This window comes from Podarcis liolepis (genome assembly GCF_965112155.1).
Source record: "Podarcis liolepis genome assembly, chromosome: 3".
Taxonomy (NCBI): Eukaryota; Metazoa; Chordata; class Lepidosauria; order Squamata; family Lacertidae; genus Podarcis; species Podarcis liolepis.
In genome coordinates, this window is record NC_139557.1 from 47,272,826 (window position 1) to 47,344,914 (window position 72,089).

Genomic DNA, 72,089 nt, shown 5'->3' on the forward strand with positions numbered 1-72,089 from the left:
ATCTGACAGCGGGCGGGAAGGTGACGTCGGGACTAACGCACGCACCGCCCCCATGCGACGTCATAGCCAGTACAGCGCCCGCCACAGTGGGGAGTGCCGGGGCGCACAATGCACCTCCTCCCCTCGCTAGTATCTGCCCCGGAGCCGTAGCAAAGGTGTAAAAGAGCCACATGCGGCTCCGGAGCCGCGGGTTGCAGACCCCTGGTATAGCTGGAATTTCTTGTTTCCTTTTCTTGTTGCAAATCAAGCTAGTCACTGACAATTTCATTTTCGTCATGTTCTATGTAACTCAGAAGGCACAGCTTGCAGTGAGTGCTGTCTTATATTTCACATGTAGAGCAGGCTTATTTTAATCTACATTAACACCTGGCATGTTTTTCTTGAAAACTTTTAGAGCAGTAAGATTAGCAACATTTAATATTCAGCATTTGCTAATACAACTTAATACAAAAAACCCCATGTCCACTACTGATGTGAAGTTTGGCAGCTTCTGTCCACAACCCAGTACAGAGCTAGGCATAAAAGTCCCCTTGATTTCCACAGTGTTTATTGGAATAAACATGTGAAAAATAGGACAAACATTGAGCCTTGTCATTGGATACATGGCAATCGCCTGGTTCGTCTTCAGTTTCCTTATTAAGGCCACCAAACTGGATTGCAATCTATAAGAACTTTAATCATGTTACGTTTTCCCCTGATACAAATATACCCAAGTTTGTACCATACAGATGCCATAACAAAACCATTGTATGCAGGTAATTTATATGGTTGTTTTCTATGCCAATATTGAAAACTAAGAACACGCCATTGTACCAGAGCAATGTATACCCACTAAAAGGGTCCACTGTATTCTGCCTAAGTAAGAATAGGTGCAATCCAGTTGTGGTGTTACTAAAAGCTACCTCCAGCCACCATCAGGACAGCAGCATCAATCAGCAGTCTTCCTTGAGATCTCAGTACCCTTCCTTTACCTTTACACACATTGAAAAGACCAAAGACCCATCTAGTCTAGCATCCTATTCTCACCTTCTTCCAGGGCATCTAGACAGCATATTGAGTGGCATGGACTTGTTTTAAAAACACATTTATTTGGGGAGACCTTCAAAAGTTAGTCAGCACCCCAAGAATACCAGTATAATTAAGGGAAAACACACTGCAGAGATACAGTGCCAATTATAAGTTCATTGGGAGGAAGCTTTAGTAGGCTGCCTGACCCTAGCATTTCACAGTGCCCTCCTCCAAATTTACCTGGCTGTGAATGGTCAGCATTTATGGTGGTAGAGCTCCATGAAACTGCAGGGGCAACAGTAATGGTGATGGTCCTCCAAGCACTGGAGCTCAGCTGGGCAACAGCATTGATCCAGAGTACTGGAGGGAGTTAAGATGGCATCTGGCAAGCTTCTCCATCCATGGAATGCCAGTGGGGAAAAAAGATAGGTGTGGAAGGGCATGCATCTGTGGTGGACCCTGCTAGAGTATTGGGACTCTAGTAGTTGCCTGAATAGTCACTTGGGAGCACTGAACCTTCACATGGCCTCTACTTCTCTAGATGTATGCATCTCACCCCCACCAACATACTTTTACAGCCTACATCAGTAGAACACCGTGTAGCTGGGCAGCCACATGAAGCGTGACATAGATTTCAATGGATCAGTTTCTATCTATTTTGATCTGCTCCCCAAAGGCTCCCCCCCTTAAAAGATTCACCACCATAGTAAAAGTAGCTTCCCTTTATGAATCATCCATTTCATTTTCAGTGTAAGAGCGTTAAGACAAAAGAAGGCATGAAAAATGAATACATCCTCACATCGCATTTCATAAATATACTGTGACTGATTCACAGTGCATACAGTTTAGTAGCTACTGCAGATTGCTTATGGAATAATGCATGTGTAGAATTAAGCCGCCTGGTACTAATGTGTAAATCAAATATGCAGAAGCTTCTGTGATTTAGGGAGGATTAAAATACATTGAGTCAATTTAATCCATTAGATTAAAAGAATCATATTGTTGAATTCCCCATGAGGATGACAATACAGGCTGGTGTTAAAAATGTTTGTCTCTGCTACATTCACCAGATGAGGACTCTGACATGCCAAAGTTAAGTGAAGTGCATGGGACTGAGAATAAGAACTACTGAGGGAATATTTCACTGCTATCCATTAAAGTCTTCTATCTCTCTAGTATATGTGATATACATATTCCTTGTGTAAATGGTGTAAAGAACTACCCAGTGCCACAGACATTTTAGAGATTATATTTGCTTTGTCAATCAGTGCTTATATGAACAAATCAAGGAAACCTATTAGGGACTGTAGAAAGATTTACCATCCATCTCCCTTCCCTTGGAGGCAGAAGGGAGCCATGTTTTGCCATCAGCAAAGGACGAAGTTCAAAGAAAGTGAGAGACATGGATCCCAAAGGGAAATTGTTGTTATCTCTTGCTACTGCACTGTTGCTCATAGAGTCCTAAAACTTTTTTATATATTTATTTCAATTTTTATAACATTAAATAGCAGAGCAATATGCAATGCCTAGGTTCCTCTTTTGTTCAACATGTCTAAAGGCATTTATTACACAATACCACCAGATCCACTTTAACTTGCAGGTATGAGAATGAATCCCACCCCCCAAAATAGCAACAGTCTGGAAGCATCACCAGATTTATTGGACCGTACAGCTGACGATCTCTCCCATACCACCAACACCACCCCCGCTAATATACTGTTAGTGTTCTAGAAAGGCAACTGTGCTTGATAGAGTCAAGCCACATATGAATCATCAACCTGAGGATGATAACCAAGTGGGAACAGTGGCAAGTAGGCTAGAAAAAGGTATTGTTGCCAACACTTCCAAATCTTAAATGTGTTGAGGGTAAATGGGTTATGAATAGTCAGTAGTCCAGAAGAATGCAATTTACACAAAGGCAAAATCTACAAATCCTTAATGACATTTTCCTAAATGAAAATTTGATCATATTTAATTGCTGACAAGGGGAACATATCATGATTAGGAATATTCTAGGATTGTTTATTGCACCACTTCAGTTTACCACTTCACATTTCCACTTTTCCACCTTTGTTTTTCAACTTTTTATTCATCAGCTTGACTGCTCTTATGTTTTTATGGTTGGCACAGGGTAGGATAGTGGTTGATTTGCAGCAAAGAAGGGGATTGATGGGCTGCTTTGTAGAAATTGTTTTATTGTGAAGAAAGAAAATGCATCAATGAAAAGTGAAATGAAAAAGAACAGAAGAGAGGCTAGATAGCTGAAGAGCAGCAGTAACCAACAAGAAAAAGGAGACTGTTGTGTTTTGGGTATAATATTTATCCATTTAATTCTGCTGAAATTTATAAAAGGTCTGCTCTGATACTTTTGGTGTAAAAGGCCTTTGGAACCTCTGTGTGTAGAAAGAGACACAAGTGGGCAATTCCCCAGTAAATAAAAGAGAATGTGATCATTTAAAAGGTGCAGGAAAGGGCCATAAGACATTTCATTTTATGGCAAGACAGAAAGAGGTTCCAACAGTAGTGGAAATTCCCTATCTCACAACAAACAAAGCAAAAATCAATGCACAAAAGAAGGGCCAATGGGTTTTTGTTTTTTTAAAAAAAAGAATGAACAAATTAAAATGTAACAAGAATACCACACATTTTAATTTTAAAATCTTTCATCTTGAAATTGTTATAAAGCCAACTATTATTTCAAGGTTTCAAGACAACTCTTCAAGGGGTTGTACCAAGGAGGGTGGCCAGTTCGGGGGGGGGGGGAGGAGGAGGCTCAAGGATGCATTTAGAATTCTGAGAACACCATGGGTGCTACCTTCTCCGGTTACTTCTCTTACCCTCCCCTGAGGACACTCTCCCTACTCCAAACAAATAGAAAGAAAGTGTACATGTAAATTATGCTTTTCCATGAGGTCTGAATAAGAGTCAGATTCAGGATAATTAAAATGGATTCTGTTGAACCTGCATCATTTTACACAGTCTCCAAAACAACACTCCATCAAATAAAATAAAATAAAATATTGGTAGACTGCAGTGCAAATCACTAATCGTGCTTCCCAGTACCACAGAAATATTGATCCAAGGTATAGATCCCCATGACAGGATAACAATAAAACTACCAACAATCATCGAACACATCTGTTGATGCAGAAATGACTGGTAATTTTATGATAATTTTTGAGTCACTCTCTTGTAGAAATTATGAAGTAGCACTTTGTTGGGATACTTTCTGGGGAGAATGGAGTAGAAATGTACTAAAGAACATAAATAAAGTAAATTGCCTGGTAACTTTTCAACCTCCACAATTGCCTTGTGAATTGGATGGACCTAAAATCGTCAGACACATACATGCAATTTTTAATAAATGTAGAGGAGAAAACAGAAGGAAACAAAGAGAACCAAACTGGGGACAGAATCATCATTCACACATACCATCAAGAATATATAGAAATGCTCTCAAATAATTTGAGTTGGGGAACTGGAAGCTTAAAAAACCATTTCAGCACTTGGGAGCTGTCCACAGCATTAGTACTGGAGCTTCATCTGTCCCTAGTCTGACAATATGTCTATTCCTTGCATGTCTCACCTATTCAGCAACAGTTCTATGCAATTTATAAGCAGCCAATTTTATATCCATGCAGTAACTATGCGAGGTAGGCTAGACTGAAAAAGGGGTGAGTGGCCCAAGGCTACCAGAGGTCTTCATGACTCAGCACTTCCAAATTCAACTTTCTAGCTTTTACACCCCACTGACTCTAAGGAGCTTAAGGGGAGACCAGCCTAGCTTCAGCCACCATCCAGAGAACAGTTGCTGCACAGAGGCTGCTTACCCACATCCTGTCAACAATAATACTCTGTTCTGACTGTGCATTGGCCTTGGACTGTGGAAATTAACAGAAGCACACTCCAGCCTGGAGAGTGTTTCTGGATGTGGGGGGGGGGGTTGATTTTGTAGTGTTGCAATCTCCTGCCTTAAGAATCATTTCAGCAAAGGGTGTGATATAAATCTTCAGAATGAATGAATGAATAATATAAAATATGGAATCGGCCCTGCAGTGTCCTGCTCTCTGGCTAAAAGTACAGATCTAATTAATGACTTAGAAGGAAGGCTTGAGGTGGACTCAAACCAGCACCTGTAACTTCACAGCCTGATTTTCAGGTGACAAAGTTGTTCCAGATTCTCTTGTATGTTTTGTACATGGGAGGGTTAAGAACTTAGGTGAACATCTCCCACTGCATGATTCACCATTTCATAAAGTTTGATCTGAATCTCTAGCAGCAGTGCATTTATACAGATCCACCCTGTAAATAAAGAAAAATGTGTGATTGTAGATTGATTCGTAGACTGATTTCCTCACGAATGGGCAGATATTCGTTCTTAGTGCAATGCTATTCCAAAATAGGGGTGTGGGTTTTATTATTGCATCAGCAGTCGTTGTTACATATACTTTCATTTTATTTCAGTTTGCCCTTCATCGGCCTTCTTCTCTCTGTACTAATGAATGTATATTTCCCATACACCAGTTAGTCCATTTCGAAGCACTTTTCAAATGACACACAATTAAAAAAATAAAAAAGATCTTGGTTGTAATGCTGTTTACTGTATTATGATGACTTCATTGCTTTTGAGTGCTGCTGTTTCATTGAAGAACTGGCTTCATGTAAAGCATACTGAGAACTTCACTGAAGAAGAAGAGGAGGAAGAGGAAGAGGAAGAGGAAGAGGAAGAGGAAGAGGAGGAGTTTGGATTTGATAGCCCGCTTTATCACTACCCTAAGGAGTCTCAAAGCGGCTAACATTCTCCTTTCCCTTCCTCCCCCACAACAAACACTCTGTGAGGCGAGTGAGGCTGAGAGACTTCAGAGAAGTGTGACTAGCCCAAGGTCACCCAGCAGCTGCATGTGGAGGAGTGGAGACGCGAACCCAGTTCACCAGATTATGAGTCTACCACTCTTAACCACTATACCACACTGGCTGAATGAAGATGGAGGTAAAAAAAAACCAAACAACCCCCCCCCTCTAAAACAACAAACAAAGATGACATGCAGTTAAGTCCAAACTACACTAGTTCCCCATAATGCTTTTGGTGACAAATTTCTACACGCCATGCCCCAAAATTGAGCTGGTACAGTCATATTGTTACCATACTTGGAAGCAAGGCTATAATAGGCAATAGTAGTTTTTCTCCTCATTTGCAAGTGGTGGTGGGAAAAATCACACGTGTGCAGGATCTTGAAGATCTTTTGCACACGTTTGTTCTAGCCCTTCCATTTCCTTCAATCTCCCATGAATTACTGTAATAACATACTCAAGATGATAATCTGCCTAGGGGAGAGAGAAAAAGCAACACTTCAAATCCACATTTATGCAGGATAGGCATTTCAGAACGACATAAGTAACATCAAATAGTATAATGAAGTCATGGCCCCATGAAAACTTTCAGTACCCTGCAGCAGAAAAGATAGACCATAATGGGGCTTGATAATGATTTTCCAGTTCATTGACTTGAGTAAAGAAAGCCCTGACATTATTCTTTAGGCTAATGGACTCCAATATAAAACTGTAGCCTGTATTCTCACTTCTTTCAGCACTTTGCTGATTTATACAATGCTGAAGCTGTGAAACACTGTGCTAATTAACCCTTAGGTCTTAAATTAACAAAAACAAAAAAGAAGTGCCTGGTACTGTCTGGTTTGTTTTCTAATACTGTAGCAATTGAAACACTTGCTTTTGTTTTTGTTCAAAGGAAATTAGGACCTTCTCAAAATGGATTTATAGATAAGGTGGTGAAAAAAGAAATAAGACTGTATGTTTGCTCTGACATATCTCCCTCAAAAATTAGCCAAACCCTACCACAAATTCGACACATTGTTTTTATATTAATTTACGGTGCAGCTTTTTTTGGAATTCTGTGTACAGTTCTGTTTGGCCCGTGAACCCCATCCCAATTTTTACCTCAGGATTGGCACATTTCCGCCGTCATCTGGTACTGTAGTGTCAGTATCTGGCATGTCAGAATTGGTGCTAAAAATGCTATCGAGTAAGCAATTTTTCTGAAATACACTGAGCTCACAATAAATACTATTTTGTAGATTTTGGACCACCTGGAGTTTCTCTCCTCTCCTCCCTCAGGCACAAATGCAACTCTCACACAATGCCTAATTCATTTATGGAACTTAGTACAGCAAGATGTGGTGTTGGCTGCTGGTTCAGAAGACTTTAAAGGAGAAGTTGGATATATTTGTGGAGGATAGGTCTGTAAGTGAGTATTAGTTACGGTAAATGTGGAATCTCGAGATTCAGAGGCAGTAACAGTGGGAGCAACAAGGAAGAAGGCTTTCCTCTTTCTGGCTTTCCAGAGACTCCTGGCTGGCCAGTTTGGGGACAGGATGTTGGTCTAAATTGACCTTTCAATTGATGCAGCAGGTTGCATCTTACATTTTATGTACCAGTGTGGCAACCAATTAGTTCACATTATGTGAAGTCTGATGGTTGTTGGTATTTGCTAGGCTTGGTTGGTTACAATTTATACATGCCTCAGCTAGAGAGTTCTACCTAAGTGCTAACCTGCAGGAAGTTTGGAAGCTTTGCAAGGGCTTCCTTTTTAAGAAGACCTCCAGCAATTTAAAAAATAATAATTTTAGGACTGGTCTATGTCAGCTTCTGTTTTACATTTCTGTATAATAGATTTCTTAAAGTATTTGGATTACTTGGTTCAGCTGTAAATTATACTACATTTTGATTTTATAGAATTGTTAGTATTCAGGATACATGTATGGGAAAGGCAAGATCTAAATTTGCTGACTGTGGTAAATTATGTGTCTCCTCATAGTTCAATGAGCCCTAGTCCCATGCAAATGGACATATGACTACAGCCTAAGCAAAGTAAACTATAGATTGCCTATTAGAAGCTAAATACTACACACAGGACTGGACTGAGTGCAGCTCAGAAGAGGCCTCTTTCTCTTCCCTGATTCCCAGCTCTAGATTTTAGCACCTGGCTCTGCAGTTTCCAAATCAGTTCTATGCTGGTACTAATTATCACTATAACATTCTTCCATAAAGAACATTTGCATGAATTCCTCTTTTAAAAAGGGCCTCAAGTAGCAGGTCCGTGGAGGGCATGATGGGAGTTGTAGTGTAAAATGTCTGGAATGGAACAAAAATAGCAAAGGCTGCTCTAGAGCGCTACTGACAGTAGACAATACTGTGCTAGATGGATCTGTGCTCTCATATGGCTGCATATCTTAATATGGTGCAGTATCTCATTAACAGCCTTCCTCGTGTTAACAGTTTTGTACACACTGCAAGGGCTTAGATAAGGGCAGTGTTTCATTACCAGTATATGGAGAGAAAAACATTTTCTGAACTCTGGTGGGATACAAGTATATTTGAATATTATCAGATATGAGGAGAATAACAAACCTCATAGCCTGAGGAGATATTATTTAGTATTTATTTTATTAATTTGCACTATACCCCAATTAATAATAATACAATTACAAATCAATATAAAAAGGCAGTTAAAAATAATATTGTTACCTGGGGAGTCTTTGCTGGGCTATCAAACAGTGGAGCTTCAAATCCAGAGCCTGGTAAGTGTCTCCTTACTGGAGGGGAGGTCATAGGTTTGACAGCTGAGGGTGGCTGTGAAAGCAGGATGTCTTGGTGATGGGGGACCATTTGGCAGGAGCACAGACAGTCTGCCAGAGGCTGCCTATGGTATCCTTCAGATGAATGCCATTCTGTGGCACTCACTTGATGCTATGTTTAGAGGCCACCAGAGGCTGATCAGAGCAACATTTACATAAATTGGATTTTACAGCTTCATGACCTTTCAGAAATGTTTCTGTTTTACTCTGCCTGTGTACTTTGCAAATAGAGTGGTGTATCGTTCTCTTCTTCTTCTACAATTTTAACCTTTATTATAAGCAGCCTAGGGAACTCGGGCGACATAGAAGTACAGTTAAGAACTGCCTGTTTAACTCACAGTGTCAATGTGGGTTAGTGGGTGGAGACTTTTGGGCCAACAGAAGTGGGGCTAAGTTAAACAGGAGATGGCTTAACATGCCCCTTGGATTTTCATATATTGGCAGAGGGAGGCTTTGTATACCTGCAGGGCTGCTCCTGTCATTTGCATTCTAATGTTGTCTTACCCAATAAGTGTATATAAATAAATAGTGTGCGTTATTTCTTGCAAAAGATTGTTTATGCATATTGCTTGAAACAGTAATTGAAAATGTTTGATGGCTTCTGGAAATGTGATGAAACAGCATTCAGTTAATTTTCTTTGATGTTAATACTCAATCAATTAGAAAATGATGATTATGCAGTATTGAAATACCATAAAAGTAAATTGATATGTCATTAAAATTCACATATACACTAATTGCGTTTAGGTAAGTTTTGTCATTTCTTTTTTTTTTTTGTGCGCAGGATCTCTTTCTTGCCAGTACCATGCATTTCATTTCCCACTTCCTCATGTAAGTTACAGCAGAAATAAATAATCCCTAACTTTATTTATGTTCCTGAGTTTGTAATTCCACCAAAAAAAGAAAAGAAAAGAAACCAGATTGGTCTGGCATGACTTATTTTTGAGAAACCCATACTGGGTCTTGGTAATCACAGCATCCTTTTCTAAAAGCTCACAGACCAACTGTTGAATTATCTATACGAGGACCTTCCCTGCTATTGATATCAAGATCACTGGTCGGTAGTTACCTGGGTCTTCCTTTCCCTCCATTTTGAAGAGGGGGACATCATCTGCCCACCTCCAGTCTGTAGGGACTTCACCTGTTCTCTAAGTATTCTCAAAGATAATAGACAAAGGCTCACTACCCTAGTTGTGGACAATGTGGTGGTGGTAGTGGCAATGTGGTTCTTCCCTGACCACCCAACTATTGAGTCACTGCTGTATATTGGGGGGGGGGGCAAGGTGGCAGGGAGGTGTGTGGTGTAAGTGCACTAGCAGAAACTCTGCTGTCAAGAAGTCAGGTGAGCACTGCTACCCCACCATATCCCACTGCACCATCTGCTACTGAATAATCCTTTACAGGAACAGTGCAGGGATCTGGCACAGATCAGGCTGCATTTTGCAATCAGTCAATCTTTAGCAGATATGCATAGGTGCATTTGCACAAAGTCGGTGCAGCTTCTCCTTTGAAAGAAAAGTAGCCGAACAGCCACTGTTTCTTGATAAGTAGAGATGATTAATTAGTAATGACTGGTTACTAATGAGCAACCTATCCTTTCTTCCTATCAGAAGCAGCAGGGAACTGGGAGGACCCTCCAAGCTAAGACACACCCGTTCTTCCCAGTGTGTCCTTGTAATTCTCCAGGAAAAAGCTGTAGCTGCTCCTCTCTCTTCTCTGGGAACTACTGAAGAGAAGACTGAGCTCATAGTGCTGCCTAGAGAGAAATAATATCAAGCCCTCTCTGCTTGCTCTGTGGGTGATGCAGGGGAGAGTACTGATCATGGAAGAAGCAGATGTCTCTCTCATTTCTCATCTACATTTCCCCTTGCAGAAGTGCATTATTACTTATTATTTTATATACTGCTTAATTGGCTTTTCAAGGTGGCTTCTAAGTGGCTTGCAGTATAAAACCAGGTACAAATAGTATAAACACCTATGATTAAAATGCACATTAAAACAATTTCATCAAAACATTAAATCAAACCCCACCAATAAAAATGTACAATAAAATAAGCCCATTAAAAAAGCACAATAAAAATATTTAAAATCTTTATTTAAACTGTTAAAGCAGGGCACTTAAAGACCATGACTTTCCTCAAAGAATCCCAGGGACTGTAGTTAACCCCTCACAGAGCTAAAATTCCCAGCGCCCATAACGAACTATAGTTCTCAGAATTCTTTTTTTCAGAAATTCAAAGTTGAAATCACAAGTAAAATGCCCAATAAATAGAATATTGAGGACAAAAAGCTACTGCTGGGGGGAAGCACATCCTCAGATACAACCACCCAGCCACCACTTTGCTACTCCCATGGGTACAAGAGATGGAGAGGAAAGGGAGGGGCATGAAGCCACAAACATCCTTCCAAATACTTAACTAGTTTGGAATGAGGCATTGTTTATTTTTATTTTGGGACTGCTTTTTTGTGCAACCATGGTAGATCACAAAAGGTGTATGTGCACATGTAGACAAATACCCATAGATCTCAGCTTTCCTGGCATGGGGACACACACACACACACACAGAGAGAGAGAGAGAGAGAGAGAGAGAGAGAGAGAGAGAGAGAGAGAGACTGCTGCTGTTTTGTGCAAATCTAGTAGATTAAGAAACTCATATTAAAAATAAAATAAAGGTATGTGCTTACAGGCAAACAGATACCAGTGTGTATGCCCATAATGACCTCAGGCAAGGCCACCCCACCCATGAAGTGGCATGAAGTAGCTGCCTCAGGCAGCAGAAGCCCCCAAGGCATCACCCTTGTGGGCGCCTCCTGCCACGCCCCCACCTCTGCCAGAGAAGTGGTGCCAGGATAGGTGCTGATTTCCTGCAAGATCTTGCGAAGTCTCATCAAAGTCTTGCAAGGTGGTCTGCATTTCTGGCCAGGCCTGTGTCCTGGGGACGAAATAGGGAGGAAATGAAGCAATAGGCAGCCATACATATAAACAACTCAAAATCCTTACCTAGTTTAGAATGAGGTATTGCTTATTTTTATTTTGGGACTGCTCTTTTGTCCAACCATGGTAGATCACAAAAGGTGCATGTGCACATGTAGACAAATACCCATAGACCTCAGCTTTCCTGGCTTGAGGCAACACACATAAACACAGCTGCTGTTTTGTGTAAATCTGGTAGATGAAGAAACTCGTATTAAAAAAAATAAAATAAAGGTGAGTGCTTCCTGCAAGATCTTGCGAGATCTCCGCAAAGACTTGCAAGATGTCAAGGAGAGCAAAAGATCTCTTGAGATTTTGGAGATATCTTGCAAGCTCTTTCGGGGACCAATGCCAGCACTGCTTCTCCACTAGCGGCAGAGGTGATACAGCTTGTGGTACAGCTGCACTGCCACTAACAGGTGTGGCAGTAGTGAAGAGTGTCCCACTGGTGGTGATGGTGTTGTGGTGTGGCAGAGCAGGGTGGGACTTCCTGTTTTGCCTCAACTGGCAAAAATGGGGTGTACTAATTCTGACCTCAGGATACCAAAACTTACAGCTCTCAGTTCTGAGTGAAGGCAGGCAAGGACCCGCAGCCCAGGTGGGCCTCGTTAGCTCAGAACAGGTGAGGGTCACATGCCTCATCAACCCCACAAGCTATAACAGGAAAGCTGTCCTGGCCAGGCCTCCATCCTGAAAGGAAGCAACAGGCAGCCAGTTCCATACCTAGCTTGGACTGAGACATCACTTATTTTTATTTTGGACTGCTCTTTTGTGCAAGCTTGGTGCATCACAAAAGGTGTATGTGCACATGTACCCATAGATCTCAGCTTTCCTGGCTTGAGGCAACACACACAAACACAGCTGCTGTTTTGTGCAAATCTGGTAGATTAAGAAATGGCAAATTTATTCTCACTTCCACACTAGCAATGGGGCAGTGCCCGCCACAGCGCCAGAGGAAAGCTGGCTAACCTAGGAGATACCCTCAAGACTGTCACCCCCATCTGCCTAATGATAGGACTGGCCCTGAAGTCAGGACAATTGAGCAGCCAATGGCTTTTCTCATGGCAGTGCCAGGGGCCCAATCCACCTCTTGCTTGCACTGAAAATGAAAGCAAGAAAGGGGAAGTAGGAGCAGCCAAAGGCTTCTCTGTGTTGCACAAGTTCCACTCCCCAAGTAGCCAAAGGGCCAGAAGACACGAGGGGCCCAGTGGCCTTTCTAGGTGATGAGGGGGGACTCCACCACCAGTTCGCATGTAGTCCCCCCTACACAGGGGGGACTACATGGGAACTGTACCGTTTAAACTGCTGAATGGATGCCTTTCGCCACTTCAACATAGAAGCGGCAAGTGTTGATAGCACTTTCAACCTGAAGTGAAGATTGCAATGGAGCAATGAGCAAAAGAGTGACAAGGACCTGCATTCTTACTCAAAAGGGGAAATGCCGAGGAACTTAGTGGGGCTTTTATTTTATTTTATTGTGTGGATAGGACTGGGATGCTGAGCTGGAGGTTAAGTCCCACTCTGGGCTTTAACTTCTTGCACAGGGGGAAGGTTCGATAGAGGAGGAAAGCAGATTCCCCGTTAAGCGAAAACGTTCCATCGGAGGTTGAGCGCGGTACGCATGCGTGCCGTGCCGCACAGCACCCTCCAAGGGACTGGGGGGGGGTGGCATAGTTAGGCTGCGCCACAGAGAGGAGGCACTTGATTAAAAACGGCAATTGCGTGGCGAGTTCCCGCCCCCCACCAGGATAAATAAAGACACGAGACACCATAGTTTAAGGTTAAATGGGAGAATTAGGCCACAACTTTATTGAATTCATCCTTTGTTTATATTGATTATGTTTATTTCCTTTGTTTATATTGCTTTTGAATTTATAACCAACGAGAAAGTGAGGGGCACTCGAAAAGGAGATAGCTCCCACGTGGTTTTGCCTCTCCTAAAATGGCTGCCGCTGCAAGGCCACGTGGGCAATCAAAATGGCGGCCGTAATGCGTTCCCGTTGCCTAGCGACAATGAACACGTGCGAAAACACTTAACGCTAGCCCTTTAACACTGAAAAATTCCGCAGCCTCAAGAGCAAAACCTGCAGGCATTCCCCACGTACCCCTTATGAACGTTAATTATTCCCCTGGTTTTCTCGCCGGTTAAGCTTAAAAGGGAGGGTTTGTAAAGTTACTTCCCAGGTGGAATGCCTATAGTAAAATGGCGGCCGCCCGGAAGGGCACGTGGGCGGATGAAATGGCGGCCGGGGCGCGCTGGTTGCCCGGCAACGGCGCAGCTGCTTCCGAGGCTTTCCAAGCCTAAACTTCCACGCGAAAATAAAACAGCCTGTAGAGTAAGCGATGCTCTGTGGAAGCCACTCACCCCCTCAAGAATGCTGCTGAAATGATTATTTAACAAGAAATTCTGCCCCTCACCCCGGCAAGAAAATGAAACACAACCGGCACAAAACGCAGCCCGCTCTCCTCCCGCAGCTGCCGTTCCGCCTAATTGCACCACGCTCCCCTGCACAAACCCCAAGCTAAAACCTGAAGCCCCAACAGCAAAACCTGAATGGATGGGTGCGCTGCGTCCTCCGTGGAAAGAACGAAGAGGAGCCAAACGTTCTTCCTTGAACTCCTTGCAGAACAGGCAGTCAGCAGCCGAGGGCAAGCAACGGATCACAGCAGAAAAAGCTCCACAAAGCTGAATAAATTCCTCTGAAGGGGGCATGCAGCAGCAGGCAGGAGAAGCTCCTGAGGGCAGGGAACTTGCACCGAAACACACAGAGCTCCCTGTAAAACTGTAGACGTGCAAGAGATGCTGGAAGGGAAGCACACAAACACACACACAGTGATTTTAGCTCAATTACAGCTCCGGTGATAAACTGCAGCAGCTGGAATGGAGCGCAAAGGGGGAAACCCCCAGAAGGAGAAAAGCCCCAAATTGGTTTCAGCTCCAAAACTAGAGATAACATCTCCTGAACATCAAGCAATTTAGAAATCAAGCAACACCAGCAGCGAATGCTGGAAATTCTCTGTAAAAGAAAGGGAGCTTTTTCTGTGAAGCTACAGCATATTCCACGAGGTGCCCTGCAGCTCAAGAACAAAGGCAACAAAGAAGCAAGGCAGGAACGCTCCAGGCAACGCAGATAAGATCTCCTACAAACAGGAACAGCTGATATGCGGGAAACAAATGTGGGGGCTAGCCGGGATTCCCCTGCTCTGGCGTGGGGGTGGGCGTGAAGCCCGCAACCCCACCTCCTGGGCTGGCCGGAAGTGGCTTAGTTACTACGTAGCTCTTCCCGGGAGCTTAAGGGCAAGCGGCGGCTTCTCCCTCTGCTACTACGCATGCTCGGCGGACCCAGTATCAATGCAGGACCCTCGATCTTCCAGTCCCTGCGGATTCTGGCTCTGAACTCGGGGTAAGTGAGAGGCGGGGAAAGAGGGAAGGCGAAGGAGGAGGAGGAGGCTCCTTCTTCCACCCTGCCTGCTCTCCTTCTGTGCTTTGGCAGTGACAGCGACGGCGGCGGCGACAAAAATGGGGGAGGGTCCTCTCTGCGGTCCGGTGGGTGGGGGGGAGGTGAAAGGCTGCCCGCGCGCCCGAGGCGCCTCACGTGACTCTCCGAGGGGGGCGGGAGTCGAGCAATGGGGGTCCCGAGGCGAGGTGGTCGGCGGAAGGCGCCCCCGCCGAGAGCCGGGGGCGCTGCGCAGGTGAAGTAGCGCTTGCGGGGCTTACCTTGCCCGGTTGGGTAGGTAAGCCGCCTGGATACGTGCGCTGGCGCAGCCGTTGCTGGGGAGGCTCGCGCTCAAATCCCAGCTGTGGTAATTAGGCTATCCTCGCAGGGGTGTCGCGAGGACCAAAAATAAAATACAATTAGGGTCGGCGAGACATGCACCCCGCCTATGCGTGTACATAAATACACGCATACACGCAACGATTAAATTCATTTCTTCTAGATATTTGGCCTGAGCTTTGCAAGGGGTTATTCCTTGCCTCTCACCAATTCCCAAGCTGCAGTAAGCACCCAGACTGACGTTGAGCTCAGTTTGGGGTGGAAGTGGTCAAGGGTTGGCACTTCGTCCAGAAGCAAACCACGGGGTGCATTTTCCCCCATGCGAAGGAGGGTTCTGCTTGCATGCCGTTCAGAGAGGTTGATGAAGGGGTTAACGGTTTCTAACAGATGTCATGCCAGCCTGTGACTTTGCCCCCGGTTATTAGAAGTTTGACAACTTTGTTAGATTAAATAGATATAAGAAAAGTTGATATAATAGGGCTTACACTAATGTAACTAGGTGTTACATTGTAATATAACTAATGTCACAGAAGAGCAACTAGTATATCCTTAATTCCTCTCTGTATACAGTATTATAAAAAGTGGGTTCAGCTGATAAAGTAGCTGATATTGTGTGGAATGGCTGTCATGGCTATTTACTTTTAATTTCATAAGATACAGCTCAGTACAAAATTGTATATGCATTATTTATTTGCAAACTATTATATTCACAGATGACAGTGTGTGCTATATATTCAATGATCAAAAAACTTGCTAGTTTTAAAATACGAGTTAAGGCTTTCTGATGTTGATTCAAACTCCACAAACTCAGGACATTTGAAGTTAAGGCTGATGAAACCTTAAGAAATATACCCTGTGATCAGCAAGGAGGTTGTACATTGTCACAGATTGTGCTTACTGGCAACTTTGCCTCCATGCACCCCCACTTTTCCTTGGTCTTTCAGGCCCAATCCTGCAAGGAAGGATGGAGTGCCTGGGGCCAGCAAAAATACCCAACATTTGTACTGGTTTTGTATTACCGTATTACTTAATTTATGAAAAGAAAATATATTGGAATAATGGGTTCTGCTAAATAGAGAAGTAATGGTTTCATAACTGTTAATTGTTGTAGTAGCCCTGTGGTATTTTCAATGTGGGGAATGATTCTGCAAAAGCAAAACACAAACAAGCTAGTAGCTGTGTAGAAATAAGCAAATGAATAGGTTTTACCCTCTGTGTTCAGAAAAGTTTGCTTCTGAGTAAGTCTGCACAGGGTGGTAATATCCTCTCTTGCTCAGTAATCTTGCTGCCTGGCAGACTGACTCCCTGAGACCTTAAAAGTTAACTTGCTGTTTACTTTGCTCCTGCCTTTCTCCCAATATGAGGAGAACACTAGGTGGTAGGCAGGGGGTAGGGGTGGGTTTAAGTATGGGGTGTGTATCGAGATTGTGTGTGGAATTCTGTGTCTGTTTCTGTGGTGGTGCTTTAAGTGTGAAGCAAAGGATATGTGGGGGCAGTTTCAGTGTGGGGTGGAGTGTGGAAGTGGGTTCACTGTGGGATAGGGCAGGCTTATGCACACTCCACCAATGCATGTGATGATGTGGAACATAAGCCCTGTGCCTGTACTTGTTTACCATGGACTTTAATGAGAGAGGAAATCTTAATAACTTTTGAGTAGCTTTTTAGAACTTCACCAAGCCAGTGGAAGTGAGGGCTCCACAAGAAGCCTGAATGAAATAGATCAGCAAGTTTCACCAAAACTGGAAAGAATCATTATTTATTATATTTCTTAGTTGACCTTTAAAATAAAGTCTCAGGGCAGATTACAAAAATGTAAAAACTCTGTATTGAAATCAGTTATACAGTATGTGGTCTTAATAGCAGAAGGCCACAACTCAGTGCCTTGCATGCAAAAGGCCCCAGGATCAGTCCTTTATGGCATCTCCAGTTAGGACTGGGAGAGACTGAAATACTGGAGAGTCCCTGTCAGTCAGTGCAGACAATAATGAGTTGAATAGACCAGTGGGTTTGGCTCAGTATAAGGCAACTTCCTATGTTCCTAAAGAGAAGGGGACAGGGCAAAGTGTAAATTTTCAGCACTTCTCGACTTACTCTGTTATCTGTGGCAACCTTTTTCAGTTCAGTTAGAAATTTGGCACTTTCATAGACCTCTTCAGCCTAGACAACGTAAGCCACGTTATTAGCTCAACAGATGGCATTTTTATAAGCTATAGAATTTTGAGGCTTACAATGAAAGAACCTCCTGTGTTTCTATAATATATGTTAATATACTGTAGAACATTGTCTATTTGATTAATGTTGAGGATAAATCTTATTGCATTGATTTTCTTCTTAAACAAGATATCTTTATGAACCTTGTCTTGATCAACCCTATTTTCTAATAATAATAACACAACTTAAACTATTGGAAACTGGTACTCAAAGGAGAGAGAAAATTATATTTCTAATGTGAAATTACACTAAGGAGAAAAGGTGTGGCACTGTACCTCATTTTCTAGTAATGGAACTGTGTAGAAGTTTTGTGACCTTCCTGAAAATAGGTGTAGGGGCTAGAGTTTGAACATGAAATGTGTAATTGTGCACTGAACATGCACATCAAGTTTCATTCCTTGCCTCTGTTATGCTTGAAAGCTTGGAATGTTTACACAGGTAGAGAACATTCTCTCCCTGCCCCCCCACAGGTTTCTCTTGGGTTTTGGTAGACAATAGGTGGACTTGCCAGTGATAAATTGCCTGTGTCTTGTGCTTTTCTGTGTCTTGTGTCTTTGTGACAAGCTATCTCATGTCCTGGATGATAATTGACTATATTTAGAAGTCAGCCTAACATTTGTGAAGCTTCTTATTCTGCACGGAGAATTTATTGTTCCCTCTCATTCTTATCTCAACATTCCGTCCATCAAGTTTCATCCCTACTGTTTTTCTTTTTCTTTCACCTCACAGTTTATTTGTTATAGCTTTAGCAAGGGACATATTTTTCCAAAAAGCAAAAACATAACCACCATAACACTAATGCAAAATTAAATGCTAAACAACACAATAAAAGAACAGTAATGTTAAAAAAAGTATTGTTAACTCCTGAGTTATTTGTTGCCAAATAGATAAATCCAATAACAATTGTAGAATGTTTATTATACAGCAAAATTGAATGAAGATTCATTGTTGTATCTACATTTTAACTGAAAATCAAAATTCTGTACCAAGCTGACATAAGGCTGTTCTTCCTTATGTTAGAATGGCTGATGTCATTGGGTGACTGAAGTAATGCTGTAATCCAGGGATGGACAAACTTTTTTCACCCCATGGATTACTGGTATACTCCCTTCTGAGGAACCCTTCTGAGAGTCACGCCTAAGTGGTGGGTGATTGCAAGAGGCAAACGGTGGAGGAAAAATATGTAAACTTGTTTAGAAGCTAGCTTGTGGGCCAAAGGCCTGCCTAAAGAAAACAAGACAAGGGAGAGGCCAGAGTGGACTCATCCATAGGCCAGAGGAACAGCTTTTGGGATATTGTTTCCCACCAGAAATGTTACCCTGGCCAGGAGACAAAGAAAGAACATCATGGTAAGGGGGACCCAGATCTGGCCCTTGCTTTCTTTTTCTAGTCTTAACCTTTTTATTTCATGTTTTTGTCTCTTATGTGTTGAGTCTGCAGCAAGGGACTGCTTAGAAATTTTTAGGGTGCTTTACAAATGTTAAATAGTTTTTTAAAAATTGTTTGCAACATTTCAAACCCTAACATTATGCTTTTTAAATCATTGGCAGCTAGAAGCCGCCTACGTGTGCCTTGAACTACAATGACATCATGGCAAGATTTCGCAGGAGAACGTGCATCATTCTGGTGCTCTTTATTTTATTCATATGCTCCATAATGATGGCCTTGAAAACTTTGAGACCTGAAAGAGCTGGGTTTGGAGATCCATTTGGCCTTGGCCTGTTACCAGATTTTCAGCAACGAACAACACATTTAAGAAATAAGTTCAACGTGCAGAGCGGAGCTAAGGAAGAAAGTTTCACACACGCAAAAAATGTTCACCCTTTAACAATGAACTTAAAAAAACCCACCGTTTCTGTAAGGAAACTAGAAGAACATCTGCCTTCCCCAAATTACAACTTTCATGTGTTTTACTACAGCTGGTATGGGACACCGCAGTTTGATGGAAAATATATTCACTGGAACCACCCATTGTTAACACATTGGGATCCCAAAATTGCAAGTGATTATCCAAAAGGAAGGCACAGTCCTCCGGAGGATATTGGCTCCAGCTTCTATCCTGAACTTGGACCTTACAGCTCCAAAGACCCTTCTGTCATAGAAGAGCACATGAAGCAGATGAGCTCAGCTTCCATTGGTAAATGGTATTTTATTTTTCTGTATGGCATTAAGCGTTTTGAATTCAGAGCTTTGGTGTGATAAGTCACTTTCCCCCTTCTTTGAACTGAAACTGAACTGTGAGAAAGTCTTACGTAATTTCCCCATTATTAACTGTTTTATCCATGGGATATGACAATTAGGATGAATCACAAATGTCTTTTTCAGGGATTGAGTAAAAATATATTGAAACCAGCAACTTGGAAGGTAACTACATGGACTATCGCCTTCTACTAGACTTGTGACCTGTTCTGTTTAGCTAAACTATGGCTGCTTGTACACCTGTAATAATAATAATTTATTATTTATATCCCACCCATCTGGCTGAGTTTCCCCAGCGGCTCCCAATCAAGTGTTTAAAACAATACAGCATTAAATATTAAAAACTTCCCTGAACAGGGCTGCCTTAAGATGTCTTCTGAATGTCAGGTAGTTGTTTATCTCTTTGACATCTGATGGGAGGGCGTTCCACAGGGCGAGCGCCACTACCGAGAAGGCCCTCTGTCTGGTTTCCTGTAGCCTCACTTCTCGCAATGAGGGAACCACCAGAAGGCCCTCGGCACTGGATCTCAGTGTCCGGGCTGAACAATGGGGGTGGAGATGCTCCTTCAAGTATACAGGACCGAGGCTGTTTAGAGCTTTAAAGGTCAGCACCAACACTTTGAATTGTGCTCGGAAATGTACTGGGAGCCAATGCAGATCTCTCAGAACCGGTGTTATGTGGTCCCGGCGGCCACTCCCAGTCACCAGTCTAGCTGCCACATTCTGGATTAATTACTGTACTGAAATTTACTCACTAATCGTGGATTTTGTGAGTTGACAAAGGAGGATCCATAAGCACAGTTTGAAGCTGGCTTTTCAGCTGCAGTTTGCACTAACTGGTTTCTTACTGCATCCCAGCTTGGGCATCCTGGTTTGTTCAGTCACTCCCTTGGAAGGCCACCTGATTATAGAGTCAGAAGGGCAGAGCAGCTGAAAAATGAAACCACTTCAACCGTGTATTCAGTGGCTAATGCTGGTACTTTTGCAGAGCTCAACTTCTGTCCTCTGTCTGCTTGGCCACACCCCATCCACTGTTCACCTCCCCACACATTTTTAATGATGTTTACTTAATTCATCTTAAAACACAATTTTAAGGCTGTTTAACAGATACAGTTGCACTTCCCCTATTCCTGCAAACAGACAATTTTTTACACTTTGCTTTGCCTTGCCTCTCATTCTCAAAAAAAAATTAAAAATTAAATATGACCTATGCATCTCCTCTCCATCAGCATTCCCTTGATTTCTGTTCTTAGAGACAGATACAAACAGAGGTGATTGTTGCATGATTCATACCTTACTGGCCAAGAAATGAGTTGGAATTGTATACAGTGGTACCTCTGGTTATGAACTTAATCCGTTCCGGAGGTCCATTTGTAACCCGAAACAGCTCATAACATGAGGCACGCTTTCAGTAATGGAGCCTCCCGCTGCTTCCGCGTTGCCAGCACGCAACTTCCGCTCGCATCCCGAGGCAAAGGTTGCAACTGGGAACATCTACTTCTGGGTTAGCGGAGCTCATAACCTGCAGCGTTCGCAAGGGGGACGGTACGTAACATAAGGTTCCACTGTAAAAGGAGCCATATTGTCCCCACAGGCTGGTTTCCTCTGTCTGTTAAGGTTCTATTCCAACCATTAGGCATGAAAAGGGTATAGACCTACCCTGTTCTACCACCTGATAGTGTAAGGATTATTTTTTGCCCATTCTTAAAAATTAGTCAAACAAACAATAAAGCTAGTACAGTAGTGATTTAATTGGTGACTTGGAGATACTTGAAGATAGCTAAAGAAACTCAATTTTATTGGCTTATGTGTTGAAATGTTTGATACTGAAATCTCAAAGTAGTTGTACATGCTTTGTTTGCTAAATTGCTTTTTAAAAAAGACATCCAGTACAAATTGGTTAAACATCACCATAGGTAAAATGTATATTTTGTTCCTTAGGGGTATTGGCCCTTTCTTGGTACCCACCTGGAATGGGTGATGAAAATGGAGAACCTGTTGATGCCCTGGTACCAACCATTTTGGATATTGCACATAAGTACAAATTAAAGGTACACTATTTGAAGTTTTAGACTTGTCAAAGTTGTAGATATGATGGACTGATTGTTCTAAAGTTAGACTCTCTGCACAGTTGTCCTATCAGAGTTTGAGGAGTTGAGTTAATTGCATGTAATTTCATTGCGGCTAAGGTGCTGCTGCCCAAACTCCCTCCCCACCAATGAACCAATCGAAAATTGTTGATGGTCTTGACAGACCACTTAACGATTTTTTCCCTTGAGTGTTATAGCAATTGGAATGTGCTGTGCTGGATGCTGGATGATTTTTAATCGTGTTTTTATTGCTCCTTTTATTTCTTGTATTGTATTATATTACAATTGGGATATAAGGAGGAAAAGAAGCAATAAAATACAATGGAAAATAAATATGAATATTTAATGTGGACATTCCACAGACCACATAAACAAAGCTTGCAGGCCACTAGTGGTTCACAGACCACAGCTTGAGAATTCCAAGCTAAGGAATGTTTGGTGAAGTGCTACATTGATAGAATTAGGAAACAGCCTAGTGTTGTGTATCCAGTTTAGCTACAGTATCTTACACTATTGTAGCTAAAGAGCAATTTTCTGTGTATACATGTCTACTCTGAAGTACCACTGAATTCATAGGCTACAATGCATGCCCATTAACCTGTGAGTCACTTCCACTGAATCCAGTGCACAGATTGAATACAATGGTGCACTGGGTGCTTCTGGAAACACTCATAGGATTGTGCTTTTAGTGCCTGGCAAATGAGGTGCAGCCATTTTTCTGTATATTTCTTGCTAGGCTTACAATACCACAAAAGCAACTCTTTAGTTGGTACTTCTACCTCAGATATGGGGAACTTTTAGCCTTCCAGATGTTGCTGAATTACAACCATTGGCCAGGATGATTAGAGTTATTGTGTTTGTTTGCTTTGTTTGCTACTATACTGTGTATTTTTGTGTTTTTTTATTGTGATCTTCAGATGAAAGGTGGTATAGAAATTTAATAAATCATAGCAACATTTGGAGGGTCAAAGGTTCCCCACACCTGTTAGAAATGAAATTTATATTAATCACAGTTACATTTTTGTTGTGGTTGTTGTGTAGGAGTATATTTGAGTTACTTTGCATGCACTTCTATTGGCTTTACATTATTCTGTTGAATTGTGAATTATAATAGAGTGCTATGTTGCACTAACACTTGGAACATGTTGCTCCTTGTTTAAGTTCATAACTCTCCTGGGGTGAATTGCTTGGAGTTTTTATTCTTGCTCGCATTGCCCTTGCTAGGTTTTTGTCTCATGATGCACTTTAAAGTAAAACAGCATCTGAAACAAATACAGTTCCCAAAGGGTTTGCGCAGGCTGTACATTTTATCTCCTTACTTCATAATCTTGGATACAAATCTTGACCAAATTCCGATCGCCTATTCTTAATTCATTTGGTTTCCAAATGAATACCACAACCTAGTGATAGGACTGAAAGTTATATTTATCACAGTTTGTCTAAAGTGACTTTATCATAACTGGTATCTCTGTAAGTGCCAGCTAATTGCATTGTCATGCATAATTGTGTTATATGTGGTTCAGCTGTTTCGAAGAACTACCTCTGGAGTGGGTGGTAAGATGTACTAAACTGGTGGCTTGTGCAAGCTTTTGATGCAAACAGCCTTCAGTGGTTTCCTGCAGTCTTCTGATCCTCAGGGGGTTCTATACTGGGGAGGAGAAGGCAGGAAAACCTTACAGCTTCTGCTTGTGCAACTATGGCTCAAACTCAGAATATTTAGGCTCAAAATGGAGATTTCAAGAATAACTTCTGCAAACCTTGGTATTCCCCTAAGCCTGCTGATACCTCCCTTCTGTTTATAGACAGTAATGTTTTGACTGGTGATTTTGACTCACCTTTGAACTTCATAAATAGAAGTGTTTGACCTTCACTATGTTGAGATTATTCAGTTATTTAAAAACACCTATCTAATATTTCATTTTTTTAGGTCACTTTCCATATTGAGCCATACAAAGATAGAGATGATCGCAGTATGTACAGCAACATCAAGTATATCATAGACAAGTAAGCACTTCCTCAAATATTTGAATGTTGATGTTACAACTTAACTCTGTCCAGTGTTTTTCATGTGATTTTGTTTCGTTGTGCAGTACACTATCAATTAACGTTCTTAATCCATACAAATAGCTCTGCTTCTTGTTCAAATCCCCTGATTTTTTTCTGCCTGTTCAAGTCAGAGAGATTTGGTTCAATTGCCAGTTTTCTCATATTTATTGCTGTGTCTTAAGGCTGTTTTTCAAACTTCCTGCCTTGCTAGACCCTTAGTTAGCCTTTACTAGCTGAAGTATCATGAAATATGAAATTAGAAGCAGAGCAATAGAATATATTTTTCTTCATAGTGTGGAAATGACTAATTTAAATAAAATTAATTGTGCTTAACTACATTGGCAAGTGTACATCCTTTACTATATCTAATGATGGTGATGACACATTTGAATGGAAAGAAATTTGGGAAGAGCAAACAACACTGCTTAATGCCCAATGATACAAAAATGAATGTTATTTACTTTATATTGGTTACTTTCTTTCTAGATATGGAGCCCATCCAGCCTTTTACAGACATAAAGTCAGCACAGGTAGAACCCTTCCCATGTTTTATGTCTACGATTCTTATATAACAATCCCTGAAATGTGGGCAAATCTGCTTACTGTCTCTGGATCCCAGAGTATACGCAATACACCATATGATAGCTTATTCATTGCCCTTCTTGTGGAAGAAAAACACAAGCATGAAATCCATAGAAGTGGCTTTGACGGAATTTATACATATTTTGCCACCAACGGCTTCTCCTACGGCTCAAGCCATCACAACTGGCCAAGTTTGAAAGCCTTTTGTGACACGAAAAACTTGCTGTTTATTCCAAGCGTGGGCCCAGGCTATGTAGACACCAGCATTCGACCATGGAACAGCCACAACACACGGAACCGCGTCAATGGCAAATACTATGAGACTGCATTCAGCGCTGCGCTTCTGGTACGCCCTGAAATAATCTCTATCACCTCCTTCAATGAATGGCATGAAGGAACTCAGATTGAAAAGGCCATTCCAAAGAGGACTGGAAAGGCAGTTTACCTCGACTATCAGCCACATAAGCCAAATATTTATCTGGAGCTCACTCGTAAGTGGTCTGAAAAGTACAGCAAAGAAAAAGAGCAGTGGCTTACATGAGGTGCATTTCCACTTGGCAGTTCCACGATGGGCCCATCGCTGTGTCTCGCTGATAAATCAAGAACGTTTTAATTTGCGAGGATATCGTCTGCACTATTGCTATAGCTTTCCGAAGAGAAAATGTTCACTTTTAGAGTAATGATAACAATGGCAAGCAATATTAGCCCCTCGGGTTCTTATAATACATTGATAGTGCTAAATACTGTCCCTTTTAATGTTCTGTATATTACCAGTACACTGTCTAGAATATTTGATTTATAACACTAGTAGAATGATACAGAGCTTATTCCAGCTAAAACAGTTGCTTAGGGTCTCTGTGCCCAGTTGGACTTCTGAGCTTTCCCCTTTCCTGAAGAATTCCCTCAAAGTGAGAAAACCTCAGAAACAACTTCCAGTGCAAGGTGAAGAGGTGTGCAAAAACAAAACAAACCCTAGCACTCAAATGGAAACCACTGTGGTGCACTTAAATGTGCTCCTTAGGTCAGGCCCTTTAAAGAACCATGAACAAAACCTTTTACAACAGTTTCTTAAATATTAATTTGTACATGTGAAGCATCTTTTCCAGTGGTAAAGTAGAGAACTCACCAAGGAACCTTCCAGAACAAGAATCACTTTTTTAAAAATGTATTGGAGCTGCAGAAGAACATTGCCTGATTTTCCTATGCTACTCCCTTTCTTTGCAATTCAAACCACAGGAATTGGTGGTAGGTGCCCGTGATGTATATTATATATTTTGTAGAAAAATAAACATGTTCTCCTTATTTTTTGCACTTATTTTGGTAGAAATAATGAGTGAACTAAAATTATCATGATAATCATAATTAGTAATTGTTTCAGTTAGGTTTTTGAAAGGCACATTTACTCATTTTGTTTGGCATTGCCGCATGAGCAGAACACTCAGTTTGCTTTGCTTTAGATCCTAAATACAGGAATCATTTTCAAAGAAGAAAAATGTTTTTGAGTGCTTAGAATGTTTAGCAGGATTTAACTTTTTAGAGTACAGACTCAGAAAACAATAATTTGGAATAGTATAAATTGTCGGTTGTGAGCATTTGTAGGAGCTTTAAAAATGTCCTTTTAAAAGAATTGTATTTCCCCAGTGTGGTGTTAATATCTATTCCACGTGAAATTGGAGACACCCAACTTTGGATAGCAAAGACTATGTTCTTCCAAACACGCTGCCAGCTGCAGTCTGGGTTGAGCGGACTATAACACGAGAGCACCTGTGCTTTGAATCATTTCTCACTAATGGGCTACTGGATGTTGTGATTTTCAGTGAGTGCCTTATTATCTCCAAATTGAAAGTGCCTCTCTAATGTGCTCCCTAGACACTTATCCAAAGCTAATATAGCAAACACACAAGCTGGATTCATTGTCTTATTTTATGAGTTTGGTTCTGCAGTTTGTTTGGGTTTTTTTTTTAAAAAAACTATATTATGCTGCAGGCAAAAGGATTTGCCCTTCCCTTTTTTGCCCAGGGGCGGGCAACCCCATCCCTATGGTGTTATTGGAAGTTGAGCTTAACAAACCAAATTATTTTCTGTTTTTAATTTGTTTTTATTCTGAAGCAAATTCTGAGCCCAGCTTGCAGCTACTGTGCTTCCAGTAACATGGAGTGTGACAAAGCTCAAGCAATTTCCTCCACAAGCCCCTGTAGCTTGGTCCACTATGTAATTTGGTGGTTGCAACATAGGAAGGCTTCCTGTATGCTTTCCTTCTTTCCTAGCATCTTGCTAAGAAATGTAATTATTTCAAGAAGCCCAAGTCCTTTGAACAGCCATTGTGTGACCAGGAAACATCCTACAGTTTCAATAGGAGTAGCCTACTGAAGACCTCTGTACCGTTGTTGTTGTAGCTGCCAGGCCAAGTAAGTGGGAAGAAAGGAGAAGATGGAAAACAACTTGTAGAGGTATAATCCAAACCAGTTCTGTGAGGCCCATCCCTTTTTAAGCTACTGATAAATGGTTTTTGGAGTTCATGCAGATGAGATCCAGATGTTTATTTCCCCCTCCTAAAAAACACCCATTGTTAGTGACTTTGCAAATACTGACAATTTCAAGGCTTTTTGATATAGATAGATAGATAGATAGATAGATAGATAGATAGATAGATAGATAGATAGATAGATAGCAGATTGAACCAAGGACACCAGCCAAACTGAAATGGATTGTTTATTGCCACTTTTGTAACAATTTGCACAAAATTAAATTAAAAATCTTCTGGTACATGCACTTCTCTGCCTTTCAGGTCATGGAAACTGATTTTTTGGCAGACCTTCACTGCAGGGCCATGAATGGGTATCCATACACTGATGGTATAGCTAGAATGTGAAGATTAATTACTTAAGTTCTGTTCATTCATCCATCCACCCAATTTATAAGAGTAGCTAATACGATGGAAAATACTGTGAGCTGCACTTTATCCATCCCAAATAGGCCGTATTTTAAAGCTAAGGCACACACATCCACTTGGGTGCATTGTTCTTCCCATATGTCAATATTAACTTTTAAAATTTGTTGTGAAACTCAGTGTTCATCAGTGAAAGAGCTTTACTAACACTGGCTTCACCTTTGGGGATGAATTGATGGCTGTTTGTTAATCGTGGCACTTACTAATTACTATTTGAATTAGTTGTATGAAGTCCCATAAAGTAACAAAATGAAACAAAATCAAGCTCAAAAATAAGACAGTAACTTGGAACTTGTCCCAAATTCTGTGCAAGGCAACTCATTAATTGAATTTGATTTTCTTACAGCACATAAGCTTTTAAATATTTTCTTCCATTTATTTCATTATAATTCTGCTAAGGGCTGTGATCCAAAGCAACAGATGTAGTGCTGCATACACAGCTGCAACTTGTAGTCTATAGCTCTGCTCAAATAACTGCATTTAAGGTGAAAACTGGCTTGTCTTTACAGCAGTGGGAGCAGTTCAGGATCTGAAAGAGCTTCCAGCTTAAGTGTGCACACTTCTCCCCAGGATACCTTAATAGCTTCACTATTTTCCCACCTAGAGCTTCAGGGCATCTGCAAAATGGTCCCAGTGTCAGCTAGAGAATTTTTTGGCAATCATTTTCCTTTCCAAATTTGAAATTTTGAAAGGAGGCAACTTTGAAGAATTTTGTTCATTTGAAGTATATTTTTTTCAGACATAGTTTTTCTCGCTGCTGCTGCTTAGCAGATGGTTTCTACTTGCTTTTGCAATTCTAGTCGCAATGAGATTTCTTCACCTTATCTCATAGAATGTTATATTCACCTAGCATATACATAATATGGAGAGTTGAATGTGGATCTAGTCTGACACTTGCTTTCACTGCTAAATATGTAGTTGGGGTGCATAGAGTGTTTGGAAATTGTAACCAGGGATTGGGGGGGGGGACAGGGCAGAGGAGGGAGATCTGACATTTGGGTAGAGGGCATGTAGGATACGTGATGGGAAGTAACTCGCAAGGAGTATCCTTAACTAATACAGTTTGGTCCATTGGCTACATAGTGAATACCACTGAGAAGTGAGAGCTTTTATTCTCAAAAGTACAGCAAGGCTTGGAAAGCACATAAAGGAAGCTTGTACTCAAGACATTTTCATATACTTAGGTTCAGGTCACTTGTATAGTTCCACTTGGATTTGCAATGAGTTAGGCAGACAACTGTTGCAAGTACAGTCAAATAAGTTTGAATCACACTTCTTCAGTAATCTTTTAAAACCCTGCACCAGGGTTTTTAAGATAATAATACTGTCTGCAGACTAAGGAACAGACCTCACTGCATGATTCATACCATAGTAAGCCACTGTCACATGGTAACTATGAGGAAGGAAAATCTGAATTCCAGAGTGGTTGATTTAGAGCTTAAAGGGCTCATTTGCAGGGCTACAGGTTTTTACAAATCGCAACCTAGCTTGCAAATTCCATTCTCTTCTGTCCAAATTAAGTGTGTGTCTCAACAGTTGTTTCAATTATACGATAATAAGGTCTGCTTTATGAGAAATGAAATTATTCTAATTTACTTTTAAATAAATAGTTGTAAGGCTTTTAATGTGCACAGTGTTAGTATGAATACATGAATGAGACGTTAGACAGCGTTTTGTACACACCTATATTGAAAATATGAAACATACTCTGTATGCTATGAAAAAAGAACACTGCAGGAACACTGTTCTTGGAATAAGAGTTCATGTGATTTGTATTTTCTGAAATGTTCATTCTGCCTCTTATTTGCCAGGGATTTCTTTGAACTTCAGTGGAAAGCATACTGAATAGCTTAATAGATACTTTCTTTGGTGAAACATTTGTTAATATATGCTGAAGCTGTTTTTGAAGCCCAGCTCACATTTCAAAAAACTGAACTATCAAAAGCTACGTAAGGACACAATCCCACAGCTGATTAAGGGCTGAGGAGTCACCAGAAGTGACGTAAGTGCCATTCTGGAGGCATGGTACTTATGCTCCCAGAGGACCCCTGATACACCTGTGGAAAACTCTGTGGGCATAGAACTTTTGCTGGTTCTCTGGCATCAAGCAGAGAGGTGTGGGACACTGGGTCAGGATGTGGTGTGGCAGCTAGGAGTCCACAGGACACTCCTTCCCAGACAGGTTCCCCAGAGGAGTCTTTAATTATACCAGTCCTGGAGCTGGTGTAGTTAATCATTCCCATTGAAAGGGTTGGGGGGAAAGGTAGAGAAAAGCTTGCCAGCCACCTCCTGTCCTGACTTCAGCAAGTTGATGGGGCTTAGGAAGTGGATGGAGCTTCCCCAAAGAATCTTCACAGCCACACACATGCACAACCATTACCATAGGATTTTTCTGCCCATGTATTGTAATTGGTACAATAATGCTTGAGTGAAAAGTGTGGTATGTTTTGTGATAGGTTTCTCTTACCTTTCCCCCTTTGTTTTAGCTAAATAAGGCACAATTGCTTTCTTTTGTTTTTCTGGAGAAATGTGTTGGAAGAACCCTCCACGTAAAAATAATATTGTGCATACATACTGTAAACATTAGGTTGATTAATTGTGAATGTGTTCCGGCTTAAGCAAATTGTGTTAATTTTCCCACTGTATGCCTTAATGAGCCAATTGAACAACCCATACTTTCTTTCTGGGACTAATTTAGATCACTCCCTCCTGCTCTAGAGGGAAGAGTTTGTATGGAAGAGATTGATGCTTGGTAGGTTGCTCAAGAACCAGTCAGTGAAATATGTGTAGCATAGGCTATGGCTTGCATTGGAGTCAAAATTACACTGTCTAAGCCATGATATTTGGATCCAAAGTTTTTCTTAGTGCACAACAATCCTTACGTGTTATGCTTCCATGAGCATCACCAACATTAACAACAATTTGACATCCACTTTGAATTAAATTTGTTGTATTGAATGCTGCAATTCTTTCTCAGCTCAATTGGTGAGTTGGGATTTTGTGGAAGATCATTTCCCTGGGTTTGAATGTTGCAGATAATTTCTAGTGTTCATGCCCGCTGATGGATATCCGTCAACTGTGTTTTCCTTTTCTGTCAGTTGGGATGAAGATATTATATGCAAGAGCATTGCAAAAGTCCCAAGTGAGCTACAAATTATGCCCTTAGCTCAAAAAGTCCTCTTCTTTTTTCTGTCATATCATTCCTTCTCTTGTCTACCTTCCCTGCCAACTGTATACCTTTGAAGTTTTCCTGTGCAATTTAATTTTAAAGTTAACAAATGTGGTTCATGCTCCTTTGTGCGGGAAAGTCGCTGTAACTCAGCAACAGGTCTATGAATATGTGGGTTTGTTTTGAAAGTTTATAGCAGTGGGGTTGAGAGCGGAGCTAAACAAGATAATGCTAGACCATTTCTTTCTTTTAAAATACTAGCTGGAGCTGCAATAGTTGGGAATTTCCAAGCATATGACATTATTCTTTAATTGTTCAGCATAAAGCACCACCCATTTTTTTAAAAGTACAATGAACATACTTGTATGATCCAGCTGCTGCAGAACTGTAGCTCTTTATATTGCAGGTGGAGAGTAAGTTACCTGCAGTAAACAAATCTTTTGCACATTCAAAAATAGAATTTAGGGAGAGTTCTGGTTTTGGTATGTACAGGGAGGTTGTGGTGTGTTTATGTGGAGACATATTCAAAAATTCAGTTTCCAACTAGCAGTCTCCAGTGGTAAAGGTCCAGCAACAAATACACATGGAGTTTCTCTCTTAGTTTAATACGTAATTTGAATTACTATTAATTGCTTGACTATTTTTCCAGCATTTTTCCAAAATATAAACAATAATTATGAACTGTATTTATGTACTGTTATGTTAGCAAATGTTTCTTGACTGTTAGAGGCTTTTATGGAGAATAAGTGCCTTTTTAAAGTACTGTATGCATTTTACTAGATATTGACCCTTAGTGCTGTTAAGCATTCTTTAATTTTTCGATGGGCGCCCAATGCACTTCTGAGTAAAAAGCCCACACAGTTGCATGTCAGTTACAAATGGTGCATGCATGTTCACAATGACACGTTCATACTTTCATTTAAATGCCTTCCTCTGCAGAAAGGGTATGGTATACATACGCCCCTGGGGAAAGACTTGAGTTCCTACTTCAACTTAACACTATACATTATTCACAATAGATGTGGCATGCTTTTATTTTGTATTTGAGTTCCTGTACCTGACTACAAAAAGTAAAGCACAAGAAACAGTCACAACGGAGTTTAATCTTCCGAGTTGCCTGCTTTATTGACTTGCTTTGTAGCATTCACTTACACTGAAATCCATTTTCTATAGCTACTCTTCAGTTTATGTGCCCTAAAAAACAAAGGCAATGGGGTATAACAGCAACATTTCTTATTTCCAAGATTTATAGTTTAGCTGAATACATTTCAATATATACATCTTTGAAAGCTCATTGGGGAACCAATGGATGATGTGAAATAAAACATTTCCCTTAAGCTTTGGGTTTTTTAGCTTCTCCCCTGCATTTTCCCACTCTGCCACAGATTTTCTTCTACATGGACTTTATGTCCAGTAACAGCTGGCTGAAATTACTTCACATTTCCTAAACTGCAGTTTTAAATATACCTACTGAAGAGTAAGCCCCATTGAAGAAAGTGGGACTTGTTTTTTTATAAACACACATTGAATGTATTGTCAATCTGTTAATAAAGGTTTAAATATGTGCAATTAATGCTTGTGAAGCTTGATAAAACAGAGTTGGCAAACTTGCGAAAGGCAGAAATAGGTATGAAAATGTGAGGTATGATTTGAGCCTGAGGATTAGAATTTTCTAGCTTCTTCCAATCTATAAAATAGTGCAGACTCTAATATCTTAGTATCTTTTGCTGATAAAACTCCTTAATTATACTACACCCACAATGGGAGCTAAAGGTGAATGAGCCCTATTCTGCATTATACAGAAAATATCCCCTAAGGGCCGCTTCAGATGTTGCACACTCTACCCACAATATGATAGTACTGCCAAACGTTGGACAATCATGGCTAAAAAGGAATGTATATACAATTGAATAATTGGCATATAACTAAATAATTACATCATTTATTTGTAGAAGTATTTTCTGCATAGGAAATATCTGAGGTATATCTGCTTGGAATGCAATAATATGGTGTTCAACTTTTAAAACCAGATCATTGGGATCTGCTAGCCTCATTTAACTACCTGAATCTTGTCCAGATCCTTTAGTGAGCTTTTGTGAAGGCTTGAAGTTAAGAGCCTCAAGAATCTAAGTTGGTTGACATTATTTTAACTTTGTAGGTTCATGAATTCGTATGGTAGAGTGGAAGTTCACTCTCTTGTAGACCTATATATCTTACAAGCTACTGAAATAAACTATAGGCTCCAAAACTTTAACCAAGGGCAATTCAAAGTGTCACCTTCTAACTTCCTATAAAAAAGAAGATTGTCTTCCTCTTTGATTCAGTTTGTTAATATGTAACCTATAAGTGTTTGTAAACCCAGAGGGAGAACAAAATAGTTATTTTCCCCTTGTGTTTTCATACAATTTAGAAGCATAAACTACTTGCATCCTTAGTTAAAATAATACTTGCTTTAAAAAATGTAATTATGCAAGGTGTGTACATTTCTTTCTGTGGCACATTATCACTGTTAAACTGTTAATGTATTTTTGATGTACTTTACTTTGTGCACCACTGAGCACCACTGATTATGTACAGTGTTTTGATGTGTAAAACATATATAAGTCTAAAATACTATGCATGTCTCAGGAAATGTAATTTACAGAAAATGCACTTCAAAAATCGTAAAATCCTGTTAAATAGTATGTAATATAATTAACACTTGAACTAAGGACTGCAAACAATTCTGGGCTATGTGTTTTAACAAATAAAAATTTCATTACCATGTTTCTGTTATTGCATAGTCTCATAATATTTGACTGAAGTAATTGGAAAATGTGTACTTTTCTACTTAGTGGGGCATTATTTCAGATAGTTACCTGTTGAATTGCAACTATCACATATTCAGTATTCTTCAGTGCATTATACAAGGTTATCAAAGTTTCAGAGATTAGCTGTCCTGCTTCCAGTCTTAAGTTAATAAAGTTTCCCCTCAACTAGTAGCAGACAAGAGAATGCTTCCATTTGCCAACTCCTGCCCCCTTTGGAGTTTGATCAGCTTGCTCTCCAGAATCATCTCAGGCTTGCCCACAATAGCTGCCCCCTTGCAGCTTGCATTCCTGCTGTCTCGGTTCCCTTTCCCCATGGCTTACAAGTCCCTGCCACACATTTTGAATTCACCTCTTTCCCTCTTGGCTACAAAGTCTAGCAAACAGTGCAGATCTGATCACACTGTCTACACATCTAAACTGCTAATTTAATTAGAATAGAGAGACGGATCCTGTGTTATGACATAGTTGCCACTGGGCATCCCTTCCGAGCACTGAAGAGTGTTCAGTACTTTGTATCGTATTATGGTAAGGACAATCGGCAGACCATATCATGGAATCCAAAGAAGCTTCCATTCCCACACTTTTGTTTTGAAGACCTACATTAGTGCTATTAAGTGCAAATATAAAATGTTAGGATTGCAGAAAGAGGAGGGTGTGTGTTTTAATGGAAATGGTGTGGCTGTGCCCTCATCGATGGAAAGAAAGGCACCTCCCAACAACCGCTGCCACACTTGCTCACAGCGAGAAGCTCTTTCTACCTCTCCACCATCAGAACCAAAGGGAAGGAAGGTATCTAATCCTGGCATCCATGTAAATGTTGGCATGTTTGATATAGAAGAGGCCAACCCAGGGCAAACACATACTGAGCAGTTACAGATAGGTAGCCGTGTTGGTCTGCCATAGTCAAAATAAAATAAAATAAAATAATTCCTTCCAGTAGCACCTTAAATACCAACTAAGTTAGTTCTTGGTATGAGCTTTCGTGTGCATGCACACTTCTTCAGATACAGAAAGAGCAAACAGTCTCTCATGTATTGTGGATGTTTGATGAGATATCTACTGAGACCTTTCCACAACCATGATAGGAGGTACTGATGGCCCCCATCGTGGAGGATGAAAATAAACAACATACATGTTCCATGAATATTCCATGGTACAGGGGTTAGATGCCATACCTTTGCAAGGTTTAAGCCAGAATGAAGAAACCCTAGTCCTCCAGATACTGTTGCTTCCCATCAGCTCCAGCCAGCATGGTTAATGGTCAAACACAATGAGAGGCCAAGAACATCTGGAGGACCATAGATTCCCCACCCATGCTCTACAGGGCTTGACACTTGGTCAAATGGTGAATGTTATTACAAACCACTTGACTTTTTCCTATCTTCTGTAGAGATTCTAGTCCATGAATCATCCTACGGATGTATATCTCAATAGCATTTGACAATGAGGATTTGCGTGGGTCTTTAACCTTTTTATCCTTTCTGTTTTTGCCACTATTTATATAAGCTGTTCGGAAGACATTGAGATGGGAGCAAGCAGGAAGCTTGGTAGGACAATTGGGGGGCAGTGGCGGGGGAAGAAGAGACACAAACACCATAAAATTAAACTGTGAAAAGTTAGCCACAATTTTTGACAATGTGTGTAACTGAGAACATTTTAAAGTGAAAGTGTGATGCTGATTTCACTAGTGAAAAACCAGAGGAATGAGAGGTGAGACTGAGCAACAAAATAGCTAGAAATGGTCAAACTTGCTTTAAGAAGGAAGTACGAGTTTAAATGTGTGCAGGCTATGTTTGCTGCTGATAAAGGAGGAATGCATGTCTGCACATAGCTGAGCACATTAAATGGCAATGAGTTATTGAGCAAAAGTAAATAGCATTATATGTGAATCTAATAAGTGAAATTAAAAGAAGAACTTGGCTGAATGTCAGAGAAGGCATCATGATAGGTAGCGCTATTATTGTGCAAAATAATTTCCCAAGGGACAAGCTATGTAGCTTGAAATCTTAAAAACTAAATGATAAAATGTTTGTAAAATGTAAGAGCAGAAAGAAACTGCTCTGGCATACTGAACAGAATAGCCTGCGATTTTTAGACGCAATGACATTGAAAATAGATATTTTGCATCCTTTGATTCCAGTGTATTTTTCACAACTAGGCAATGTCTGTTTTAAACCTATTGGGTGACAGAAAAGAACCTGCATGTGGGCTAGAGGTATTTGAACAGGGGTGGGGGTTTTTTGGTTTTTTAAAAATGTGGCTCCTCTCCTCCCTTTTATGAATACTAAATGGTCTTCTTAAGCAAAAAATAATAATAAGAATTTTCTGTCCTATAAACAAGAGGCACCAGGTATGTGTATTGGTTAGAATTCTGGATGAGACTGGAGAGACTGGGTTTCAAGCCATCCCCCTTCTATGGAGATTACATTGGGCCAATCGCTATATTTCAGCTGAGCCTGCTTCACAGAAACATATGGAACTGTCTTATGCAAATTAAGAAAATTGGTCCACATATCAGTACAGTGGTACCTCAGGTTACATATGCTTCAGGTTACAGAGTCCGCTAACCCAGAAATAGTACCTCGGGTTAAGAAATTTGCTTCAGGGTGAGCACAGAAATCGTGCTCCGGCGGCGCGGCGGCAGCAGGAGGCCCCATTAGCTAAAGTGGTGCTTCAGGTTAAGAACAGTTTCAGGTTAAGAATGGACCTCCAGGACAAATTAAGTACTTAACCCGAGGTACCACTGTAGAGTGGTACCTCGGGTTACAGATGCTTCAGGTTACAGACTCTGCTAACCCAGAAATATTACCTCGGGTTAAGAACTTTGCTTCAGGATGAGAACAGAAATCGTGCGGTGGTGGTGCGGCGGCAGCAGGAGGCCCCATTAGCTAAAGTGGTACCTCAGGTTAAGAATGGACCTCTGGAACAAATTAAGTTCTTAACCCAAGGTACCACTGTACTGGCTACTCTGACTGGCAGTGATGCTCTGAGTTTTGTGGACTCTCCAAGACCTACTGTCTGAAGTCCTTCAGCTGGAGATGGCAGGATTGAAGAGAAACATTTTTTTGCAATGTAGGACAAGATTTTAAAAAATAGCATAAAATAAATGCTTTGCCAAATAAAAATGACCCTAGGCTATTTCAACTCAATATAGAACAATTTGTTTTGGATGGAACATGGTTTTTCCAAAAATGACCAACTATGGGACTGACACAACCAGTGATGGGTGAACTTTCTCAGGTTCTCCTTGTGTTGCCTTTGGATTCTTTCCAAGGTTATGATGTATAATACCATGCTAGGATACGGGAGTCAAGAGCTGGAGTGTGGAGACGGGAAGAGCTAGGAATTTTCCAGCTCAGATCAAAATCAAAGTTGGAGGAGAACATAGGCTTGTAAAGCTCACCTTGCTTCTTTAACCAGCCCCAGAAGTTCCACTCAAAGCCTTGCTCAGGAGAACTTTGCAACCCTCTGTAGCTGCAACCAATGCCAACCCTAGTTGCTTCAATAACTTCAAGTCTAGGCTACAGTTATGTGGAACATGGTGGATCAAACCCTCATTTTGTGAATAACAGAGAGCATATTAAACCCATTATTTCAGTGGCCATACTCAATCCTTCATGGCAGAACACTGAATTTGACTTACGAAGCCACAAACTGATCAAGACATACAGCGTACCTTTAAATATTGATGAGAGTTTCAGCACTTTTAAGTCCAATAAATGTGTCAAGTTCAAATTTGAATTTCATTACTTCAGCCTAATAAAAATAGAGCCACAATGACTTCATAAGCGCTAGTCCAGATAGAGAGGTACAGTAGTTAAATGTGAAAGCAGGTTTCCACGTACAAATCTTTACTTGGATGAGGAACTGCACACCTAAATGGATGTGGTATGAGCATTCGCTATCCCAATTAAGTGTCATTAGAAAAATGGTTATAGTTGTACGTATACACAGTTGAATCAGTACTGTAATACATGCAAGAGCTAAAACAACCACCCCTCTGTACCCAGATATGAAATTATCTACTGTCCTATTGAATTTGGATCTGCTGTTCAAATGCTGCTTTTCAGAATGAGACAGAAGTAAATGTCTGAAGCTCCCTTTCCATTGTTCATCATGGTGCTCCTTGAGAGCTCTGCCGTCGCTTGTCTATGCAGAAAATACATTTTTTGTTTTTATATAAATGGAAATGTGCAGTGCGTGGCTGACTAGGGTATGGCCTTCAGAGCCATACTGAGAGACTCAAGCCATTGCTATGGAAACACAGCATGGCATCTCAAATCTCTGGCTTCCTCATACAGCAGTGAGATGATTCAGAAAATAAAATTAACAAGCAAACAAATCAGGACCTGGTTGCTCCAGGGGAAATAGAGAGGAAAATTAAAATGTTGCCCTGTTGTGAGTATTAATAGGTCTCAGCTGGGAAAGTCTGAATGGAAGATTTTATTCTAATGCTATAGCAAAGAAAGGAAAGTGTCATTTTCCTTACATTTAGAAGCTTGGGTCAGGCTTGTAGGCACAGGAATCTCCATGCTTTGCTGACATTTCAAAAAGCAAATGCCTAAGCTGTTTGGATAACTGCTAGGATTAATGAAAGACCTGGTCTCACAGTCGTGTATTTTATTCAGAGTTCAGAGAAATAACAATGGAAAACCCATAAGCCCCTTTCAGGCATTAAATTCATTTGGAGTGCAGGGTGGTCAGCAGATATCTAGTTCTGCCAACTCATGGAGGAAAAGCTGGGATAGAAATGTAATTAATAAGGCTACAAGCAAATGGCCTTCAGAAAGCATCTTCAAGTTGTTTAAAATTGTGGAGGTAATGTAAAGAGCCGTGCTTATTTGTTATTGTTTAGTCGTTTAGTCGTGTCCGACTCTTCGTGACCCCCTGGACCAGAGCACGCCAGGCACTCCTGTCTTCCACTACCTCCCGCAGTTTGGTCAAACTCATGCTGGTATCTTTGAGAACACTATCCAACCATCTCATCCTCTGTTGTCCCCTTCTCCTTGTGCCCTCCATCTTTCCCAACATCAGGGTCTTTTCCAGGGAGTCTTCTCATGAGGTGGCCAAAGTATTGGAGCCTCAGCTTCACGATCTGTCCTTCCAGTGAGCACTCAGGGTTGATTTCCTTCAGAATGGATAGGTTTGATCTTCTTGCAGTCCATGGGACTCTCAAGAGTCTCCTCCAGCACCATAATTCAAAAGCATCAATTCTTCGGCAATCAGCCTTCTTTATGGTCCAGCTCTCACTTCCATACATCACTACTGGGAAAACCATAGCTTTAACTGTACGGACCCTTGTTGGCAAGGTGATGTCTCTGCTTTTTAAGATGCTGTTTAAGATGATGTGCTTATTTAGCTTGGCATTAATGGCAGTGTACCCATTGCTGTCCCTTTGTCAACTGAATAGCAGTTGCTGGAAACCGCAGGAGGGGAGAGTGCTCTTGTGCTTAGGTCTTGCTTGAGGGTTTTCTAGATGGGCCACTGGCCTGATACAGTAGGCTTTTCTTATGTTCTTAAGTTGTCTGAAAGGACAATCCTAAGTATGCCTGTTCAGCAGTAAATTGAATTCCATGGGGCCTAGTCTTAGGTAAGTGACTTCTATGTGTATTACAGATTTTCACAGGCAGCCAACCTGGAAGTCTCATCTGGGTTCTGAACCAGTGTCAGAACTACATGTGTATAGCTTGGTTCAGTAGATCAACAGGTTAATATTATTTCTGTTTTGTGATAGAACTTGATTCTTTCATATCTCTCTCTCACACACACACACTTAGACAAAGTCTCTGATGATCTGTGAAGACAAACTGTCTTTCAGAGAACCCTATCTACCATTTTTAATGATTTCCTCACTGAACACCCTCAGACAAGAATCCAAGAAACTCATCCGTTCTCCAGAAAACAATTTGAAAATGACTGTTACAGAATCATCAGAAACATTCCTGGAAATGACTCTAATAAAATAAATGTAAGTTGTACAATAAAGAAGAAATAATATTATCCAAGCAACTGTAGCAGAACCACAGAATGAATACATTACTTTAGGTTATTGGGGGGGGGGGTTGTTTTGTAATTTAGCATGGAGGTACTTCCAAAAAAAATGTTGCGAACTACATTATCCTTTCATTTATTTTTAAAAGTATCATTTACTTCTATGATACTGAATTGGATTACCCAATCAACTGCAAGCAAGCTATGTAGTAACCCACGCCTAGCATATTCCTCCCCTTTCCTCATTCCAAAGTTCCACTGCTTTCTGATTGTGAATGCCTAATTTGCATAATCAATGCACTTTTAGATCTCAGAACTATATTGTGAGCTTTCTACCTGCACTGCTGTCTTCTGCACTGGGAATGTTAAGGGGTTTTCTGTCCTTCTAAGGCTTTCAGTTCTGCTGAAACAGAAATCATAAAATGCAGTTGAAGGAAAGGAAATCAACTATACCAAGAAGGAATCAAAGTGAAGCAAAAGCTGTCACACATAAAAGGGAAATGTAGCCATCCCTACTTAAAGAACATGGTTTGCACTCATTAGACCAGGATCAAAAGTCAAAAATGGTTCAGAGTCAGAGCCCAGGAATGAACTGATACTTTTTAATTCCATGGAGCTGAAATTTCAGCTATGCAAATGCCTGGTAATTATGTGGCTAACCGTGTTGAAGTCTTAGCTTCTGTTAATTTCACCAATAAAAAGATTTTTCCACAGGCCCGCATGCTATATGCTTCATTTAATACAGAGCTGCTTCTGTTGAACAGATAGGTTTTCTCAGCTATTTGAGCCCCAGACTATTCATGGCTTTAAATGTTAACACAGGTACTTTGAAATGGGCCTAGAAGTTAACTGGAAACTAAGGCAGCTGTCTGAGAACTGGCTCACTACTCCCTTAAACACCCTGGCCGCCATATTTGGTACTAGTTCCAACTTCCAGATCGTCAGCCTCACAGACTCATATCCATATGTGTATGAATGTGAATGTGTGTGCGAGTGCATACACAACAGTGTGGAAGACTAGCAATTGTAAAGGTGGTATAATCCTGTGATTTGGAAGCGTTAACTGTTTTATTTTGCTTGTTAAATTCCACCCTATCGAACTGATGCTTCTGAGGGCAATGCATTTGCCTTCTTTATTGGATATGATTTTGCTTAAAACATAGCTATTAAATAATAAACACATTGGCAGAACACAGCAGTTACTGCTGCCTGCAGTAACCATGATTGCCTGAAATTGCAGACTCTGGAGGCTGAAAATATTTCCCTGCTAATCATCATGTCCAAATCACATGTAAAACCCTAGACGATTATACTTGTGCTTTCCATTGGCCCTGAACCTGATCTCTGAAGGTCACTCTGTAGCTCAAAACATAAAATACTCATTACTTTACCACCAACCACAAATTTCACCTCTCTATTGATCATTCTGTCAGCAGTTGCACTGAAGAGAAAGCTGCTGAATCAGGATTAATGTTACATTTCTGAACATCTGGCAGCATGCTGTCTAATTTTCTCGTCTCAGAGGATTACATTTGCTTTTGCAGGGTGCCTTCTGTGAAATACATGTAGAACTGAGCGACTTCACAATGTCACAGAGCTCAATTTATTTCTGTGACGTTCAGGCTCCCTGAAATCTGGGAAGACACTTGAGAACATCGTTTGGCAATATGGACTGAACATTAGTTTTGGACTTAAGTCCTACTGATTTCAATGTGCAGTGTTCTATGCAATCTCCTGGGAACAAGCAACTCTTGCACAAGCAGAAATCCCAGTTAGCTTCAATGGTGGGATGGAGGAAAGGAGGTCTGTTGCATGTTGCTTTGTAGTGAAAGCACAGAAGGACTGTAGCTCAGTAGTGGAACATCTGCTTTGCATTCAGGTGCCCAGGTAGAGCTTAAAGAGAACCTGTCTGAAATCTTGGAGAGCCCCTGTCAGTCAATGTAAACAATACTGAGCTCGATGGCTAAATGGCTTGATGCTAGGCAACTTCTTACGTTCCTACACATGTGTCACAGAACTACTGTGCTAACAAGGAACCTTGGGCTTTGGCATGTCTATTTCAAGGTAAGCGGATCTCAAATTCATATGCTTCCACCCAAATTTAAATATATTCACAGGCAAGTTTTCAGTGGCACTTGTTCCCCAGGGAGTGTTCAAGGCATATTGAAGAAAATCATAACACTTCCTATTAATGTTTTTCCAGAGAGAAAGGTTTGGGAAAGGATCTTAAGCAGAGCAAGTCCTTCTTTGGGGATACAGTAAATTTAAGCCATGAGAAATATAGATGCTGAAGGAAATCTCACCAGGGTGAGATCAGATAAAATTTGGGTATCAAATGACAATCAAAATAGAAATCTGCCTTAAATGTACTAAAAATAGGTGTTATCTATACCGTACAGCAAGATGGAAAGGTCAGTTGCAGATTTGTATTCAACAGTTGCATTCACCTTGGCACTCTGTCATTTGTGAAGGCTTTCACAAATGTTTATCACTCAAAAGATGTTTATCACTCAAATAATGAGTTCGGCTGGTCCATGTATCTATTTATGTTAGGTAGACAAAGTGACAATGGCTGTTTAACCATGGTTCAAGTGTTAACTGTAGCCATGCTCAGGTGTTTGCCTGAACACATGAAGGGTTAAATGGGGGCAGGGGTACACACTCAAGACCTGCCCCCATAGTCTCTGTTGTAGTGGCTGCTCCCAAGATCTTTGCAGGATTAGCACAAAGATCTGAAGGAGGTTTTTAAGAACGTTCAGTGGAAGGTGCTTCAGTACTCTCCTTACCCTTAGGAGGTTCAATAAGCATGTTCAAGCACTAAATAAATCACTAATCATGCAAAAATATCAAGAGCAAATTATGTTTTGAGGGATGGGGGGTTGCAGCTTGTGTGCCCATCCTACCTCCATCCCTGCTTCAACCATTGACATGTGCATGGAAACACCCGAACAAGTTTTTGGACTACTGATTGATAAGTTTCTAAGTCTTGCCCACATTGGTAGGATAGTTTTCAGCTGTAAAACAATATACATTAAGAACTTTGCAATCTTCCCCAGAGTCATATCCCCAGTGTTTTAATATCTTCCAATAGAGTAATTAGGGAAATAGTTTCTATTCCTATAATGCTTGTCATATTTGCTGTATTTATTTAAAACATAAAATATAAAAGACAGAATATAATAGTCAATATAATAGCACATGAAAGTAATTTCATGTGGGCTAAACTTTCAGGAAATGGAATAATTAATTAAGGAAGCATATTGTGTGTGTTTTTGTTTGTGTGTGTATTTATACACACACAGTGTGTGTGTGTGTGTGTGTGTGTGTGTGTGTGTGTGTGTGTAAACTGCCCATGTAATGGAATTCTCTTGGCAATTTGAAGCCCATTAAGATATCAAATGGAATCCAAACTGCAATTCAAAAAATAAAAACCAATTATAAATAAATCAAAGCAGTGAAAAAGAGCACAAGCAAAGCAGCCGAAAACTATTTCAAACCACCATAGAACCAGCAAGGAAAAGCAGTACAAGGATATAAAAGCACTAAATAGATGTACCCATCAGAGTGAAAATGGATGGGAGAACAAAAAGATCTTCCCTGGTGCCTAGATGACTATTGTGTGAATAGCAAGCCTTTTAGGGAGCCAATTCCATTAGAGGGGCAGGGTTTATCGGGGGGGGGGGGGATGGGGACCAATTGCTTTCCACAATAAGTTTCCATTTCCTTGGTTAGTCTTTATACAGCAAGCAGTTAAAAATTTGCCTTGATTGTCCAAGCAGGAAGGAAAACCATGAACAAGATTTAAAAGGAGGGATGGTCAAGAAGCAGTTAACAAACACACCTGATGTATTTTCTCTCTGACCTTTCCTAAACTTATAGTATGGACATGTTTGTTTTTTAGGTGGAATCCAAAGGAAAGATACCTAATCCAGCATTAAAGCAAAGTTCAAAGAGTTCACTGTCATTACCAAAGAATCCGAATGCAGGGACAGAACACACGTGAAAAGAGGATTGTAGCTATAAGCAAAGTCAGGCTTTTGAGCCTGGCATGCCTGGGATGTCTTTAGAAGGCAGAGACAATTTGACAGATTAAATCTCATTCATACCCCTCAAAAAGTGAGAGGCATTGTTATGTACTGAGCTGAATCCTAGAACAATAGGATCCTGAATGCAGCAGTCTGATTAGTCCACAGGAGCCACCCAATCCAGCTCCAGATGGAAATGAATCAGCAACCTGACTGGCCTGCAGGAGCAGCAAATCAGGCTTCTGGAGGAGGTGAATCTGCAACCTGATTAGCCTACAGGAGCAGCCCAGAATTAGCCAATCATGCGGGGCCCATTGTGTAAATAATGTATATATAGTTAAACGTTTTGGGGAAAGATTCATTCATTGCTACTATGAGCTGAATAAAGAGCATGAAATTCACACTCTACTCTTGAGTATATTTCAGGCATAATTTCTGACTAAAATGGTTCCAGAAATGTGAGTGGACAGAGTATTCTCTATCAGCTGATGTAGCTTTCTGCTATTCTTCCCAGGATTTCTAAAAAAATACCTGTATGTCAAAACAAGATATCCTTACAGTAAAAGGTTTCAAGGACTAGAAGAAAGCACTTGAAAAATCAAGAGGGGTTTACAAACATGCTGCATCTGTAGTCCATATTTCAGCAATACCTATGTGGCATGAAAATGAACCTTTTCGTATATCCCCTTGTTCACTGTATCAATAACATCTTTTCCCCCCTTTGAAATGAAAAACATGCTAGTCAGGGTGCTCTTGACCTTTACATAGCCCATCGTTTTAGTAAACATGCACTTTAGATATTGTAAGACGATGATCCTATGTCTTCTCAGTCTCCTCTTAACCAGGCTAAACATACCTAACTCCCTCAACTGTTCCTCATAAAGCTTGTTTTCCAGACCCTTGATCATCTTGGTTGCCCCCCTTTGCACATGTTCCCCTGCAGCCTAGCTCCATGCCACACAGGATCAAACACCTGCAGAAAAGGCTACAAATCTTGCAAATGTGGTAAGCAGCTTCTATGAATGGAGCTTCTGATGCCTCTAAGCCGTTGCTGAGGGAGCATTTCTGTCAATTCAGCTATCGGGGCCTACTGGAAGACACCCATGGCCTGATGTTCTCCCGGTTGGTATTCATTATCACTTTCCCTATGGGCACCAAGCCCCAACAGAACACAATAGCAGGCAATTATATATAGGAGAAGTGTATCACACACTGGTGATACGTGTAATTCATGGGACCTTAGACAAAAAGCTTCTGGAAGAAAACAGGATATTTTTCCTCCTATGTCTTGGCCTAGAGCGCTACTACTCCCAAGTACCCAAGGAGCTCTTGTTTTTACAGCTGTCTCATTCACTTCAGTGGAAGGGCAGGGCCCTTTGTGCAAATGAATGTACAGTGGTACCTCTGGTTACATACTTAATTGGGTCCGATTTTAACCTGAAACGGTTCTAAACCTGAGGTACCACTTTAGCTAATGGGGCCTCCTGCTGCCACTGTGCCACCGCCACACAATTTCTGTTCTCATCCTGAGGTAAAGTTCTTAACCCGAGGTACTACTTCTGGGTTAGCGGAGTCTGTAGCCCAAAGTGTTTGTAACCCGAGGTACCGCTGTACAGTACATGCAGATCTGCTGCGTTCACTGAAATGTGGGCTGCCCCTGCATGTGAACGTATGAAGCTGCCTTATACAGAATTAGGCAAAGGATACATCTATTGCCACTGCTATGTACTCTGGTGGGCAGCACTCTCCAAGACCTGGGTGAAAAGGCTTTTGCATCCAAATTACCTTGGAACAGGAGCGGCTGGGAATGGAACATTATGAATGTAAAGCATTTACTCTATTAGTGAACTACAGTAGAGATCTTTCACTAAATGTTTACAGGGAATGAGACCATAATTGGGGGAAATGGCACATGAATAAACTTGATGAGAATGTAAAGTTTTCCCTCCCCATCCCCCCCCCCAAATCTTTTCAGCAATATATTTACTTATTGTCTACTTACTCATCAGAGACAACCTAAAAGCAATCCACACTACAACTCAAATTCGTATTGGTTCTTTCCAGATTCCCAGCAGTCTTGGCAATGTATCCTGAAAAGATAAAAGCCCCTGGGTAACAGTATACTTTGGGTATACTGCAATATGGCATCTTATAATAGTCTTGCTCATGTTGCATGCACACAGCATCTGTTGTTCATGTTTTCTTTATTGCAGCATGACAGATCACAGATGTTAGGCCTGCTGGCAACAATCATTGTTCCCATCGTATAATTCTGCATTTCCCACCTGGGCCTGAATATCTCTGAGGGGTTTTCGTCATTCCTGTCTTGATAGATAGACAGACACAAATACATAACCAAAGCCTATATGTTGAAGTGCAATTTACAGGTAAGGGTGACCATATTTGTCTATGGAACTAAGGATGTGAGGCATAGTTCATTAACCCTTATGGGATGGGATATGAATATTTATATGGGATGTGGCATAAGAGAGAGAGAGAGGTTTGAAAAGTGGGTTGCTAAGTGTGGTATGATTTCCATGTTCCACAAAGATAGTACTCTCGAGGACTTTCAATGAGGCAGCAAAGTATGAAAGGCAAGCAAGCAGTGAGAAGTCATTCAGCCCAATTGGTAGGCAGGTGGTAACACTGAAATCCATATATAGAAATTCAGCATGATCAGCTCTGGTCAAGAAAAACCAAATTGAGAATGACATTTACTGCAGCCTGCATTATAAAGGCCATTTCAAAAGCAGTAGCTGAGCAAAATCAAGACAGGCAGTTATAAAAAATATGTTGCCCTTGTTCTACCTGAAGATGACATATTGCTGTGATATATGACAGCTGAGGCAGAGGTCTAAAATGCTCAGTGCTTAGACCTCAAAACTTTAAAATCCCAATTGGGCTCTTTATTGGACTTCTGGAAAATAGCTCAAGTTCATATATGATCTCCATCATTGCCATACTGACCATGATTAATTTCATAGTAATTTGTGGTGTGAACTTTGTGATGTGAGCAAGTCAAAGGGCATGTGTAATTTACTTCTTTTTTTGCAGCGGCTTTCTATATACAGTGGTACCTCAGGTTACAAAAACTTTGGGTTACAGACTCCGCTAACCCGGAAGTAGTACCTTGGGTTAAGAACAGGATGAGAACAGAAATTGCATGGTGGCGGTGCGACAGCAGCAGGAGGCCCCATTAGCTAAAGTGGTACCTCAGGTTAAGAATGGTTTCAGGTTAAGAACGGGCCTCCGGAACGAATTAAGTTCGTAACCAGAAGTACCACTGTACAACTGAAAATCTGTTTAGGTTGCAATATTATACACTATAGATGGGAAATTTCAGACCTGCAGGGTAGATGTGGTCCAAATATGAATTTCACCAGCCCTCTGGGTCTCCTTCGAACCACCAGCTGTTCAGCAGAGAGCAGATGAGAGAGAAAGGGGCTCAGTTGTTGCACAAAGTATACAACTAGAGTTTCTTCTCTGTGAGGAGGTCAAAACAGAGATGTATACATCTCAGCAGAGGGATAGACCTGTGTTCCTTGCAAAGGTGCAAATGTTTCCTATACATTTGGCAATTGCTCACATGCAATTTCCAGGATGCAATTGCATTTTGAAACTCTAGACTTTGAATAGCTGCAAGTGAAGGAATGGGTTGGAAACCCAAAAACTGACTGTGCAGGCAGTTTTAAACTGCACCAAAATTCCTATTTTTCCTTAGCTAAAATGCATAAACTCAAGCCGTTGAGTAAATCCATAACAAGAACAAAGCTCTCTCCCTTATCAGTCCGTGGCGGCAATGAGTGACCTTGCCAAGTTCCAGTACAGCAGGGATGATGCGTGTGTGATTTACCTTATGTGCTGACCACAAAGACGCACAGACCCACGTCTGGGAATAACGCCAGAGTGTGTTCTCGGAAATGGTGACCTCTGCGTCCCAGATAAGAGTAGGAAGATCCTTTTATGGTCAGAAGTACAGGAAGGAAGATCCTTTTATGGTTGAGAGTATGAGAGCAGGAACATATGTGATGTCAACCTGTGTACGTAGGCCGACATGGTTGGGCTCCTAGGGGAGGAGTGAGAGGGTGCCTGGAGGATATATAAACTGCATGAAACCTGTCATTTCTTTGGACTTGCTGTGGACTTGACCACGCAAGTGCCTTCTGCTATCCGGAGAGCAGAATAAACTCTTTCTTTGAATCAACCTCGGTGTCATTTTGACTTCCTTCCTCCTGTCCCGGAGCAACGCAGACCCAATCGGTGAACTCCAATAAGGCTACACAAGTCAGAGCTTGCATTTTAGCTGTGCTTTGGTGGGACAGGGACAGGAGTCAGGATAATAGCTACACATATTGGGAAACTTAGCTTATAACATTAGCTTACATCAGCAGAAACTGCAAAGGCTTCAGAAGGACCAGAGGCACACTGAGGCCTCAAAACATATCCATTGGCATCAGGGGTGAAGGAGCTGACTCACATTTCACAAGAAACTTTTCCATCTCTCACACTGTAGGTTGGAGGAAGTCAAAACCTCTTCCTACAGATCAGGGACACTGAAATAGTCAAAAACATAAGTTGTATACATGATACCCCAAAACAAACATAAGGTTCCATGTAGGGCTAGGGGACTTGAAACCCCTTCCATAGAGTTTGAAGCAATGAGGTGATCACATAATAGAGTCACAACCCAGCTTTTAAAACCATGTTTCCAATAGGCACCCCAAATGAGACCTTTCAGGGGAAATCCAATCCTAACAAGAGGTGGAAAGTCTCATGAAAAGGCTCGGGACAACTTTTCACTTTTTTGTTTCATGGATGGTATATGTTGTTTCTTCTACCATTACTACTACATTATTACTTTTTTCTCTGTGTGTTGGTTTTAGGCTGCACCCTTCTAATCTTAACCACACTTCATTGAATGCAGTAGGATTTATTTTCAAAGATGTCTGTATAGGGTTTCAACTATATTATAAATGATCAATATAACTGTTCCTCCCACCCCACTTCATCCCATTAGGTATGTATCTACATCTATATACTGTATCTATATCTATATACTCTATCTATCATTTATCTATCTGTCTATCTATCTATCTACCTACCTATCATCTATCTATCTATCTATCTATCATCTCCTGATGTGACCCAATGAAATCAGCAAGCTCTCATGTAAACAGACCACTTAGAGCATTCAATTCAGCTCAAGAATGGATATTTATAACTACATTTAGCAATATCCATTTATTGTAAGCACTTTTACTTTTGTCTCTGTCCTTGTAAAAGCTTTGGCTGGTCAGGGACTTCAGAAATTAAATAAGAGTGTAATACCACTCGCAAACCACCCCCATTTTCCTTTATGCACACACATACACACTATGAGATCTTGTTTGTTACAGGTAATTCTTGCAGTTATACAAGGCTTTGGGGACTGTCTCTGCTCTCTTTGCCTTTGCTCTGAGCCAGAGGCTGTTTCCAATGGGTCTTTAAGGTGTCTGGAGTTCCAGGGTTGCTGTCTCTGGTACTGATTTCCAATGAATCTTGGCTCTAAATATAGCACAGCAGCAGAGCAGCTCTATATTAAACACTGCTCAGAAGCCTTGGCTTGCTCTTTACTAGGAGAAATGCAGAGGGCAGCTATGTCAGACCTGTGTACATTTCAAATATATAAAAGCAGAATGCTCTAAGGAGTCCTGCAGAAAACCTTGCCCTGGGCCTCAGAGTCATGTTACTCTGTCAGCACAAATTACTACAGGGAACGCAAAACCACAAAGTGATTCTATTGCAAATGACACTGTTCTACATTCGTTTAAGTATAATGCTCCATTGTACAGTTTCATTCTGTGATTGTGTTGCCTTCAGGTGGGTTTCCATCAGAAGTAACATCTTGCAGGATAGGATATTAATGGTTCGTTATTAAGAAGAATGTAATATGCATTAGTGGGCTGGAAGCAGAGATGACACATGTCCATCACCTTTCTCAGTTCTGTCGGTTTATGGGTGATTGCTACTCACACAAGGGGTTTTTCATTTTCTTGTGTCCCTACTGCAGATGTTTTCACCCCCAAACAATCTGCTTTCAAGGATTTAGAGTTTCTTTAGAGCTTATTGGGAAGACTGGGTGGTTGCAGGAAGCAAAGCAAATCTGATTATGCAACATGAGGTATCCCCGCATTGGAGGGACAGTTTATTTAGATCACTGTAACTTGTAACCTGTAATTTTGTTTTCTGCCATTTTCTTTTAAGAACATAAGTGCCTTCTGGATCAGGCCAATGGCCCATCTCCTCCAGCACCTTGTTCTCACAGTGACCAACCAGATGCCTGTAAGAAACCCTCAAGTGGCACCCAAGCACAAGGTCACTCTCCCCTGCTTTCTGTGATTTCTGGCAACTAGTATTCAGAAACATTATTGCCTCCAATCGTGGGGGGTGAGCAATAGTCATCATGGCTGGTATCCATTGATGGCCCTATCTATCTATCTGTCTGTTTGTCTATCAGCTTTCTACAGCTATCTATCAGTATATTTGCTTTTTGTGATTCTACTCACTAGTACAATGTACAAGCACCATTTTGTGCTTGCACCCACAACACTTTTTTCTAAATATAAGTACCAGCATCTCATTTTTTTAATAAAATAAAGCACTACACACACAAACATATGAGAGAGAGAGAGAGAGAGAGAGAGAGAGAGAGAGAGAGAGAGAGAAATAACCCTATGTGCCAGACAGCTTATTTTCTAGTCTATTCCTAGAGGATTTCAGCTATTGCCACCTTTTAATGGCCATTAATTTGAAGAATAGCCCATAACAAGCAGCAGCATTTAGAATACCCAGTAGGTGGCAGCCCACAGTGGACTTTGGCCCTTTAATATTTTCCTCTAGAGAAATATGCTCTCTGGTAGGTATACCATACAAGCAATATGTTCTCAATTTGCTATCTGGAAATTGCACTAATAGATGTCTCAAGGGAAATTTTCCAGTTTTATGCAACGGCATCAAATGAAATTAGGTACAAATCCCGCCAGGCCTCTTGTTTTTCTATATTCACCCTTTATTATGTAGAAAGCTTGTCAGTAGTTGTGCTGCCTCCAGTAAGTGTGCACCTTGGAGCACAATCCACTGATCAGGATTTGTGCTCCTTGTCCCTTTCTGCTCAGTGCAGCATGTAAGGGGAAGTCACCAGGCATTAAAATTACCACTGTTTGCACTGGCCCTTCAACATTAGACAGACTGAAGGTACTTCTAGACAAGACTTTTAATGTACAGTTGCCATGACTCCACTACAAAATTTTACAGTGACCACATGATATCACAACCAATTGCCACCCTCCCATAATTTGCCATCACTCCATCCATAATTTTGTTACTTGCAGAAACTCCATTAAGGAGCCAAGGAGTGGGGCAGCAGCACACACTGTTTGCAGGTGTGGATATGGAAATGGGGCACAATGGGAGGAGTTGTCCCTGGGGAATGTGGATGATGCATTGGGAATGTCCCTTCCTTCTCTGTTGCTTGCCCATTACAGAGCTATTTTGTTTCCTTTCCTTTAATCTAAAGCTGCTTCAGCACCAGTCCTTGTCCAGCTAATTGCATCCTGAAATTAACCCCACACTTCAATTAGCTCTTTAATTAGGGGAGCCAACCATGCCTTTGTTGGTGTTTCTAAATGATTGCATGTACAGTATTGTTAGGGCTGCTCCCACTGAAAACAGCAGCATTACCACCCATTTAAATGCACTGTCCTTACAAAGACATTGGTGCTTCCTGATAAAGGTGTATTGTGTAATCAGTGCTGCTCATGCATTTAAGTTTTTTGCACCTTCTACAAGATGTTGTCATCATCAATGCTAGCCCCTATTTCTTTTTTTTAATCTGGCTTTCATCTTGTCACAAAAAAATCCGTTAAGTAAAAATAGCCCATTATACATCTGAGGTCCCCACTGGTGGGGAAACTCATTAATGGAATGACTTTGGGTAGGCGGTTAGCTACAAGCGTAACTAACCGCCTACCCAATGTATGGGTCATTGCCACATCTCTACCCTTTGCTCAGCTGAGCACAACCTAGCAATTTTGTTCCCAGCAGCCCAAATGATACAAACCATCCCTGTTTCCATTGATTGTTGCATGCAGAAGACACATTGGAATTTCAACAACCAGTTCTGAGGAGCTGTTCTCTCACTGGTGCCTGCAGGTCTATCCCTCTGAGTTCAAACTTAAACATCTTGTCTGGGGAGAAGGTGTCACAGGTGTCAAAGTCATAGGTTGCAAAAGGTATATTTCCACAGACACCTACACACCAACTCAAGTCACAGTTCACCAGCCTTGAAAGATCTACATTGGCTCCCAGTAAGTTTCCAAGCACAATTAAAAGTGTTGATGCTGACCTTTAAAGCCCTAAACAGCTCAGCCCTGTATACCTGAAGGAGCGTCTCCACCCCCATCGTTCAGCCCAGACACTGAGGTCCAGCTCCAAGGGCCTTCTGGTGGTTCCCTCACTGCAAGAAGTGAGGTTACAGGGAACCAGGCAGAGTGGTGCCCACCCTGTGGATGCCCTCCCATCAGAGGTCAAGGAAACAAACAACTATCCGACTTTTAGAAGACATCTGAAGGTAGCCTTGTTTAGGGAAGTTTTTAATATTTGATGTCTTGTTGCTTTTTTATATATTCTGTTGAGAGACACCCAGAGTGGCTGGGGAAACCCAGTCAGATGGGAAGGGTATAAATAATAAATTGTTGTTGTTGTTGTTGTTGTTGTTGTTGTTATTGACCCTCACTTGCACACAGTGCTAAAATGCCTGAGAAGCAGCCCCTTCAAAATGTCTGGAGAAGGGGTAAGTGATGATCATGAGGGACAGGGAATGGAAGGGAACAATGCTGTTAACATGCTCTGTGGTGAGAACACAGTGAGATGCACACACCTAAAAAGGCGCTAGACCCCATGAAGTATGGATGATCAATTGAAATTGCATTGTAGCTTACAGGGGAAAAGAAGTAATTAGAAGCTCTAGGAGCAAGAAGATCAAACCTATCCATTCTTAAGCCCTGAGTGCTCACTGGAAGGACAGATCCTGAAGCTGAGGCTCCAATACTTTGGCCACCTCATGAGAAGAGAAGACTCCCTGGAAAAGACCCTGATGTTGGGAAAGATGGAGGGCACAAGGAGAAGGGGACAACAGAAGATGAGATGGTTGGATAGTGTTCTCGAAGCTACTAACATGAGCTTGACCAAACTGTGGGAGGCAGTGGAAGACAGGAGTGCCTGGCGTGCTCTGGTCCAGGGGGTCATGAAGAGTCGGACACGACTAAACGACTAAACAACAACAACAACAAGGAGCATTCCCTCTGGAAGCACCCTGATGCAAACATTAATACTTTCCCTAAGAGCTTCACTGTTCTTTTTGGGGTGGGGGGAGGAGCAGGACCCATTCGAAGAGGATTGGGTCTTCCTTGAACAACCTTACTATCTCTACTGCTGCTGTGTTAATTTTGGGTCCTCGCCGGTTCTGCAATTTTAGTGTTAACAGTTTTAATGATGGTGTGTCTTCTTCCTAGCTGCAATATTTTTGGAAACCACTCTGAGACCATTTGTTAAAGGATGGGCTACAAGCCTGTGTAAATAAATAAACATGAGAAAAGCGTCTGCTGCTCCATTTTTAGCATGTATGACTGTTAAAATGCTAGGATATAAAAGGAATGAATCAGCCCTCTTCACTTCTCCCCCTCTCTTAAAGGAAGATGCTAAAAAAAACAACCTCCCACACTTTTCCTACTGAAGTAGCCTGGATAAAGAGATGAGGTGAAACAAGATGATCAAAAGCTAATTCCTAAACCACAAAACACAGAAATAACTGTTTAGCCAAAGGCGGTTTTTCCCGATGGATTACAGTTTACTATAAAATTTCTGCGTATAATATATGATTCCCGTAGCCATGTTTCTTGGCCTATTAAGGCAGTGAAGTGTGGAGTGTTCTATTAGTGTTGTAAAAGTAGATTTAAAAAGTGTAAAGGAGACAATATAATGCATTTTTTCCTGTATCTCCTGTGGCCACACTGAGAAGCATGATCTGCTCTTAATAACATTCCATTTACTACAATTTCATTTTTGCAAACATTCTAAAATTTGGAAACTCTGTATCTGTATATATCTTTCTCTGTGTGTTAATACAAGCCATGCCTTATATTGTTCCTGAGTTTATAGAAAAAGCCAACTTTCAGCACAATCAGCTTTATAATTTTTTTTTAAAGAAAAAGTGCCCTTGATTAAGTGACAGAGAGGTAATTAGGTGGTAATTGCACTCAGGAAAGCAATAGAGATCAAAAGTGCTAATCATCTTGGCTGACAGCAGTGGGTGATTAATAGCAGTTCGACATTACCTGCAATTTCAATGCAAAATGCCCATTCAGACTAGGGGGACCAAACAAAAAACAAAACAAAAAATTCATAGAATCATAGAATCATAGAATAGAATCATAGAGTTGGAAGAGACCACAAGGGCCATCGAGTCCAACCCCCTGCCAAGCAGGAAACACCATCAGAGCACTCCTGACATATGGTTGTCAAGCCTCTGCTTAAAGACCTCCAAAGTAGGAGACTCCACCACACTCCTGGGCAGCAAATTCCACTGTCGAACAGCTCTTACTGTCAGGAAGTTCTTCCTAATGTTTAGGTGGAATCTTCTTTCTTGTAGTTTGGATCCATTGCTCCGTGTCCGTTTCTCTGGAGCAGCAGAAAACAACCTTTCTCCCTCCTCTATGTGACATCCTTTTATATATTTGAACATGGCTATCATATCACCCCTTAACCTCCTCTTCTCCAGGCTAAACATGCCCAGCTCCCTTAGCCGTTCCTCATAAGGCATCGTTTCCAGGCCTTTGACCATTTTGGTTGCCCTCCTCTGGACACGTTCACTTCAGCCATGTCTCCTTGGTTTGGATGTTCACAACTTGTTCTAAACCAAAATCAGGCCCAGGATTGGGAGATGGGCACATGCCCTGGGTGGCAGGTTAGGCAAGATTGCAAAATTACCCTTCTCCACTGCACTGCAGTGCACACACTGTACTGCAGTGCACACACTGTACTGCAGTGCACATCCTGCTTCCTTGGCTGCTGCCTTGATGGTGCAGCTGCTAGACTGAGAGAGGGAGGGTGAGTCTACAGACAGGGGAGCATTCTGAGCATGCTCAGTGGTAGTGACGGAAGTGGCCTCACCACTCCACACCCCTCCCCTCCAACCTGGGCAAGTGTGTTGAGGTACATCTTCATCTGCCTTGATGGTGCAGCTGCTACAGGGGCAGAGGGAGGAAAGGTCTGCAGAGTGAGCTGAGTCAGCTCTGTGGGGCTGATGGAGGTGCCCCCACCAGACCACACCATTCCTGGATGGGTGGGTTCTACTGGCCCCTGAAGTAAGAAGCGAGAGCACCCTGGGCTGGCTCTCCAACAGAGATGGTAGTGGTAGTTCACAACTGCCCTCAGACTTATTTAGGAGTAAGTCCTCTGCTCCCTTTCAACCCCCAAACTAGGGGTTCCAATTATAGTTCCTATAATTACCAGGTGAATTGAATATGAATTAAGTTCATTTTGGAATAGAACTCTGAATGATTTCCAATTCATTTGCAAGTTCATTCTCTTGCAAGTGTTTTTTATTTTAAAAAAATCTCTTTAGACTCTTTGGGCCTTTAAGCTTAAAGATGAAGATGCCCCTCTTTACCCTGACCTTTGACACCTGAGATATGTTTTCAGGACACACGTAGTTTCTGTGGCTATAATTTGTTTCAAACGTCTTAGATATTGAATTTTAAATTGCTGCAGCCCATCCTGGAACCTGGAGGTAAAGGGCAGGTAATAAACATGTTGTTTTTGGGGAAATACATTAAACAGTTCACATTCCCCTGACTGTGTGTTGTTGATGTTTTCTTAGTCTTCTTAAGTATATTTTATACTTCAGCTTAGCAGCTTGTAATATTCTGAATGCCGATTCTTTCCCCGCCCTCCAAATCATTTGGATGAACTTGAATGAAGTGAATTTCCCAAGTACTGAAAATACCTAACCAGTTCACAAGAAGTGTGAAGGGCAGCTGTCTCATCATGTTGTCATCCATGCAGGTAAATGTAATGCATAGGTTGTTATTTATAGTATGCCAACAATGTCAATGAGTTTAAGCCTGTTCCAGGCTTTACTATGTGTATATTAAACTGGGGCATAAGTATCCATGGTTTGTACAGTTACTCTAATGTCCAGATGAAGAGCTGTATCTCATGACACACAGGACAAAGAGTAGCTGGTATATAGCTATTGTTATAAAATTCATACGATTCAGCATAAAAGCTTCATTTGATATTTCTCAAATGCCATTTGCCAAAAGGAGGCAACTCCCCATATCTGCAAGGGTTGGGTTCTGGGTCACTGCGTGAAATAGTGTGAAATTGGATACCCATCGAAAAAGCCTGCAAACACCCCATTCTGCCCTGCCCTCACCCTGCCCTTTTAGCAGCATTTCAGTGACATCCTTATGACGTTTTCAGGTCACTTTCCTGCTCATATCAATGAAGTCGCCTGTACTGCAAGGCCACACAAAGTTATTTTCTTCTTTCACTTCAGAATGTCAGGTATTTAAAATTCTGGATGAAAAGCTGTGACTGCTTGTTGAACAGAGAGCCCTGTCTTATGTGGCAATGGGTTATTGTATAGAAATCTGGCACCCTTTTGAAGTAAACATAGCTGACAAAATCAATGGTAGACAGTGGTGCTGCTGTATAGTGTTCCTTCAAGGCATATCCCTTGTTCAAGCTTGATGGCATTATATATCAAGAAGTTTCATAGTCCCAGACTCTCACAGCTTTATTTATGTTCTGTAACTAAGACAATACGGCACTGAGCCTTTGTATTTATTGTAAAACAGTAAGGATTTTGCTGGGTATCTGAACAAAGGGTATTCCTCATCACATGAACAGTTTATTATGCAGGAGAGGGTGTCTTGCAGATACCATCCTATCAGGAAAACCATTCTGCACAATGTCACAATCAGGCCCCTAAGATGGCAAACGGGTACCTTCTCTCTCGCCTTTTTTGGCACCTGCAATTTGAAACCCCTATTTAAATAGGTTTCATCTTTTGATAATAGTGACCACTAATAGAATTCTGCTGTGACATACAGAGAAACACTCAAACTCAGGTATGTTTGTTCCCAGACAAATACTGGTTTTCTTCTTGTCCAGCCCATATTCTGGCATGTTACTTGTAACATGCCCTTCTTCTCTGCAATGCAACCTTTGCAAGTGGGAAAGAGTGCAGAATAGAAGCAAATCTCCTTAGCAGGAGGGAACTACTAGCAGTGGCTGGTCCATTCAGGAAAATGGGGCACTGTCCCACCAACTTCAGTAACTTCTAACCAACCCCCACCTCTCTGCCTTCTTACTTAAATCCAGTCCAGTGGGTGGCAGCGGCAACAGCCTTGGCTCTCAGCTCCCTAGTCTGAGTGATGCCTTTGTAGAACCCAGCAGAAAAGAGGACGCAGGCTAAACTAGCATTAGCTGGCTCTGCCTGTCATTGGCTTTGGCGCCACCTACTGTTGAGCTCCCTGCTTTCTGCCCTACCAGTCCCAATGGGCACCAACAGACACTGCAAGAGCCTGAAAATCTGAAGGGAACAACTTTTTAAGAAAAACAACATAGAAATTAGTGGATAGGGTAGGCAGTTCAGGTCTCAAAATGCAACTTTCAGCAGAAAAAAACTTCCACATGAATGCCAGCAGTCCACTTTAGGTTTTCTATGGCAAAATCAAATTTTAAAACTGGTTTTCATTGGAAATAGTTTGAAGGCACATGACAAAGCCATGTTTCTAAAAGTAAGCAAGTCTCTGTTTGTTCAGGACCTGGATGAGAGTCTGCCTGGGAACCTCATAGATACAGCTGTGAGTTCCACAGAGAAAAGGTGAGATAAAAATGACATAAATATAACTTAGTGAAGGGTGTGGCCCAATGCCTACTGTTAATCATAATGCTGAACTGCTGGTAAAGGCATTTTATATATATATATATATATATATATATATATATATATATATATATATACACACACACACACACACACACACACACACACACACACACATACTTTGAAGGTATTGTTCAGCTGGCAGAGTGGCTGGTCTGAAGAAAAGTAAGTAAATTGATTTAGTGTGCATTAGTATCTGCCAGGAGACACAAAATCATGTTTGATTTGTAACAACTCAAGACGCGCCTTCAATGCTTGCACAGTATACAAGTAATTTGGAAAAGGATTATTTATTATTTTGTTAGAGTACCATCTAATACTCCAGCAATTATTGGAATCCCATCCTGCTCAGTGATGTCAATATTACAACCTAATCGCAACACGCCCGTGAATACATGGTTAAACACCAGAGGCCTACAACCTCCAAAGATGATTGATTATCATCCTGAAAGTTGCATTTGGAATAAAAATGTTAAATTACTGCAGTGAATTTTCCTGTTCATCTAAACAGAAACTGAAAAAGCTAGGACAAAACACACAAGCAACTCTACTCAGAGTATGACCATGGAACAAACCAAGGCAGTTATGTTTTTTGGTGCACATGGCTTTGATAATTATAGATTATGCGAGGATAACCATGTTCTGATCTTTTATATAATTCCTAAACTGTCTACCAAACAGTGGGAAATAGTCTGACTTGGTAAAAAGTAGATTTCTATGTCCCTAGGCTGGGAAATAATAAAGTTGTGACTGTATCTCAGTCCACAATGCCATGCCTTCGTTCCAAGTGTGAAACAAGTCCTGTTTGGCACTGCTTTATCAATGTGCAAAGGAAAAGCCATACAAAAACCGAGGGAGCCATAACCCTTTCTTGATGGAAGTTATTTGATCCTGCAGATACTTCTGCACATGGAACAGGGAGAGTGGTGTTTTTGCCAATTCGCCTCTCCCCCAATTTAGGAGATACTGAAGTAGTGAAAGCAGATGGTCCCTAAATAGACACGGGCAAATGTTGTACTTGAAGATATTGCCATCCAGCACTTGCTGGTAACTGATATTTAAACTGGATAAAGAGGAAATGATAAAAAAAATCCATCACCTGAACCTATCAGCTTTTCATATAGATAGATATAGATACAGATATATAGATATGCATGCCACAAGCAACCCATTTCTTCCACAAAAAAGTTGTGTCTCTATCTTAATTCTGGGATACCCTATAGAGTTACGTAATTTAGTGTGTGCACAGGGATCACAGGATTGTAGCTCACAAGACAATGTATGCCATGCCTCTTTAGTTTTCAAAATCGAGGGTGTTATAGGTCCGTCCTTTTAGTTTTAGATATAGTCCAACACTAACCAGCCAAAAAGTAAATAAGCCATCTGTAAAATTACCCAAACTGGGGTATTCATCAAAGGAGAAACTTGCCATTTGTGCATGCTAAAAGGTATGTCCTTGTAACTTTGGCGGCTTATTTACAAGGCTTCTGCAGCTACGTTTTGTGCCAGTGAATATGGTTATAACAATTTAGACAAAGGAGCAGATTTGTAGAGGACTTTTTGGAGCTGATTTACCTTATGCAATACCATTCTCTGCTTCTAAACACAAAACTGGCCATATGCCAAGAGATTGTTAGTGCCTGGTGGGGCGGGAGAGATGCCTAAGTAAATAAAGGCTTACATGTTGTGACTTCTCCCTCAGGCTTGTGCCATAAGTATTACCCTTTTAGCTTAAAAGCCCTTCAGAATGACTTTAAAAGCATGCCATTTGCTTTCCCAGTGTGGGGGTAGGGAGTTGCGGCTTCAGGGCCCAGTCTTGCAAACATTTATGCACACAGTCTATGGAATAAAGCAAGATCATCACTGTTCACTTTTCAGCTTCCCAGTTTCTCCAGCCACAACTGTGACACCCAGCTGGGACCTTGGTAGCTGCTTTGGCTCCTCATGAAACATTTCTTACATGGCCAGCATCTCAGCAAATATCCAGGCTAGCCTCCGGTCTAATCATATTTCTGCCATACTATTGGGTTTTCACCTGAGTAGAGTTTGATGCTACTCTGTATAGCAAGTGACAGAAAATTTATTGTTTTATTTAAGCTACCTAGAAGACTTTCTCCCCCCCTGCACAGACCCCTATGATCACTTAGATCATCTGGGGAAATTCGATTCCTGGAACTGCACCCTACAGAATACTATAAGGTGGTAGATTGAAAATGGGCCTTTTCCACTTTTACTCCTGGAGAGTGGAATGCCCTTCCCTCTGCCATACACAAAGCAGCAACCATTAGTTGCTTCAAATACCCTGTAAAAACCAGAATGGGGCATTCTGGAATCCAATCAAAAGCCGGGGTGGCTTCTCCAATTCTGGGATGTCCCACTTCAAAGTGGGATAGTTGACAAGTATGCAATTTCCTCTTCTCCCCTCCCTTGCACCCTGCAAATCTGCTTCAGAGTTGATCTTTGGGTATGAAGGGGGAGGGGAAGAAGGGACAGTTCCATTGCACAAGCATAAGTCTACTTGAGCAATGCTGGATACAACCCATAATGCCTTAGTTGTGAAAAAAGTTCTAAGGAGGCCTGTCCCTGCTTAGCTTCCAGGATCAGACAAGCTCAGGTGTGTTCAGGGTGGTATGGGCATAGGCAGCTGAAAGAAAACTGAAAGTTTTGTCATTTGTTATCTGATTTGTCTAAATTATGCTTCTGCAGTTTTGAAAAAAGCTCATCCTTCAGAAATACATTCAGTTTTTAAAGGTCCCAAATTATTTCTTCATTAAATGTTCACATAAACAATTTATGCTGGACTTAAATAACTCCTTTGTTTGTTCCAGTGCACTTACAAACTTGCTAATTTATCCTGGTTGAAAACCAGAATATTGATACTGTCAGTGTTTTAAATATGCTCATTCCACTTTCCTCCACTGATATTTCCCTTCTTTCAGCATCCACTGGGATAATAAATAAATAGTTGGGAAGGATCCAGTTCTGCAATGCATGTTGAAATAATTCAAGGATTTTGTTTCCAGCCAGGAACTTCTCTAATAAATCATCCCATCTTTTAACTTTACCAGGAAGGCAGTTATTAGAAAACACTGGCAAAGATGTATCGCGAAGTTTTTGGCTTATGCTTTTTCCCTACATAACTCTTCAATTCTCTTCCGAATTGATAATGCATCTCAGAGAGTGACCCTTCTGGCTTGTGGTGCTTCAAGATTGCAGTCATCTCTTTTAGCTTCTGGAAAATGTCTCCCTTATATGTTTGCCTCTTTCTCCCATCAAGTATAAAAACAATTTCATGTTTGCATCCTACATCTGCCATTGCAATGTTCACCTAGAGATTTAACTCTTCTTTCCAGGTCTTCAATGGCTGGGCTATGTCATGAGCTTGTAGGCTTAATGTATTCAGTGGCACCAAACCCTCTATTTTCACCCTCTTCCTTCTTTTCCTTCCTGACAACTCACAATTAGTTCTTCTTCTGTCATGGATTCCATCATTATTGCCACTGTTACAAAATCCACACGATCCAAGTCACTGGGCAATACTACTACCAATTGGACTACCACTGAAGCATTTTCTCTCTCTTTTTTTTCTAACCCCCTTGCCCAATTATTGAAAAGCATCTTTGCAAGAACTCATAACCCATCAGTGGTTGACTCATGAATCCCTAGATACAGAGTGTTATGAACATGACATCCTTTACATTGTCAAGGTGCATTTGCATTCAGCTCTGAACACTGCAGTGCATTTTCTTCGTAGATTCTCAATGACACATTTTTAATTCATTTAAATGGCTTTTCTGTTCCTAAGGAAACGACTCTCATGTTTGTATGAAAATGAAATATATGAAAATATATGGCAAAGCAAGTCACTGCTGGGTCAATCGAAAACATGGTCATTCTTACAACTAGCAGCAGTGAAACAAGTCATGATCATTTTCTTTAAACTGTCTCTGGCTAATAAACAATACCAGGAATATATCACCATACATGCTTCCTTTATCTACCTTAAAAAACAAAAACAAAAATTTAATTATCTTGGTTAGCACCGTGGCACATCATCCCATCATCCATTAAAGCTGTTTGGTTTATTTTTCTCCACTCCCCCCACCCTTAATAACTGTTATTCACTTTCTCATCAACACTGATAACTAAGTCAGCTATAACATGCTCCATTTCTGATATAGATTTCATGTCAATTAAAGTCAAATCTGCTGACATAAGAATTTCCTATTTCCTTCTTCTGCTGCTACCAAACAAACCACAGTATCTCATAAGGACACTGTATATTCAACAAATTAGACCTGTGTTTTGTTTCGTCTCATTCACCGTTTTAACCTATGCGCCCTGATTCACTGCTTCCCTTTCTTCCTGAGGTAATCACAAGGGCACATTAGTTATTCTAGCTGCCAACCTCGGGTTCTAAACAGTCTGTAATGCAGACTAATTAATGCAGAGGTATTTGCACTTCATTAGATTTCATAAAGTTTTTATCGCTGTCCTCAAGCTACACCTAGATGGTTTGTGAGAGTCATGTGCTTTCTTCTGCTCCAAGTAGTTATCTGCAATCTGTCCTGAATTCTGTGCCTTCAAGGTACTCTGGTGACAGCTTTTAACGGACCAACTTTATACTTTATGTAACAGTCTAATTTCCGTTTGTAGTGGGTTTTTCTCCCAGTATATCTAAAGTATGAAGAGGATATTTATGTCTTCAAACAAGCAGTGCATAAATGCAGTAGCAGACAGTATAGTGGGGCAAGGCGATCACCTGACTTCTGGTTGGTCACATTGCTGCTGCTTACTGGGGGGGGGGAGAAGTTGGCCCTGCCAACGCGTTTATGCTGCATTGACCTCACCACCACATCACCCCTTCATCTCTATTGTCCAGTAAGAAGCAGCAATGTGACTGCCCAGAAGTCAGGGGAGCACTGCTGCCCCAACACACCATCCACTGTGCCCAGAATCACAATTCCCTGGTGGAATTTCACCACAGGTTTCCATGGATACCTGTTTCCTCATCACAGCGGAAGCACAGTGAGATGGGAAGGTGCCAGTACTGGCCTGCTGATCTGAGCCACAGCTAGTACTATATATACATATCCCAGGATCAGAGCAGATGACACAATCTATACAGCAGAGGAGCAACCACTTGTTCCGTAATGCGTCCTCCTTTTGTTGTCTTCATTCTCATCCCACTTCTTATTCCCATCTGGCTTTAGACTGCAAGCTTATAGGCACCTGGACGTGCTTCTTCCTATGCTAGTAATGTGCCACTGGTGACACAGAAAGATGTAACCCAACTACATTTCTGTATAAGCATGCTCTAAGGAGATTGTTGTTACTCCTTTGTAGCTGTGTTTCGTTATGGTGGTGCAACATATATGAAAACCTGAGCATGGTCTTCAGCAAGGGTAATTAGTGGCTCTCCAGATGTTGTTGGACTACAGCTCCTATCTTCCCTCACCATTGGCTGTGTTGCTGGGGGCTGTCTGGGGCCAGGGTCTACCAATCTGGCTAACCCTGATCTAAAGGCACATGGAGTACAGAAATTTTGTTGAAGCTAAACAGGTCTAGGGGTCAGTGCCTGACTGAGAGATAACCTGGGAACCCCATGTATACTGCCTTGAGTTCCACAGTGCTAAAAAGCTGGAATGGAAATATGTAATGTAATAATAATAATAAAACCTATCCCTGGTTCCTTCAACCAAATTAAAGCTACAAAAAAGGGAAAGCAACACTGTACATTTAATACATTTCTAATAAGATGTTTTCCCAGCTGAAACCTACACTACATGTATTGATCCAACTCTTTTTTTCATTTTTTATGAATGCTTTCCATAACAGATCTGAGTCCAACATTAAGCTTATGAAATTGAAATGGAAGGAACATGAGCTGTCAATTTAATTCTGAGCGTACGTCCAATTAGGAAAAGTAAATACCATAGGATATTTGAAAGTGTCTCGATGATAATAATAGATTGTGTTAAACTGAAAGGAAACTGTCATCTTAAAAGAAAAAAAAACTAAATAATGCAGAGCAGCGAGATCACATTCTAAAGATGTTTTGAAGTATCATTGGCAGCAAGAAAACTCTACAGTACTGCTGATTAACTCAGCCGACCAGTTTTTCCCCCTTCTTTTTTGTGGAAATTACAGCATTTACTTTATAACAATCTTCCCAAAGGTTTCTAATCAGGAAACCAATTCTTTAATTCCCTGTAGGATTCTGCACTGCAGAGTTTCCCTGCTGGGAAGCATAGTTAAAAATGTCAGACTCCACTTGAAATAGACAACAGTCCTAGTCATGGAGAGCTAAATAGCACATTGTATCTTCTTTGCCAAGAGAAAGGTTGGGGAAAGGAGCCCTTTTTAAAATATGCCAATTTTGGATGAACTTCTATTGTCTGCACAAGAGGAAGGTTGGCCTCATAATCCGAATTAAGCAGTGGAGGTGGATATTTTAGGGCAAATGAGGCACTACCCCACCAACCTAAATCTACCCTCAGCCAGCCCCCACCTGCATGCCCTCTTACTAACAACTAGTCCAAGGGGTGGCACTGCTTCTCAGCTTCCCACTCTTTAGTCTCAGTATTGCCTCTTAAAGAACTCAGTAGAGAGCAGTGGCGTAGCGTGGGGGGTGCAGGGGGGCCGGCCACACCGGGCGCAACATCTGGGGGTTAGGGGCACAAATCCACGGGTTAGGGGGCGCAAATTACTTGCCTTGCCCCGGGTGCTGACAACCCACGCTATGCCACTGGTAGAGAGGAAGACAGGGACAAAACTAGAATTAGTTGGCTTTCTCGGTTACAAAAGTATTAAGCCTCACCCCCTTTTTTCTGGCAACTCCACCCTCTCCCCTTCTCCTGTCATCTTCTTTCAAGCTCCATCAGGTCTCTGTTTCTTGGGGAGACCTGCTGTCTTCATTCCTTCAGCCCATCCTCTAGTCATGCCCCAAACCATTCCTTCTGATTCATCTCCTATTTTTTCCCCACCCAAAGCTCCATCTTGTCCCTTTCAACCCTATGATAAGGTGGTTCTGTTCCCGACTAGGAAAACAAGGATCTATCCAACATGCCAGAGCTGGAGAGGTATCCTTATTGCCATCCTGTTTATTACAGTGGGTACTAAGGATGCAGCACTGGAGTCTTAGTTTGGGCAAAACACAACATGAGAATTATTCTGTAGCTTGCACTTCCAAAGTCACAGTTGTATCTGCAGAATTTAGCTGCTAGTAAATGGACTCACGCTTTCTGAGAGAGGGAGTCACTGGATGTGAACACATGTCAGAAAATACACCTTTCACTTTGATGTCTTATATTCTCCTGCTGTCATGAAAGGAGGAAGCTTGTTGATTTTTATTTGTTCAGATCTCTGTGCCTGAACAAATTTTCTCAGGAAGAAAATCTGAGGAACCGAGGCAAATAGTGGTGATGAGAGACAAAAATCATAGCACTCCCCTGAGAGTTATTAAATGTAAATATGAAATTGCTGATCTTCTAACAAAAATATTAAACTTGTTCATTCTCCATACCTGAGGACTGGAAAGTGGCCAATACAATGCCAATTTATTAAAAAAACAGGATCCACAAGGGACCTGGGAAATTACAGGCTAGCTACCTTAATGTCTACTCTGGGAAAACTGGTGGAAAACCTTATTAAAGGTTGAATTACCAAGGGTACAGAAAAACAGGGTTTTTTTGCAGCAAAACTAGCATAGCATCTACAGGGGTAAGTGCTGTATCATTAACCCTTCAGAGTTCTTTGAGAGGATCAACAAGCATTTAAGTTGAGGTGATATGGTTGATGTAGTGTACTTGGACTGTCAAAAAGTTTTTGGTAAAGTACCCCATCAAAGATTTCTGAGTAAAGTTTGCAGTCATGGAGTAAGAGAAGTCCTCTTGTAGATTGGTAAGTGACTAAAGAACAGGAAACAGAGTTCAAGTATAAATGTACAGTTCTTCAGTAGACGGATGTAAAAAAAGCAGAGTACCCTTAGGATGAGTTAGCCAGAACTGTGCTTTGTAACTTCTTCACAAATTATTTAGAGTTAGGAGTGAGCAGTCAGGTAGGCAAGTTTGCTGGTTATACCAAATTGTTCAGATCAGTTTGAACAAAAAAGGATGTCTCCAAACTATGTTTATGGAGAGTATGGTGTAGTGGTTAAGAGTGATAGTCTCGTAATCTGGGGAACCGGGTTAATGTCTCTGCTCCTCCACATGCAGCTGCTGGGTGACCTTGGGCCAGTCACACTTCTTTGAAGTCTCTCAGCCCCACTCACCTCACAGAGTGTTTGTTGTGGGGGAGGAAGGGAAAGGAGAATGTTAGCCGCTTTGAGACTCCTTAGAGTAGTGATAAAGCGAGATATCAAATCCAAACTCTACTAAAATGGCAAATGCAGTTCAATGTAAGCAAATATAAAGGGATGCATATTAGAACAATCAAAGAAAAACTATTTAGAAATATATGCTAATAGAATCTGAATTGGCAGTAATTGTCCATTAATAAGGTTTTGGGTTATCGTGGGTAGCTTGATGAAGATGGCAGCCTATGGTGTGGTGGATTCTATATTAGGAATCATTATGTTACAAAATTTGGGGCTTTTTAGATTTTTAAAAAATGAATTAGGTACATGATAGAAATTTGTATGTTAAGTGGAGAAAGAGAATAGATAGATAGATGATAGATGACAGATCAATATAGATAGATAGATAGATAGATAGATAGATAGGTAGGTAGGTAGATGATAGATAGATAGATAGATAGATAGATAGATAGATAGATAGATAGATAGACATATTTACACATATACTTTCTCCCTTTCTCATAATACTAGAACCCCGCGTCATCCAACGAAACTGAAGGTTGGAAAATTCAGGACAGACACAATGAAGTACCTCTTCACACAGAACATTTATTGTTTTATTTATTTATTATTTCTTCCATAAAATTTATACACCACTTGAATGTAGAAAAAACCCTCAAAGCAATTATTAAGCTTTGGAATTCACTTCCACAAGATGTCACGATGGCCACCAAGTTGGATGGCTTTATAAGAAAATCAAAGATTTCTGATAGCTATGATGTCTGCATTTGTCTTCCACTGGCACAGGCAATCTGCCTCTGAATACCAGTTCCTGGAAATCACAAGTGATGAAAGTGTTATTGTACTCAGGTCCTGCACAGGCACTGGCTACTGTGTGAACAGGCTGGTGGGCCAGATGGGCCTTTGGCCTGATCCAGCAAATCTCTTCTTATGTTCTCATTTATTTTCCCTGCAAGTACGTCTCTTTGAAATCTGAAGCTCCTTTTTCTTACACAATGTTGTAAGGGGAAATAATTCAAGCAGAGCTGATGTCAGAAAGATAATAATACTGCATGTGGGCGGGCTTATGTTTGAAAATGAGGGGGAGAGGAAGAGAAAAATGTAACTATCAACATAATTATAATTCAAATTGTCCTTTCAGATTAGTTGTGTAAAATTAGGCAATTGAAGTTAAGGCAAGTATGTTGAACATCATTATATTAATTGTGTGAAAACTGATTCCCACAAGCTGCACACTTCTCTTAAGGTAAACGATCCCAACATCTTATTGTGGGGATGAGCTGTGGGAGGCTTCTGAAAAAGAGAGAATTGCTCATGCTTGTAAAGCCTGCCTACTTTGAAATCAGGATTGCTAACATTAATTTGCTTTCCCTAACTTGCTTTTTGATTTTTAAGGCCTGGCAGTAAAACGAAGTCAAAATTTCTCTGAGCTACAGCCATTGCTAATGGTGTGGCCTTCCCTGAGAATTTACTGATAGATTTTTTTCCCCTCCCCTCACTCATCCCCACCATGGAGAAATTCAATGAAAAGGTCCCTCCAACCACCACATTTTTTATACAAATAAGGTAGAGTTTCAAAAGGCCATGTGTGCACAGCTCTGCTTGACAGCTTAGGCTGCAGGAACCTCACACTTTTTCTGCAAACAGAAGGTTTTCTAAAGATGAAATTTTCTTCACGGAGGTGTTTATTGATGGCTCTTGGAACCCTATCTTGTTTTCTCCTTTCTCCAAAAGACTCTTCCTTCTCTAAGGGCAGGGGAAAGACCTAAGCCAAGCATTTGTCTACTTATTATAGAGAGCCCAAACCTCCCAACCTAGCATATGCCATATTCCCTCTTGCACCCCTATTACTGTTCTCCATTTTTAAATGTACATTATGCATTCAAATGCATTGTGAGCTCAGAAGCTATATCTTCTCTCAAGCCCATTTTTTAATCCTTGAAATTATGCATCAATATCATTCCATCTCCATGTCTTAGCAGTTGAAAACCATTCCTCCTGGAGGAGGGGTACTTGACTTTTGCAACTGGGTGGCTGGGAGTTTGTACCAAAATACATATAGTATTCTTTCGGGTTTTTTGCATTTAAAGAGTGACACTTCCCTCCAGGGGTGGGATAACTGTGACCCTCCCAATGTTGTTGGACTCTAGCTCTCATCAGCTCCAGCTGTATGGCCAGTGGTCAGGAATAATGGGCTTGTAGTCCATCATCAGCTGGAGGGCCACAGATCCCCCATCTCTGCCTTAGATGATTCCATAAAACTCTGCAGAAAGGTATGTATTTTTCAGAGACTCGGGGAATTGGTTTTGTGGGGGTTTTGGCATCTTGTAACTTTATGAAGTGTAAAATCTCCCACTGAAGAGGACTGATGGCCTTCCATCTGCAGTATCTCCATAACACTTGCCTGAATTGAGTGGCTATGGCAGGCTCCTCGCCGCCAACCAGTTAGCGGGGGAGTGTCACCATTTCCACATCTCTAATTTTATGTCACAATTTTCTGAAGCTGTTCCTGTGCATTTAGTTTCTAAAGCTGTCTGAGAGATACATTGTCTGGGTAATTTCAAGGCTGTGTGCTTATTCTTACCCCTGAATTATATTTCCCAAGTGTCATTGTCAAATACCCATTTTCTGTTTGAATCATGCACTCTAGTCTATGTGCTGAAATTATCCAGTTTTGGGTGTCTTGTGAAATGAAAAGTGAAAGAAGGAGCACTGATGTGCAGGTGAGTACCAGTGAGTGATGAATCCTACATTAATGTTCTTTATAACATGCAGTTAAAATGTATGGATAGGGGGCTATACCATGCCCATTGATCCACTTTACATACATTTGTTTATTTGTGTGTCGAGTAAGCAATGGGTTGAAGGAATACCTTTGTTGAAGTTTGAAATTCCCTCTGCTGAACCTCATCCTATCTTGGTAGGGTCTGGGGACAACACCACCACTCTGAATCAGTGCGGAGGGCCCTGGAAGGTGGGGTGGGGGACTCGATTCCACACCCCTGATTTAAGGTCTGACGTATGCTTGTTCTTTATTAACCAGATTTATATAGCACCCTTCTTCATTGCATAGTAATTGCAGGGCAGTTTCCAACACATGAAAAAACCACAATACAGATAAACCACGCATAGTGATGAGATATAATCCAATATAAAACCACTGGAAATCGACCTCTAATGAAGGTCTTAATGAAGATCTGGATTACGAGCCCCATGTTGTAGTAGAGCATGTGTGTGTTTGTTTCTAATGAGGAAGATGTATGCATATTATAAGTATGCACTTGACGGTAGCCAAAGTCTTTTATATATTAAATAAACTGCGTGAGATGTAGTACATGGCTATTACACATCAGTAATTGGAGACATTTTGCCAAATAAAGAGCCCCTTGGGATGCAATGGATTTCTCCACACAGGCCTGTAGATACTTAGTGCTAATAAAGGCAGAGGAGGCTATTTGGTCTCTTAGCTGCGTTTGACCAGAGAGGAAGCCTCAATAGTATTTTTCTGCAGTGTTCAAACATAAAAAGTCAATAGACCATGAGGTTATATAATTTTCTTTATTCTTCACCTTATATTTCTGTAAAAAGTATATATGTTAGTTTCTGAAAGAAGTAGGTTCAAGTAAGACTCCATCTTCTGTGTTAATGGCTTGGTTTATGGATCTCTATTTTACAGATATTAGTTTGAGACAGAGGTGTAAGGTCTAAATGTTTGTACCAAAGGGAGTTTGTGTGCTGCTTTTGAGACACGTTACACAGTCTTTTAAATTTATACTTGTATGATTTTTGCTCTTTTTTTTAATGTCAGGAGTCCTAAAGGACAGCCGAAAAAGGTTTCTCCAAATGCTGAAAAGCTTGCCTTTGGATTGGCACATGACCCAGGGGGTTGCTGTCAACGAAGGAAGGGAGAACAGGGAAATCTCTCTTTCTAGGTGTCTAGATGGCACCTCTCAACAGCCGTTCTCTCACTGCTTTGTGCTATGACATGCATGGAACTAGCAAAGGTTGCCATTCTCAAAGAGTAGCATAGCAGAGATTCTGAATGTCATTGAAATACCAGCCTGCCAAATAACTCCTTGTGCTGAGGATATATACAACATGATACACGTGAGTGCTCTGTACCCAGAATCAGAGGAGAGACACATACACACATTTATTCTCCAGGCATATTTGACAGGCTATCCCAGATCCTTTGAATGGAACTGCCAAGGATTACAGTAGAGCTGTTTCAGCATGTAATGTACAGATTGCAAACCTGTGGTCCTCCAGCTGTTGATGAACTCCAAGTCCCCTCTGCCCTAGCCGGTATGGCTGATTGGGCCATGGATTAAGGGAGCTGCGGTCCACAATAGCTGGAGCTTTGTGGGTTTCCTGTCCCTAATGTCATGGCCTACATTTGATCAACATGCTTCTGTGTGCATGTTTGTAAAAGTATCTTCACCACGGAATAGAATGACAATGCCTCTAATATGTGCATCAATGCTTTTAATGCTAGGTAGTAGGAAGTAATGTTTCTGTAGGTTTAACCAGTGAGTATGAAATGTTTTGAATCAAGGGTAGATTCCTTGATTCAGGGGTTGTGTTTTCTTTTGAGAAGCATTCCAAGGTGAGCAGGACCAGAGGTGTACACACACACACACACACACACACACACACACACGTTCCTCTATTTTCCATCCAGTCAAGCAAAATGCGTCATTAGAGCTGAAGGACACATTTGAGTCAGAGAAGGTACTAAGTAGGGACAGTAAGGGGTATAACATGGGAAGAGGGCATGACTTGGGGAGACTCCCAAGGGCCAGATAGAAAGGTTTTGAGAGCCACATTTGGCCCCAGGACTAAATATACTCCATACTGTTTATATTCAGGAATAAATAGCAACATTTAACCATGTGGCTTTTTTTTTTTAAGGGGGTGGCCTACCAGTTCTATACACCAATTTAATAAAGGAAGGAAAGAAATATGGCATAACATTTACTTGATGTCACATCATTTAGGTAAAGGTAAAGGACCCCTGGATGTTAAGTCCAGTCAAATCTCGCATCAGGCCAAGGGAGCTGGTGTTTGTCCACAGGCAGCTTTCCATGTCATGTGGCCAGCATAACTAAGCCGATCCAGTGCCAATTCTGCCAATTCCCTCATTGCGAGAAGTGAGGTTACAGGGAACCAGACAGAGGGCCTTCTCGGTAGTGGCACCCACCCTGTGGAACACCCTCCCTTCAGATGTGAAGGAAATATGCAGCTATCCTATCTTTAAAAGACATCTGAAGGCAGCCCTGTTTAGGGAAGTTTTTAATATTTAATGCTGTACTGTTTTTAACACTTGATTGGGAGCTGCCCGGGACGCAGGTGGCCCTGTGGGTTAAACCACAGAGCCTAGGACTTGCCGAACAGAAGGTCAGCGGTTTGAATCCCTGCGACGGGGTGAGCTCCCGTTGCTCAGTCCCTGCTCCTGCCAACCTAGCAGTTCGAAAGCACGTCAAAGTGCAAGTAGATAAATAGGTACCGCTCCAGTGGGAAGGTAAACGGCATTTCCGTGCGCTGCTCTGGTTTGCCAGAAGCGGCTTAGTCATGCTGGCCACATGAACCAGAAGCTGTACACCGGCTCCCTCGGCCAATAAAGCGAGATGAGCGCTGCAATCCCAGAGTTGGTCACGACTGGACCTAATGGTCAGGGGTCCTTTTACTGGGAGCTGCCCAGAGTGGCTGGGGAAACTCAGCCAGATGGGTGGGGTATAAATAATAAATTATTATTATATTATTATTATTCTGGTGCAATGGAACACTGAGACAGAAACCAGAGTGCACGGAAATGCCATTTACTTTCCCTTCACAGCGGTACCTATTTATCTACTTACACTGGTGTGCGTTTGAACTGCTAGGTTGGCAGAAACTGGGATAGAGCAACGGGAGCTCACCCCATTATGCGGATTCGAACAGCCAACCTTGCGATCAGCAAGCCCAAGAGGCTCAGTGGTTTGGACCACAGTGCCACACACTCCCTTGTAAGATCATTTAACTTCCCCACAAACAGTATGAATGCTCAGTAAATAGGCAATGTCACCTAACCTCCTTTCAAACTCTGTAGCAACAAATCAGGATGAATGCTAAATAAACAAATCATCCGAAAGTAATCTCAGAAGCATATTCTCCATCAGAGATTATGCTACTTTAGTCAAAGGGGCAACGTGCACAATGTGTATGTTTCGTTGTGCTTTTGGAGCAATACTCAAAAGCAGACTATACACAGCACTGCCAGCAGTGCTGTTGAGCCCGGTGAAGGACTTCTAAGTTAT

At 41.3% G+C, this 72,089-nt stretch overlaps 1 protein-coding gene across 3 annotated transcripts; it reads left to right on the top strand.

Moving 5' to 3' along the window:
• Positions 1–14,950: 14,950 nt before the first annotated feature.
• MANEA (mannosidase endo-alpha) lies at positions 14,951–33,423 on the top strand. Of its 3 annotated transcripts, none has more exons than XM_083497566.1 (5): positions 14,951–15,038; positions 19,172–19,758; positions 21,762–21,871; positions 23,838–23,914; positions 24,443–33,423. In XM_083497566.1, the coding sequence occupies exons 2-5, from the start codon at positions 19,212–19,214 to the stop codon at positions 25,077–25,079; spliced, it is 1,371 nt and encodes a 456-aa protein (XP_083353692.1). In that variant the 5' UTR covers positions 14,951–15,038; positions 19,172–19,211; the 3' UTR covers positions 25,080–33,423. The 3 variants fall into 3 exon arrangements, with proteins under 3 accessions (XP_083353692.1, XP_083353693.1, XP_083353691.1); XM_083497567.1 differs by having other exon boundaries at positions 14,957–15,038; positions 19,176–19,758; XM_083497565.1 differs by lacking the exon at positions 14,951–15,038 and adding an exon at positions 15,256–15,327 and having other exon boundaries at positions 19,176–19,758.
• Positions 33,424–72,089: the final 38,666 nt, after the last annotated feature.

Coding starts and splice junctions, on each gene's coding strand:
- MANEA (XM_083497565.1), top strand. CDS start 15,262: ATGGGGGTCCCGAGGCGAGGTGGTCGGCGGAAGGCGCCCCCGCCGAGA. Junction 15,328..19,175: donor GAGCCGGGGGCGCTGCGCAG/GTGAAGTAGCGC, acceptor ATTGGCAGCTAG/AAGCCGCCTACGTGTGCCTT. Junction 23,915..24,442: donor ATCAAGTATATCATAGACAA/GTAAGCACTTCC, acceptor CTTTCTTTCTAG/ATATGGAGCCCATCCAGCCT.